Source organism: Mytilus californianus, unplaced genomic scaffold, assembly GCF_021869535.1.
Source record: "Mytilus californianus isolate M0D057914Y unplaced genomic scaffold, xbMytCali1.0.p SCAF_14, whole genome shotgun sequence".
Taxonomy (NCBI): domain Eukaryota; kingdom Metazoa; phylum Mollusca; class Bivalvia; order Mytilida; family Mytilidae; genus Mytilus; species Mytilus californianus.
Window position 1 is genome coordinate 24,411,972 of NW_026262626.1, and position 72,089 is coordinate 24,484,060.

At 31.4% G+C, this 72,089-nt stretch overlaps 1 protein-coding gene and 1 pseudogene across 1 annotated transcript; one reads left to right on the forward strand and one right to left on the reverse strand.

The window, feature by feature from the left end:
* Positions 1 to 5,275: 5,275 nt before the first annotated feature.
* On the forward strand, positions 5,276 to 17,039 carry LOC127724601 (low-density lipoprotein receptor-like). Its single transcript, XM_052231621.1, has 9 exons — positions 5,276 to 5,344; positions 5,520 to 5,587; positions 7,232 to 7,357; positions 8,232 to 8,363; positions 10,368 to 10,493; positions 12,123 to 12,248; positions 14,143 to 14,268; positions 15,512 to 15,637; positions 16,698 to 17,039. Exons 2-9 carry the CDS (start codon positions 5,527 to 5,529, stop codon positions 16,733 to 16,735), a joined length of 861 nt encoding a protein of 286 aa, XP_052087581.1. The 5' UTR covers positions 5,276 to 5,344; positions 5,520 to 5,526; the 3' UTR covers positions 16,736 to 17,039.
* A 36,466-nt stretch (positions 17,040 to 53,505) lies between these two features.
* On the reverse strand, positions 53,506 to 57,570 carry LOC127724934 (uncharacterized; annotated as a pseudogene).
* Between the last annotated feature and the right edge of the window lie 14,519 nt (positions 57,571 to 72,089).

The following is a 72,089-nucleotide window of genomic DNA, read 5'->3' on the forward strand; positions in this document are numbered from 1 at the left end:
TTGTCATTGTTATGCTATTTAATTTTAACAAATATACCATAATTACATAACGGTCATTATCGAATAAGTACAGCAGTGAATAGAGCTATCATATGTTATATCTCATTTTATGTTGATGCTATGACTGCGGACATGACATTATAACATTATATATACATTGGTATATTTAGTTTTATGGTGAAATGCAGATTGAACAAAGCGAATGTGTAATAATAAATCATTACTTTCGAATAATATGTGATCCTCTACAGCAACATATTCATCTGGCGGGTTTTAAATACCCATAGTGACATTTAACTTCTCCTCCTCTTTTATGTGAGTATCCATTTTTATCACTCATTCATTGACAAGCGAATATAATCATTAAGAACAACTCAGAACTAGCTGTTGTGAAGTAATAATTGTAAGAAGTATCGTATATCAACTGAAATTTACAGTTTTGCACAGTGATGCGAAGTACTAAGGAGATAACCATGACATAAAGATCAAATAAGAAAACAACAGCGGACTAAGTAGAAGAGAATCTTCAGAATTCCAAACTGGCAAAATTCTTATTTTGGTGACAGTCTTATACCTCAATAAAGGATATATCCTTTGATAAGTAATGTCATAAATGATAAAAGGAGGCTACAAAAGTTAAACTCTATCCGTGGTAATTCGTAATACACATATTGCATAGCAATGAACCATATCATGACGGCATTCGTGAAACCTTAGCAGATATAACTTCAACTTTATCAATAGGCAACTTTCGAATTCGATGCATTTCCGTCCAAAATTTTGGTTTAAGTGAACACCATTCGTGCGTTTCGGGGCATTGTCACTTCCGTTCCCAGGTTGAGCGAGTGGTTGGAAAAATATTATGCTATATTGCACGAATTATTCGACAAATTAAATTCTTATAATTGACAATCAGCACTGCTGTCATTAGGGAATTGTGATTAAGTACCTAAGGAACAAACATTATTTCTAGTTTATCCTGCACAATGACGATCACTAAGACGCTTGATGAACGTTAATAGTGCAGGGATACAGGCGATCCCCTCTATCTGGTAATTGACGCCATAAAGGAGCGCATAATTGACGATTTTCTCCGGTGAAGGACATAACTCGAAAGTGGTCTATTACACTTTTGAAACAATAGCTTACTTGTTATCCGCAACTCTTCTATCGAATACGACTTTGAGCAATCGCAATAATTAATAAATATGTTATCAGTATCCAGGTGCTGTTTGAACGTTGCTGTTTTCAAACGGATAGTCACCGATTGGAAATTTGTATTCATATCTGTTTCGGAACATTTATTTCTCATCCCACCATCAGTATTAGATTTAAAAACTCTCACCAAGGATACCAGTTTTGTAATCAGAATTTGAAACAGACAAGTGCATCAGTAGTATCCGTCATTTTGATTTCAGTCATCGACTTTGAATTATTCAACGAGACGATATGGCCCGAGAACACAGTTATTTCGTAGTGCATTTCTTTAAGACAATAAATTCAAATTAAAAAAATCGCACCAGCTCTATCGCAAAAAGATATTCCAATTTTTGACCTTTTCTAACTGGACCAAATCACTACTTAACATAAAGATTCAGCACCCAAAATTTTTTAACATGTAATTTCATCCCCTTACTTAATATTTCATGCATAAAATATCAAGAAATAAATTGGAAAAGTGTATAAAAAAAAAAATGAAAAAGAAAACCTAAGGACGATAACTGTGTCCTTGGACCTAATAGGATAGAAAGACTTGACCAATTTTAATAAAACTTTGCATGACCTAAGCTTAGGAAATTATGAGATAGTTGGCGAAGTGTCATGGCCATAGGATATATATTATAGAAACTAGGGCCATTTTAATATTGAAATTTGGATGTTTATTTTTGACGTTTAAATCAAATATTTTCAACTGTCAAGATTTTGGCCTAAAAATTTAAATATTGCAAAAATTTGCTTTTTAAGTACTCTTGAATATAATATAATAAGTATTAAAAGCAACGGAACACTCATTTGATTTATCAGATTTATCACAGTTATTCAAAAGTCAAATTTATATGAGCCTGTGCCTGAAAATAGAGATTTTCGAATTAAGGGAAGCCTTACATAAACATGCATTTTTTTCAACCAATTTGAAGTTTTTGAAGTTTTTTAACCATACATTATTCTTCCATATATATTAAATGTACTTTAAATGTAAAGAAAAGTTACAAAAAGCATACCACATGAGTATAAAATGGTCTTAGGCCATGTAAGACTGAGAATTATTTAGAGTCGATTTAGGCCGTAGCCCATATTTACATATAAAAATGCACACAGAGGCTATAAGAAATGGGAATTTGTTACTTTTTGCACATTCTATGCTAAGATGTTATGATACAAGAAGTCTAATTGCAAAAGGACTCTTGAATTCAACTTTTGTTTTGCAGACAGTATGGTCTGATGACCAGTTTTTCACTTTTCAATGGAAAACTTGCATGTAGTTTTAGTCTCAATTGGCATATATTTGAACCACTTACTATCCAAAAGAAGAAAATTATGGTAGCATATGAAATAAATAGGGTGTACTGATCATTTTAAAGTTTTTTTTTTTTTTACAGATTTAGTGAAATATTTGTGATGGACTACAGATTTTATGTACAAAGCTCTTCACATTTCACATACATCAAACAGGCCGTTTAACCAGGGACATAAATACAAATATTCTGAACACTTTTTTCTGTGATAATCTACTTTTCTCTAGATTCAGAGTTCACAAATGGTTCATTAAATTTGATTTAAGCACAGAAACACAAATATCAGGAACATAAAAAGCTGTCAGATAGAAAGTCAGCATGGCTCTTAGGCATAAAATGGAAACTGCTTTAAAATGCTTATTTTAGCCGTATAATGCCAAAATGGGACATTTTAACATAATTTCTGTCAAACAAAGATGTAAATCCTTTACTTTTATTGAGTTTGACAAATTGAAACCAGCAAACCATTCAGGAAAGTTGCCAAAGAACAGAATCTACATTTACGGAATTCATCTCTTAGGCCCGAGAACACAGTTATTTCGTATTGCATTTCTTTTAGACAATTAATTCAAATTAAAAAAATCGCACCTGTTCTATCGCAAAAAGATTTTTACAGTGTAGTGTACTACTATTGATACAAATAATATCAAAATTATAGAAACTTCTACCAGCTCTAACTCAAAATATTGACAATTCTGTGTTAAGGGGGGCTAAAATTCAGTTTGACAGCTTCAGACATTCCAATTTTTGACCTTTTCTAACTGGACCAAATCACTTCTTAACATAAAGATTCAGCACCCAAATTTTTTTAACATGTAATTTCATCCCCTTACTTAATATTTCATGCATAAAATATCAAGAAATAAATTGGAAAAGTGTATAAAAAAAAAATGCAAGTTATACTCTGTTCACACTAGGGACTATATTCGTAGACAACGAAAACCTAAGGACGATAACTGTATCCTTGGACCATATTATCTATACAGGGAATCGTGAGGTTAAAGATAAACGATAGCTTCTTTTCATCGTTTAAAGAATCCTTTGTACCATGTTTGCTTTATACCAATTAAGTAACAGGTCCTCGATATGCTGAACATTTTCAATTGATGTGTGTTACACCCTTGACTGATTTAAACTGAATATCAATGTGTTGGTTTTTGCGTATTGTCCAACCGGAACTTTTTCGTCGTTATATGTCATCGATATTTGAAGGCTTTGCTTTCATTTTATAGTCTATATTTTTTTTTCATTATCATTAGGAAGAGGAGCGTTGTTGATAATGTAGTAAGTTCATTACAATTAATTTTGAGAACACAGAATTGAAACACTTTTAAGGATATATATTAAAAAACATAGCAGGTTTTGCCTATCATTATTAACACTATTTATAACATGGACAATATAACTGCTTCAACAGAGTCAGGATGAATAACAACTGAGATCGACACTACATACATTTTACGGTCACCATTGCGAATTGGTTGACCAATACGTTGTATTTGTGTTTCAAACTCACTATCGACATGTTTTCGTAATCTTGGACCTTTAGAAACAGGGATAATCGTGTGATCTGTAATTTTACCGATTCAGCACTTTCTCGATTGTGACATTCTGACTGATCAATGAATGTTGAAAGCGTTACAGGTTATATTGCAAAGCAGGATACGCTAACCTTGTCGACGCACACAGTATCGCTCCTTTTGGAGTTGATGCGATTCATGATGAATTAAACAGATTCTGCAATTCAACATTATTACAAAATATTATATAAAAGCAGATATAGTGGTGACGGATTCAAATAATTTAAGAACGTCAGATGAATTTAAAGAATTGTTCTGCCAGGCAAATAAATACTATAAGTTATCTACTATCATATCTACATACATCAACATACATATCAACATAAGTAAATTACTATTGAAATTTGTCATATTTATACGGGATTTAGAGAAGTAGTATCAAAAGGGTAGTATTCCAAAGGTCGTCAAATAAAAGTTTTTTTCCAGGGACAGTGAAACTAGATTAATTAAAATTTTACGCTCAATGTCGCATGCGTTATGTCGTAGAAAGCTTGATGTCAACGTTAGTCATGTGCCTAACTAGCTTAGTAGTCCTGTCCATTAACAACGTGGTAGCAAAGTGATGCATTTACTAAAATGAATGCAAATGATCGACATAATGGAAGAAAATTGTAAGTGGATTACATATGTAATCACAGATATCATGGATAATCTACGTACATACATAATACGATTTTTCACGTGGTAAAACAACGAAAATACGGAACGCGAGCGTCAAGTTCTCCAGGTTGACTAATATGGGCTAGTGAAACTCGGGCTATGGGTTATTTAGTGACTTTTCATTAGCCAATCGAAATCCGAGACATATACCAAGCCAGGGATACCTTCATTTTATATTCAGCTAGCAGGAAACATATGGTGTCTTCTAACTGTTTCGAAAGTCTTTTTTAAGAATTTACATAAAAATAAAAACACGTGTTTGAATTTAATGATCGAAATAAAGGAACTATCCTTTTGTTTTGAGGACTGAAAATATTGTCTGTAAAGTAATCCTTGATTTATACTTACAAACTGAAGATAAATGCGATTACTAATGTTAAATTATCGTGACGATGATTATTTTAATTTGACGAATTTACCAATTAAAAGCAGACGTTTTACATATCATATAAATGACAATTTTAAACTCTGATATAAACTGTCTTAATTTGAATCATGACCTTTATATATCATATTTACATTTTCACTTCAGGAAGTCTTGAGTTGTATTTTCTTGTAAAATTCAACGTAAACGCATTGTTACCAACGGTAAGTGTTTTGTTTCATTATCAACACTTTGGCGTCCATATAAAGTGATTAAGTTTAAAATAAGATATTTACATTAGAGTGACACAAAAGTTCAACTTTATTGTTAGCATTTTTAGAGTTTAAACAATCACACTAAGTTGTGCGATATTTTTAAACTGTTTTTCTATTGTTTCAGGATAAGAATGCACTTTTTTTCTCTAAGAATATTAGTCTTCATTTTATGCAGAAGTTTAACAATAGCAGGTAATGGCATTTCTATCTATCTTTTTTTATATCTGTGTAATATAAAACATACATAATATATCAGCAAAGCATAAATTGTAAGCTACGATGAGGTTTATAATGGTACCTTACATGGCTTACGAGAAGTTGCATATTATAAAAGAAACAAAGAGGAAATTAAAAAACATAAACCAAGAGGGGACAGACAATACCAAAGCCGACGGAATAATGGTGAAAATACGAACTTGGAAATTGTAAATTGAAGTAAAAAAAAATTCTACACTTCTATTGCCAAATATGTATTTTCAGAATGACTGATATTATTTATTATGATCAAAGGAGGCAATAGTAGTCTATAAATGTTCGAAATTTGTGAATATATTTTGAGTATTCAAAAAAGGTAAGAGACAACATAATGGGTTAAATAAAGGCAACAGTAGTATACCGGTGTTCAAAAGTCATAAATCGATTGAGGAAAACAAATCCGGGTTACAAACTAAAACCGAGGGCCGGAAATCAAAGGAACAACAGGAACACTGAAGTGCAACAATAACAAACGCCAACATACATAGAAACGAACTATTTGATAACAACTGCCATACTCCTGACTTGGTACAGGACATTTTGAGAAAAGATGGTGAGTTGAACCTGGTTTAATGGCTAGCCAAACCTCCCGCTTATATGACAATGACTACGTGACAGAAATACAACACAAACACACGCAAGGAACATTCATCACAGAGAAACGCACAAACAAATAATATAATAGTCGACACAACATGCAAACCGCAGAACAACAACGAACATATTCCATCAACGACAAACACCACAGGATATCACAAACAATGACGTGCTTACGTAACTAACATGCAATCTGGAACTATATACAATTATTTTCACAATACTCGTCCAAATAATTTTCATGACAATGATTGTATTGAAAGGCAATTTTATAATTATTTGGACTACAAACGATAAGACATAACATATTATCCAACCGAAACCATCAAACATCAAAAACAAATACATAAATGTTGAATGTACAAAATACCGGAGCGAAACCATTTGCGTTGATCTGATCAACAGGATGAGTAACTCCATCTCTGCAAGAATGATTTGCCATGCGAGTCCAGATTGAATCAAAGTTGTCATAATAGGAATAAACCTCAATCGATAAGCCTACTTTAATAATGTTTACGTTATAAGATCCCTGTTCATCAAGTCCGAATGATTTTAATATGAAAGAGAGTAAATTAATGAGATACTTACTGGTAAACGCCATACAATAAGGCAGAGGGTATATTATCACTTGGAGTTAATATATACCTCTTCTATGGATCAAGTTCGATATGTACAAACGTGGTGAAAATTATATTATGCCTGTCGTAAAAAGATATTCATGTAAGGTCCTTATGATTGCTCGTTATAATAGTTTAATACAATTTCATTAAAAAAAACCACATGATTCAATTTCTGTGGGTGCAAAAGTGTAAACACAATTTCATGTATTGATAAGTAGTGACTCTCGATTCTTCTTCAGCCTGGCTGTATCATGTTTATTTTCTTGCCAACCCGATCATAGGGTTTACGTTATTTTGTAATTTATGTTTATGAATATTCATGTGTTTAACAATTATATAATCATTAACAAACATTTACTTGCAGATCATGGCTGTGTAAGGGATATGAAAAAATGTCCAGGTAGTTCACTGTGCATAGAGGCAAAGTATATGTGTGATGGTCAGCAGGATTGTAAAGATGGATCGGATGAGTCACTGGAAATGTGTCGAGGTATGGAATGCATAATTTTAGATATCTTTTTTTTATTTTGCAAAAAAGTAACATTTATTTTTTTAAATTTGATGATGGAGAGAAATCATCTCAAGGCTAATACGATATTATTGGTCTTTCGTTACCTATCATAATATCATTGATGGGGGGTATCTGCTCACAAGGAAGCAATTCAATCAAAATAAAAAAAAAAGAAACGAAACTCAAGATTAAGAAGTTCCTGTAATATATATTAGTAGAACACATCAAATAAAAAAATAAAGACATTACAATAAATATATGACAAAACATACATCACATTTGTTTTTATTTTAATTTTTTACAATTTTTCTTTTATTCGATGTTTGGTACTAATTTTATATTTTGAAATGTCATTCCTTAGATCAAAGTGGTAAATATTCAAACACACCAAAATTAAAAGCAATTTTTTTTTGTTCACTCTTATAACCATACGATAGGAGCTTCTGAAGACTAACTTGATTGAGATACGTATTGGTAAACACCTGGAGCTTATATTTACCTGTTCTATAGATGAATGTGCCAATTGCATTTGGGGCCAATAAAGTTTGTAGAGTAAAACTCTGGTGAAATTCAATTATCCGTGTCTTAAACATACGTTCATGGAAGTCCCTATGATTACTCGTTGACATACTTTAATCCATTGTCAGCAAAAAAAAAAAAAAAATAACATATGCTTCAGATTTCCGTCGTTGTAAAAGTAGTTACTCTCCAATGTTCTTTAGCCTGGCTCTATCTTGTTTTTTTCTTGCCAACCCGATGATACGGTTCACGTTTTGTCATGTCTGTATTGTGCGTTGGTGAATATTCATCTGTTTAACAACAGATAATAATTAACATTCATTAAAATCCGCAGATTATGATTGTGAGTTGGATATGAGAAAATGTAAAGATGGTTTACAGTGTATAGATGCAAGGCATATGTGTGATGGACATCAGGATTGTAAGGATGGATCGGATGAGTCATTGCCATTGGAAATGTGTCTTGGTATGAATGCATTAGTTTAGAGATATTTTTGTTTGTCATTTTGAAGAAATTTAACATATCTTTTTAAAAATGCTGATGGTGAGAAAACATCTCACGGCTAAAACGATATTATAAAGCTTCCGTTACCTATCATATTATCATTGATAGAAAGGTTGCTAATCACAAGAAAGGAATTCAACCAAAGATTCCGAGAGTTTCGTTGTTGCCACCCTTGGAGAAGTTTTACGGATGCATTCAGGAGTTAATTTATCGTGTGGAGTATATGTGATGACCAAGGATGTGCTCATATTGCCTTAAACACTACTTTCTCTTTTTTTCTAAATTGCGACTAAATGGGACCCACCGCCAAATTTATTCTTACCATCGATCACATGACGAGTGCAACATGTGGAGCAGGTTTTGTCAATTTTCAGCTCACACTCGGTGTTTTTGGTATTTTTGGAGAGGGGGGCTGTTCGTTTTGTTCACTGTTCAATTTGTTCAATGTAGTTCATTATGTTTTTTCGTATTTTTCTTGTTTTGTCAATACGGTTGTCAGTTTTCCTTTTTTATTCTCCTTTTGGTATTTTGTGCTTAGAACATAGCGATATTAGGAAAAAATTATGTATATAGCATTTTCATAACTTTAATCGATTTTTTTTGCGACTGTTATATTACTGAGAGGTTTAGCTAGCTATTAAACCAGGTTTAATCCACTATTTTCAACATAAGAAAATGGCTGTATCAAGTAAGGAATAGGACAGTTGATTTCCATTTGTTTGATATGTTTGAGCTTTTGAGTTTGCCATTTGATATGTGTCTTTCTCTTTGGATTTTTTCCTTTGTGTTTCGGTATTTTTGTTATTTTTACTTTTTAAACATTTAACAACTTGACAAAACATACACCAGATTTTTTTCTTTCATTTCAACATTATTTCATATATTGGAATTGTGGTATTGTTTTATATTTTAAAATGCTATTCCTTAGAACAAAGTGATTATTGGTCGATATGAAATACTTTAAAAACCAATGCATAGCATAAGTGGGTGATATATTCATTTAGATATAAAATGGGGTCTTGTTTAAATAAAACGGCTTTTCATATCTATTTAAGTTGAAGTAACAAACCTTTACATTGATATTGCAAAATATATATTTATAGTAAGACCGATATTATTTTTTAAAATCAATAAAGGTAACGGATGTCTACAAATGTTCGAAATTCGTGAAACCATTTTGAATATACAAAACAAAAATGGATGCAAGGACACAGCATAAAGGTAAAAAATCGGATCGAAACCGGTTGCGTTGATCTGATTAACAGGGAAAGTCTATCCTGCTCTGCAAGATTCATCCGCCATTCAAATCCAGACTGAACTAAACATATCATTATCGGAAATAGAACACAATCGGCGCAGTAAAAAATCGACAATAATTGTAATGCCGTAGGGTCTCAGACAGCAAACACATGTTTTCTTTTAGATGAGATGCAGACGCTATATTTTGGTAAACTTATCATTGACAATGGCAGTGAAACTTAGATGATGTTTACTCTGATAAACCTACGCTAGGGCTTTTTAGAGACTGAATTGATTGAGATACTCACTGATAAACGCCATATCATAGGCCACAGGGTATGTAACCACTAAGGGCTAATATATACCTCTTCTATAGATGAATGTGCAAATTGCATTTGGTATGAATCGAGTATGAATTAATTATGCCTGTCTCAAAAATTAAATTGATGTAAGTCCATATGATTGTTCGTCGTCATAGTTTAATCCAGTTTCAGCAACAAAAAAAAGAACATGATCCAGAATTCCGAGGGTGAGAAAGCCGGGGTAAACAATATTTCATTTATTGATGAGTTGTGACTCTCGAAAATCTTCTTCAGCCTTGCTCCATCTTGTATTTTATTACCAATCCGATGAAAGGGTTCACGTTTTGGCATGTCTGTATTGTATATTTATGAATATTCACGAGTTTAACAATAGATAATCATAAACAACCATTAACATGCGCAGATTACGACTGTCGGTTGGATATGAGAAAATGTCAGGATGGTTTACAGTGTATAGATGCAAAGTATATGTGTGATGGTTATCAGGATTGTACGGATGGATCGGATGAGTCACTGAAAACGTGTCTTGGTATGGAATGCATTATTTTAGATACATTTTTTTCATTTTGCAAGATGTAACATACATTAAGAAAAATTGCTTGCTGATTAAGAGAAAATATCCCACAGATAATACGCTATTCTACGGCTTCCGTTACCTATCGTGGTATCATTGATAGAGGGTTGATACTTACAAGGAAGCAATTTAACCAAAGTTTCCAAGTGATAACATTGCGGCTACCCTTCGAGAAGTTTTACGGACGCAATCATCAGTTAATTTATCGTGTGGTATATCTGTGATAGCAAAGGATGTGCTCATATTGCCATAAACACTACTACTTCCTGTATTCCTGAATTTTGACTAAATGGGCCCCACCGCCAAATTTGTTCTTACCATGGCACACATGACGGGTGTCACATGTGAGGCAGAATCTGCAAATTTGCAGATGCACCTGAGCTGACCGTCAGGGTTGCTGGTTTTGTTTTGGGGGAAAGGGGGCGGGTTGTTTTGTTGATACTGCTTTTTGCTATGAAGTGCATTGTGTATTATCGTACTTTTCTAGTTTGGTCAATTGGGTTGTCAATTTTTCACCCTTAATTGTCCATTTGGATTGTGCTTCTTTTCATACATAGTTCAAAGTGATATTAGGAAGAATTATTTCTATAGCAGCCAGTTGAGTATTCGTAGCTAACTTCAAATAGTTGGGTGTATTTTCAAGTCAATTATCATTAGACAAGTGACATTTTGCAATGTTACATGTAGTTTAAAAGTTTGAAGAATTAATGCACCATCTAAAACATGAAAACATTACTTCATAAATATCTTGCATCCGAAGCACTTTTCTTAATAGACCTTTATAAGGAACGCTTAAAGCGGAATATTTAACAAGAATTTATATGAACCAAAACAATTGAAGAGCTATACGATCAAAACGGACCAAACAATAAAAGATAAACCAATCTAAGGTCAACTTTGCCTGAATGAGTTGAAATTTGAATTTCTTTATAATTTAAAATTTTGAAATTGATTATTTTACAAAGTCTTGTCATAAATCATATCAGTACCGAAGTACAGACTATTGAGCTGATGATTCCTTCGGTTACTGACAATCCACGAGCAGTAGTATCTACCTAATGCAATACAAATTGTAGTATTACCGGAATCTTTGTGTTGAAATAGCAACAAAATGTAAAACTTTATAAAAAAGCAAATAATCATCTGTAATTTATGATATGTTTTACAAAAAAAAATAAAATATTATAATGATAATCTAGAAGTTATTTTTGAATGTTATCTATTGAATATTGAGAATATCCATCTAAATTCAAGAGAGGCAGGGGATACAAAAAGGATGGTCAGACTCATAAGTCGAATAAATTGACAATGCCATAGCAAAAAAAAAAAAAAAACAGCAAAAAACAAGCACCTTTCTAAAAAGACCAAAACAACAACTAAAGAATGAGCAACACGAACCTCAAAACACCGAGGATTATTTCAGTTGTTACGGCAGCGTTATCCTGTCCTTCATGAGACAACCGTGTGAAGACGAGAGAAGATAATAATTTGAAAATACATATGGGCAAGCCTTCCTTTTTTAATATTTTTGTATGATCCTGTATACTTACTATATATCATTAGATTATCACAAATAATATACAGATTATGAATGTAAAGAAAATGACGTAAAATGTGCCGACGGACTACAGTGTATTCCTGGTCGAGTTCAGTGTGACCGCAATAGAGATTGCAATGACGATTCAGATGAACAGATTGACTTCTGTAAAGGTAAAGGAATAAACATTATTTTCCTTGTTTATCATGGTGATTTGAAAATTCGTACAAGTATTACAAGGACAAAGAAAACAAAATAAGATAAACAAGGTTTAATCCGCCGTTTTCTACATAAGAAAGTACCTGTACCAAGTCAGGAATATGACAGTTTGTTTCCATTCGTTTGATGTGTTTGATTTCGCCCTTTGATAAGGGACTTTCCGTTTTAAATTTTCCTTGGAGTTGGGTATCTTCATTATTTGACTTTTTGTTATACGTCCAGATGAAGATATATAACATTTTTCAAGAGTCAAGCATTGTACTTAGCAGTTAGTAATCTTACAAAAAAATTATACCATACCAAATGAAATTTGTCTCGTGTAATTTTAACTCATTATCATTCGGAATATTGAACTCGGTGTTTTTCCATTATCTTATTTGAGACAGTAGCACGTCATACAGCTACCTTTAATTTGCACTTCTGAACAGTATCTTTAATACACAAAATAAACAATAGTGAAAAGATAGGTAAACCGTTGCATTATTTTAGCACCATTATGTTACAGCACATGTACTTGGCTTGTACTATAAATTTGAAGTACCAGTTGTATACCTCAGTATTGTAGTACTGTGGATTCATATTATTCGTTGGATACTAATTTTCGTGGGTTTCGTGGTAACCCGGGAACCACGAATTTTAAAATACAACGAATTACAAATTTTCAATTAGTATATATGCAGACTTTGCCATAACCACGAAGTCAAATATCCACGAAAATGCAAGATTTCCCAAATCCACAAAAATTGGTACCCACGAAAATAAATGAATCGACAGTACTATTTAGGTAAAAGATTATAGAACTGTTTCGATGTACTTTCAACTTTATGTTAAAACTGTGAACTTATGTATCTAAAATTAAGCATAATTTTGAGAAAAAAAACTTCAACAAGTACTACATTTCCAATTCGAGCATAACTGAAGGAGTTTTTATGTATCAAGAACGCTCGTCTGACGTACACAATTATTAACCTGGTATTTGAGGAGTTATTTGTCACAGCGTTAAATTAACAATACTTCAAAAGTTTTCATGCAAAAATGTTTAATTCATATGTACTCTCAATTAAAAAAGGCTCACATATCAAAATTAACCATTCATAAATAGTGGATGAGGTGTTCGAATTTATATGTGTCATTCATATAGGTTTCAATATGTAATGTATAAACTACATATCTAATGAGTAACCACTTGTAGAAGCTAATGATTTGATTTATTTAGATATCAACAAAAATGTTTCTCCTTCTAAGACAATAATATACATATAAGGGCAAAAGTCTAACACAAGATATCATTTGGATAAAAAATATTTTACAAATGCCATACAACACATTTCGCTTTAGAGTTATAAGAACCTTTAATGTTTGTTTAATTGACAGTTGCATCATAAATGAAAAACAAAACACGTGTCGAGATTTAAAATAATTTGAAGTTTAATAAATGAAAATAATACACATTTGATTATGCATAAATAATGATTTTGTACAGTTTTTGTACTTTCAAAGACAAAACAAAATATATTCCGATCTTAACAATCATTATATTTATTAACGCAATATAAGTTTAAATCATTCTACCCTCCGTTACAAGTACATGTTTATACCTCGACAGTTAATTATAAAGTTTTTTTTTGTCTGGGAGTCTATTAATATTTTGCATTGTAAATTGAAATAATTATGTGTCGTTGAAAATAGGACAACATGACATAATGTAACTACAAACTGTATCAATACCTTTATCATGTTTATCATACTACTTGTAACAGTTTTCGGGTCCTACACTTCTACTGATTGAGCATTGGTCAATATTACTCTTTTTATTTGGATGACATAATATCTTGGTAATTATTTCAGATTTTGAGTGTCTAGATGGATGGACAAAGTGTGGTAACGAAGTACAATGTATAAGAAAGATGGATTTGTGTGATGGATATTATCATTGCAATGACATGTCGGAGGAGAACACAGAATTTTGTAAAGGTAGAGACATATGTTTTCAAATATGTGCTGAAAAGCAAAAAGAATATATGATTAAGAAGATGTGGTATGAGTGCCAATTCTCCATTAAAGTCATAATGTATAAACAGTTTACAATTATAGGTCAAAGTACGGCCTTCCACATGGAGCCTTGGCTCACACCGATCAGTTACCTACAAAAGGTTTCAAAATGACTAGTTTCAAACAATTCAAACAGGAAAAACAACAGTCTAATCTATATGAAAAAATGAGACACATATATGAACCACACCATCAAAAGACAACCACTGTAGAACAGGCTCATGATAACTTAGGACAGGTACATAAAAATGGAGCGGGTGTAAACGTTTTAACAGGCGCCAACCTTATGATTTAATGAATGTTTTCAAGGATTTATTCATCATACTGCTAAGTTTAGTTTTTAATCGAATAATACCATCTTATTAATGTATACTGCGCCAAAAAATGTAGACTTAATTTCAAGTTAAGAATGATTGACATTTTTTTTTCATTCAGAAAAAGTTTTTACAAACAGAGGGGACGAATAGACAATAATTATGTAATGATATGTCTTTTTTATATTCGTATTGATTTTGCCCTAGTAAAAAACACCATTAAAACATATACATATACATTGCAGTCATTTGATTAAGAGATATTGAAAACAATCAGTTGAAAGAAGGAAAAACATGAGCATATGAGACAAGGCAGTGACATATTTTCCATCAAATACAATTATTGATTTAATTAATTGTTTTTTTACGCCACTTGTAGCACTGTTTGCCATTTCAAAAACGAAGTGACCAGTTTTAATCGATAAAGAAATCGGGAGCACCCGAAGAAAAACACTGAAAATCGGTAGGAGAAATTACTATCCTAGTCAATTAAGATTGGAGTCGAACGCACCTACCATATGAAGGACTCGAACTCACAACCTCAGTGATGACAGGCTAGCGAAAAAGTAGTTGAAGTACTGAGACAACTCAGCAACAGAGGCCCTCATAGAATATAAAAAAGTTAAATAAAAGATATTGGGTCATTTTGAATAACTTATTTTTGTCCAATATTGTTAAAATTTAAAAAAAAGTCTTGTCCCTTAAAAATCTTTGAACCAATAAAATTATCAGCTGTGAAAAAAAAACTGAAGTATGAAAATAACTCAAGAGGATATTAAACCAAAACTATACTTCTACTCTGTCCTGACATATTCATAAATGTTGCATGGAAAGTACATTGAATTTTATAGCCATAGAATGTGAGGCAGGACACATAAAATGTAAAAATGGACAGTGTATCAGTGATTATTTGACCCTGTGTGACAGACATAATGACTGCTATGACAAATCGGACGAAGGCGAGGCTTTATGCAGAGGTAAGTAACATGAGGTAATCCCTTAACATAACGAATTCACGTAAATAACAATGCAAGTTATAGATGCTATACATAAGTTGCAATTTACCACATAAATTTAATGACGGTAAAATCATTACCTGTTTATCTTTTGCATTAACAACTAAAGAGGAATTTGAAAAATGAACAAGTAAGACATAAGTTATCAAAAGATTTTTTTTTAGAATAAAATTGTATGCAGAGGATAAAACCAAACGTACAATAAAAATAACTAAGTCTATATGAACCCTACAAAACTACTTATTTGCCTAATAAGGATAAGCTGTTCTTGCTCTATTAATGAAAACCGTAAAGTTGCTGATGATCAATAAAATTGTGTGATCAGTTGCATTCGGTACTGTCACAATCGTTATCATCATTTTTGATAAGGTCTATGAAATCCGAAAGGTTGATTAAACTTTATCTTTGGAACACCTCGTTATATAGCATTTCTAAAAGTAGCAGCCTTCTGTCAAGAAAATTATGACAGGAAATGCAAGGTCTTCATTTTCATACCGACTGGGATATATTTATTCCATATGAAGGCAATGTTGGAATGGTGCTTCATATGAGGGAAGGTTCACTATTGGGAATTTCATTTTTTTTTCTTGAAATTTAAGTACAAATTAATCATCAATGCATTAATTTTATGAGTTGTGAGTTCAGATATGAAACATTCTCCATTCGGTGGTACCCTATTTTTGCGGTTTGACGAGGCAAATGTGTTTAACATATTTACCATACTAGAAATTAGTTAATGTGTGAAATAGTTTACTTGTTTAAGGTTAATGTTAGCTTGTTTACATTTTGATTTGAAGTCGTTAAAAGAAAAGCATAGTTTGTACATATAGATATTCTTATTGCATGTTAAACCCAACAGATATCAAGCTAAACAATCAATAGAAACAAAAACTAACCCAATTAAAGTAAAATGAAATAAAACGACAGACAAAATATTTCAAAATGAAAATAAAGTTAACATAACATGAGAATGTTCAATGCTGTATGACTTAGTGTTACATGACAGTCTTATGTATTTCAGATGGAAGGAGCAGGAATTTGAGTATAACAAATTTGTAACAGTACAGGCTAATACACTATTATAATGCATTCAATTGTACCAATGCTTCTGATTGGACGGCAACAAGCGTAAAAACCCTCTATCTAACTGTCTGTATTCATTTTTGAATTCTGGAATGCATTGCCACGTTATTCCTTCCATAATAAATAAGCAAACTAATATTTGTTACCTAAAATGTTTCTATCGTCTAATTTTATTACATCCAGAGGAGTACAAGAAGTCTGAAAACGCCCTGTGTTTACATTTGACGCCGAAACATTACATATGACGTCACCTTGTTAAGTTGACAAAAACAATGACAGCCGCGGAATATTCATTTAATGAAATAAAACAACGAAATAATGACTAAAATGGACTGTTTTGTTTATTAAGCATAAGAATAGAAATAACCGTATTGTATTTAAAATTTTGCAACCGTAAAATAAAGCAAAGCTTCAAATACAATTCAGTTATCTCTTAATTTCCAGAAGAGAGTTGTTAGTAAACATAACCAAAAATAAAATAACGCTTTAAAATCTTTAAATTTGAAACGGAAAAAACCCAGGAAACATTGAACTCATTGAAAGCGATTCATTACCATGTCATTCAGGGCGTAACGTGTTAACAAAAACATCATTAGTTACGATTGTTAAATAAAATCGATAATACAATTATATTCGAATTGAAAAAACAACTGCAATGAGGCTCTGAAAAGAAGTTGAAAAAACCCAATAGGATCGGCTTTTTGTTTAGAATTTCCTAGACTTTTGTCAAGTCCTGATGGTTTTCGAAAAGTAAGGACACACTACGCAAACAATATAATATTGTTTTAAGTGGGATGGTTGGATGTATTTTTCTAAATATTTTTATATACCTCATCAGCAACATGAAAAAAAAAACTTTTTTTTTGCGGTATTTCTTGAGTAAAACGATATATATAACATGTATAAGTAAAAGACAAACATACATTACATGCACAAAATAGGTTTAAACTTTATTGTTGTACCAGTATCAATGATTTTTCTTTTGGGAGCTTAAATAGTTATGTGAAATTTGAAAATTCTTATAATTTAAAACTTATATCTTTTGAATAGCTGCTGATAATTTGATGACTTTAAATTAAATGCGACGAATTTTGTTTTTTTTAATCCCTTTTAGTTGTTTGGATCCCCGTTTATTATTTTCTTTGCTTTTATTTGTTATATTTTTTAATTATGATAAAGACTTCGTATCTAATATAAAGTGACCTGATCGAAAGTAAAAAGAGAGGGTTTAAAAACATTTTCTATGCTTTATGTTCTTATACCTGGTCAAGGCCGTCTTGTTCCATATTTCAATGTCTCAACTTTAACCATTCGACCACCGACAACCTAATATTTTGTACAAACTTGCCCATATAGAAAAAGTTTTGTTGACCTTTATATGTCTTTTGACTATTAATGTCGGGTTGTTGCTGACATATTGAGGTATTAAAAAAATCTCCTAAGATTATTCCCCGTCGCGCTCGCACCGCTGTGGATACGATAATAGTATGTATATCTTTATAGCCGTCCTTCCGAAAACATCAATTATCAGAGACCGTTAGACAGAAAGCTTGCATACATGTCTGGATTATTTGTCTTGGAATTCTCTTGACCATACCATATCGTCAGGTTGATTTGGTAATACTTATGGGAGTAGTGAGACTTTTACCATTGTTTAGAGTACTTCTAATAGAAATCTCTCAAACTTGGTTGTTTTTATTTTATTTTTCATCATGTGCAGTTGATTACATCATACGTTTTATTCTTCCAGAGTTTAACATTTTTTACCGGAGTTCAGAGAAATGTTGTTTTTGACTTTTGTACAATATCGACGCTTTGAAATCGAAATTGCTTCTACACAATTTGACTGATAAATCTCTTTTGTGGATATGCTCCTAATGTCGTAACTATGATCTCGTCCCCTTTTCACGAATGAGACTTACCGAATTAGACTTATTAACGGGTTTGTACAAACATGAGCAACACGACGGATACCACATTAGGAGCAGGCTTACCCTTCAAGAATACCTGAGATCACCCAGCGTTTGTGGTGGGGTTCGTGTTGCTCAGTCAGTAGTTTTTCTATGTTGTGTTTTGTGTACTCTTGTTTGTATGTTGGTCTTTATCTTTTTTTTTAGCCATGGCGTTGTCAGTATATTTTCGACTTATGCGTTTGGATGTCACTCTGGTATCTTTCGCCTCTCTTTTATGTAGTGGCATTGTTCGCCTTCATTTTTAGCAGACCATTATATAATGTAATTTTGATTCAACCATATTTTTTTGGCGTTCTTTGACTTCTACCTTTTTTGATGTCATTCCTCAATTACAACTTCAGAATATAAAACTGCTTTGATTCTTACAGAATTATTCTATATTTAGTAGGATTTTTTTACCATTATGAGTAATTGACCGTCATTTTTTATGCAACTATTTGATGGGAAAAGTCGAAACCTTAACCCTTTGTCAATAATTTTACCAGAATAAGGTCTTGTTTTGTGTAAGGACCAACAACAACATATACCAATGCTCGAAATACACTTTATCAATGTCCTTGTTGTTGAACTCCAGTCTGAACACACAATTTCATTCCTCGTTTATGAAGCGTCGAAGACATGCCGCTAAAGCATGGCAATTTTGCTCATTTTCACGATCAACGTGTTAGAATGAGCAATAAATAAAAAACATTTTCAATATTATTTATAAAGAAATTGAGAATTACACATTAGACAGATAAGTAAAAAAGACCATGTTTCTTATCCCCAAAATAACTGACATCAGTTGAAATAAGATAAATCCCCAAATAAATCCTGTTGAACGTAAGGCGAATTTCTAAACACAAATATCAGTCAAGGGGACAACCTAATAATACCATGTGCATACAATGTTTGTTATGATATATCAACATTAGTTTGATAAGAATTTGGTTGAATAAAAAAAAAAAAAAAAAAAAACACTATGTTAATACAGATAAAAGTTATATGTATTTAAGATATAGTGTTTAGTTAGAGGATTACCTATGTTCAAATCTCATAAACCTATTCAGAACATGTAAATAAAGGTGACAAAGAAAATGGAAGGAAACGAATAACTTTCAAAATAGACTCTGTTTGCATGTGGACAGACGTACCGTAGTAAAAAAAAGACAAATAGACAAACTACAGTCAACAAAACATTACAAAGAAAACTAAATCGATCAACATAAACACCATAAAAAATAAAAAATGCAATCACGTATTGAGGATTACAAAAATCGCATACCTTTAATCACAAACAAACATTTTTTTTTTTAATTTTCAAAAAAAAACAAAATTGGTAAGTCTTTTTATGTTATGTGTTTTTTACATATAAATAGGTTGATCGTCCGCAAACACGATTAATTCTGCTATATTCTGCATGTGCCTATTTCAAGCCAGGCGCATGTAATTCAGTGATTGGTGTTTGTTGCTGTATATCATAAATTCTTTTTCAAGCTTGCTATGCGGTATGGGTTTTGCTGATGGTTGAAAACTGTACGGTGCCCTATAGTTTCTAACTCATACGTCATTTGGTCTCTGTTGGAGAGTTGTCTCATTGACAATCGTGTCAAAACATTTCATTTGTATATTGATATATATTTAAGGTCCTTCAAACTAGCAATTATAGCAATTCTCATTCTCGTCTTTTTTATTCTTCTTATCATCATTGCTAATGCAGCTTCAATCTTTTCTTGTTGATTTATACACAGTTAGAACTATGGATGTTGTATGAGCAGCTCTCTGTTATTGAAAACTGAATGTATGGTGCTTTTTAAATGCTATTTCGATATTTTTTTCAATAAGATTTCTTTTTATTCATTTAGTGTAAATTTCCCTTGATCCTAGTTAAGCGCTGTCTGTTAATAATAAAATATATGGGTTTACCCAATGTGGGTGTGATACACAATTTTACAATGTTGTAGACTGATTTCATTTTGTAACGGCTAAAGATTTTTTTCTGATTATCAAAGTATTTTACTTGAGAAATGTATTGATGCAAGATATATTTTTGTCAACAAATTTATTCTGATTATATCACAGATACAAAACACACTGTCATAAAACAAAATATAATGACATGAGAATGACAAAATAACGAAAAGATATGTACACAATGTATTTGACATAATGTTATGTTCCAATCACCGTTAACTAAATGATCGAGGAAATTTACATCTCCTTACATTTTCTAATCAAAATGCTCTAACAGACCTTAATATAACAAGTTTAGTTCTCAAAACTTTATCCATTTCCACCAAACATCTTATTGACAAACTCAGATCAAATTCTGAAAATCATCGCCATTTTCATTGGATATGTAATCATGGAATTTAAGTTTTAAAGAAAAGAACATACATTAGTTCACTAAAGTGCGCCTAGAGTTTTAAGTAATTACCGCTGATGTTAAAGGTTTTAAACGTTTCTGATATTAAAATATATGAATAAGTTATTTTTTTATTTTACCATTTTGATACGTTCATATATTAATTGCAATTAGCATGATTAGATATCTTGTTATCTAAGTCAAATAAAAACAGATTTATTTTTCAAATGAAAAAGAAATCTGTTCATTTCACTGACATTTCACATTTACAACAATCGATGTTGTCAAGATCTTGTAAATGACGTCCCATAAAAACTAAATGAGAAAGTTTTAATTTTTGAAAAATTGTAAATTGAACGATCTTTATACTAACAGGCTCAAATCATAAATGTATGCTACAACAACAGAAACTATCTTAAATCCTGCTTGAAAATATTTTAAATGACTTCTTACAATTGATTCAATGTTTTGTCTTGATTATATACTCATTTGAATCCCAACAATTTCAAATAAAAAATGCACATGACAGAACCAGTAGGTTTGGCAATGGGATGTTTTGCAAACCTAATATCCGTTTACACTCATTGTCACTCAATCATTTTTTTTATTACTTATGAACTTAATTAATTCATGTATTTTTGGGGCATTATATTCGTTTCAATCCTATCTTGGACAAGGTAATTCTCTTTCATGTCTTACTCTTGCAACCAACTCCCTGATAAAATGGTCGTCCCCTAACAAAACTGACTACAAACTAGCTCAATATTTCAGTTAAATTATGAACAATACAATGTCTTAACTGTATTTGACAAAACCGTTCGGAATTTTATGCTCTTCCTTATTTGGCCTTTTTAACATTTTTTATTTGAGCGTCACTGATGAGTCTTTTTAGATGAAACGCGCGATTGGCGTAAAATGTTTTAATTCTGGTATCTATGATGAGTTTATTTAAGATCACAAAGACATTTGACATGTTTGAAAAATGATAAATACAATTTGTTTAGATCGCTGATATGAACGTATACACATAATCTGTCAATCTACTGAAATCATTCTATTAACTATATCAATGGACGTTGCGTATCGTACTTTTGCTTATTTGTCGTGTTTTAGGATAACTTGCTTTAGCTTTTATTTTCTTAAATTTTTTATGTACTTTTTTTACTGTATCTCTTTGTCACAAATAACCCCATTGGTTTAGAAAACAATTTCACAAACATTTTCTAGGCCATTAAGATGCCATTGTCAATATCTATTTTTTCCATTCATCTTCATTCTTTATTACATCGAACTGTCATTTTTTCGTAGGTGATTGATAAAGATTCAATGTTGCAAAACAAGGTTATTTGTACAAAAAAGTAATTTCGAGAATTCCCTTTCTTAGTTCTTTGAACCGAAATAAAAAATAATGAATATTTTACAATATACAGACAACAAAAAGTTGAAAATTTCTATTACATTTTCATAAAATATCAGTCTAAAAAATAATAAAGGGCAACAATTATACCTGCAATACATAATAAGTAGCATAAAGCAGCAAAACTATAGCATAAACATTGTTTTAAAGTATATTTTTTGTTCGAACTTTCTCCATCATTATCACAACTTAAAGAGCAGCCTTTTTCCACATCGTTTTCTTTATATTGATCGGTATCTGAACAGCAGTAGATACAACAGTCACAACACATGTTTTTACAACATCCGTAGTAACGCGTATTACATTTTTTACAGCAACATTCGCAAAAACAATAGTATAAAAAATCATACATGCAACTAGCCACTATTGTTAGTATATAACGTGTGATTAAACTGGCAAAAAATGCAAATATAAAAAAATATAAAGCTGGAGGGGACAAGTAGGCTTGCCCTACCGATCCACCTAAAATACCAATTGGGATTGACAAATATCCTGCAACTAATCTCACTAATATCATTCTAAAAAAGTCTTTTTTGATCTGAATTTCAAAAAGAGGTATATATACAAAGATTATTCTTTTAATTAAAAACATTGTTTCAACTGATACTGACATACATACTGATAACCAGAAAGTCTTTTTTATGGCTTCCTTAGCAAGTAGTTCGGTTATTCTGCATAGAAATGGATTATTTAATGATGCTTTTATTTCTGTAATAATATCCTCTGATGATATTATTTCCGAAAAACAGGGTATTTCACTATGTTTGTCCAGCACAACTTTTGCTTCGAGTATGATATTGTCACCTAGCAGATTTGAACAAGTTTCGTTGACTTCAATATTAGAACTTTGGTCAGCTACGCCTGCGATCAATAATCTTACATAAGAATATCGCGTGAGAGAACCTGCCAAAGAACTGACAAGTGCTATCATCATTGCCAATTTAAGTCCAAATTCCTTCAGTTCACCTAATGCAGCTGAAACCAAGTCAGCACATCTTTGTCTTGAGTCTTAACTTTTCGATATTCCAGTTAGTATGTAATTAACTGCATGTTCACAATTGTTTGCTCCGAAATCGTACATTCGTTCCCCTAATCTCTTATAAAGTCTTTTGCGTATGGTGTGGTCAGCTGTAGAAATTGGTGGATTGACAAGATAAAGTTCTGAATCAACATCAAAAAGTTCATGCGGTTCTTTGTCATTGAATTTTATGGTTTCACTAATAAATTTACCGACTCCAAATTTACTGTTATTTGTGAAAATTTCTTTTGATGATGTGTAGTGAGCAACCATGATTTTAATAGTTTTTTTCTTATTTTCTTTCTTTTCTTTGTTAGGTTCAATTATTTCAAGGAGTATAAAATGATGATAGTAACTGCAACACGTCGAACATTTGTTTCTTTTGACTTTGAAATGAAGATATTCTGTTTCGCTTCGCATGCTTTGATCTTTAAAAAGTTTATATAACTGCTCGAATGATTGATCTGGATGAAAAAAAAAATGTTGCTATTAATTTGTTGTAGAAAAAGTTATTATTCAAAACATAAATGTTCATTTGACAATGTTACTCCCATAAAAAAAAACCAATAACCTACTACCTGTATTGTAAGTATCGCTAAAACAATCATATTAAGTGTTGAACGCTAACATGGCTAACAAACATGCTTAACGCCGAAAAGTGCATAACAAATGTCCAGCTATTAGACTGTTATTAAGTGATTATTGTTTGTTGCTGTCTTTCGTTGTATTTGTTTGCTTATTTTTTTTAGTATAAATCAAATCGTTGTTTTTAACTTTTGCATTGTTTTATAATTTTTTAACGTACTCTACGGTCTGAGTTTTATCATTCGTTGATGGTCGCACGGTAACCTGTTATTGTATGAAAATTTGTCAGTGTATACAAAGTGCGAATCCTGAAATACCATTTTTACTGTATCTGTCATGTACTTCTTATGTGTAATGACAAATAAACAGATATAAATTCATGATTTTTAAATAAAGTAAAAAATTATATATAAAATGTTTTTTACTTATAAATTCATGACACAGGTTAGAGATGCGGACGGGTTTTTATCGCACCTAAAGCCATTCAGATGTGAAATTGATACACAAATAGGTAAATATTAAAAATATTTCTCGAACAGAAGGTCAAGGAGATTAAAAAGCAGCAGTAACGTTTTATATTCAGAAAAAAATTACTTGAAACATAATCATTAATGTTGTAAAACTTAAAACAATTTTTGTTATTCAGTTTATTGATATTGATTTAAATTCCACTATGCTGCTTTCGTAACGCAGTTCAAGTTTCCTGTCGAATAATGATACCAAACCTTCATTTTCACTGTAGGGGTAATTCATTTCTGTTGAAAATGCGGTGCATTTTCACATAAGGAAATTTATTGATTGTCGTCGACCACAGTCTTAATTCGGTCGACTCGCTAACAACCTTTATTGAGTCAGAAGGATATGATTATAAATGCTTACTTTGTAAGTGAAAGTCAAATGTAATACATCAATAAATTCCGTAAAAGTAGCATTTACTGCTAAAATATTTAATTCTATTTCTCTAATAATTCGTCCGGCTCTATATGCTGGGTTAAATTTATCCATTCCAATGACACTTCATCATTGAATACATATATCTTGAACATTTAAGCAAATCCACGCCACACAAAAAGCAGTTTTCGGTTTCGGTCTATGTACAGGGTACTATACATCACATACTAATGAAAAGTAAAATAACAAAAATACCGAACTTCAAGGTAAATTCAAAACGAAAAGTCCTTATCAAATGGCAAGATCAAAAGATCAAACACATCAAACGAAGGGAAAACAACTGTCATATTCCTGACTTAGTAGAGGCATTTCCTTATGTAGAAAATGGTGAATTCAACCTGGTTTTATAGCTAGCTAAATCTCTCACTTGTATGACAGTCGCATAAAATTGCATTATATTGACAACAATAAGTGAACATAATAAGCAGACATAACAGGTAAAAATGTCAAAAATAGGGGTACAGCAGTCAACATTGTGTTATAATCTTAATCACTATAAAAACAAACAAATATATCAACAAAGAAAAACAAAATTGCATATCGACAAATCACATAAGCAAAAATAAAGACAAGAATACAAAAAAATGACCATAGCACGTCATAATGGATGCATCTAGATAATAAAGAGCATTCACACAACTATTTTCATTTCGCGCTTGAGGGAAATGTGACATTTTTCGTTTGAGTTTATATCAAAGTTGCCAAACATCATGTACTAATGCAACTGCATCAGAGTGTATATCTTGGAAAGAAAAGCTCACACATGCACTTGACTTAAAGTTCATGCTTGGATGACTGGATAATTTCTATGTCACATGGCATTGGATTTTAACAAGTGCATACATCTTATACAGTGAGGAGATTTCAAGCAAGAATCGAGTCAACTTAATTCATATTCGAATTTCTTTCAAACTGTTGTAACAAATAAGCAAATACGTTAAAAAGTATAACATAACTAAACTACCGAACTCCAAGGCAAATTCAAAAAGGGGAAGCCCATAAAAACTGACAAAAATCAAACGATATCAATCAACGGAACATATCCCTGACTTGATACGAGCATTTTCCAAAGAAAATGTACTCTAAGAATACAATAACATATTGAGAACAGTTTACAGTTACATGTTTCAATCGTTCTATATCACGGAGTTTAACCACCGTGCAGTTGATTCCGAACGTTAATTGCTGCTTAGCGAAGCGAGGTTAGTAGACAGAACATCCACTTTTTTTTTCTTCAAAGACAAATTCACGTTACAGTAACTATTCAAGTTTTTATGAAAACAATGTTTGCTGCTTCCTGGCAACATTGTATATTATTCATATAACATGAACACGCACTATGTATTTTAAAAAAACAAAAATTCACAAACCACACGGTCGCATTTAGTTTAAGAGTCAAACAGGGTGTTTTTTTCGACTTTACAAGTAAATTCATACACCTGTCTATTTACAGTAGTCACAACGAATGAGAATCCCGTTGTTTTATTTTATCTACATACGTTTACCTAAAGGTCTGACCTCCACATTTCGGCATTGTACGGATCGTTGTCTTTATAGTTTGTTTGTTTAGTACCGTTCGTTGCAAGTTCTTGTACTATTCTTTTTGCGTTTTGGCTATTCACAGTTGATCAATAGGGTAGTATTGTTTGTCAATATAACGCACGGCTATCATTCGTTAAATCGAGAAAAATTATCGTGGAAAAATATTGCGATATGATTGTGAAGGATCTGGTTTGAGATCGCAAAAGAAATCTTGTCGAGAAGACACATGCAAGGTCAATAGATATTCTAATTTTCGTTTTATCAAAAAGGAAAATTTATTTGGTAATTATACAAGTTATAGAGAAACAATTTCTTACATAGTTACTCGTGGATTATCTGATTTATCCAATCTCGATAGTTAAATTATCGAATTTCAAAGTCGTCGCCGTGGCTCGGAACTTACAATTCGATTATTTAGCTATCTCGATTGGATAAATCCAAAAATCCACTAGTACCAATGTAAGAATGTATATTTATCGAATTATATATATAAAGACAAATAATAAAAATTTTAACTATCTGTCAAAATGGATAATGATCAGTATCTTAAAAAAATCAGAATTTAATTATCACCGTTTTAACAAAACTACAAAATTCAGATTGTTATTCAACATTCAATGACATAAACAAAATTGTAAACAAACATTATTTTCATCATTTTATAAATTCTCTGAAAATGTTGCTCTATATCAATGTTTCAAATGGCTCTCATAATTATTTTGAAGAAGCTTAATGAGAAAGTGGGTCGACATTGGAATATTAGTATAAATTTGATATTTATGATCGTGAAATATAGGTTACTAATATTTTGAGATCAAGAAAAGGATGGCGAAGGATCCGTTGTCGATTATTTGTATTTGCACACATTATTGAAAGTGTTCAAATAATTTTGTAATCATATGAAAATTCATAATGTAATGTACAGCGAAAGACTGGACTTGCGTGAATTTTTCCGGTTTAGTTGTGATTGGGGAAGTATAATCTGTTAGGCTATGATGATTCATTGCAATTTGGTCTTGGTTCTTTTTAATGAGACCATCAGAATTGTTATGTCGTTATTACAGTCCTTGGATGGTGTAAACTTCCCACTTACACCATACACCATTACACCATTCACCATACACCATTACACCATACACCTTGTGCCATTACACCATACACGTTACACCTTTGCACCATACACCTTACACATTACACCGTACACCATTCCCCATTCTATCTACACGATTTGAAATTACCCATAATGCAATTAAATTTTAAAGAAAGCGTGCGACTACAAAATTATTTATTTGTTTTAAAAAACGAATTTTGGTCACAATATTGTAAATTAATGTATAAAATTAAAACATCCGTGGTCATACCTATGATGGTTATAAAACAATACAGATTAAATATATATACATTTATTTGTAAATAAAGTACGCATAAAACTTTGCTTGTAATGCAAACTTTATCCGCGATCTGCCTATCTATAAATTAAAAACGATATTGGTTACAATGCTTTTATTATCGGTTTTAAAATGTAGCGTAAATCTTATAAACTTGGTTTTCAGATAAAATCGACAAACAATGCCAAAAACGAATAGTACTTCGATCATATAGAATAATCATGATAAATGTAAGGAATATTGGTGTACAGTTAATCATGCTTATGGCTAGCGTAATATTAATAATATTTCTTTTTCTGCACCAATCAACAGTGCAAGTATGCATGTCCTTTCTTTATTCAAATAATTGAATCATCACAAAAAATCAGTTTTCACATCTCAGACTGGCTCCAATATAATATTTTTTTTTACTGTCTCAGGAACATATATATGTATTATCTGTAGTTTTGATACTTCAGACCAGAGACATATATACACATATGTGTATATATGTCTCTGTTCAAGCTGACTGGTACATGTACAACAAAATTATCTGAACGCATCAAACAAAACTGACCATATTTGCACTTAATTATAAAATTAAGAATGGAAATGGGGAATGTGTCAATCTGTTAATTAATATAGGGTTAAAAAATTTGGAAATATTTTTGTCTTCTTTTTATTAAAAATATTGTCTCGCAACAAAATTTCAGTACTTTTGATACCTCAGGCTGACTCATATAACAAAATTATTTTAACGCATCAATCAAAACTGACCATATTTTCACTTTTAATATTATGTATATCTATATAGCCACATAGTAAATCAGCTATATTTTATTGTCAGAATGAATTGTATAATACAAATGACAGCAACATTGCAACACAATGAGAACAACAATTATCCCAATCAATCTAGATTGCCAGCACATCCTCTTTTTATTCAAAATATTGTCTCGCAACAAAATTTCAGTAATTTTTATACCTCGGGCTGACTAGTATAACAAAATTATTTTAACGCATCAACAAAAACTGACCATTTTCGCACTTTATTATGTATATCTATATAACCACATAGTAAATCAGCAATATCTTGATGTCCGGATGGATTGTATAATACAAATGACAGCAACAGTGCAATACAATGACAACAAAAATTTGTCCCGATCAATCTAGATAGACATTATGTCCTCTTTTTATTCAAAATATTGTCCCGCAAGAAAATTTCAGATGTTTTGATACCTCAGGCTGACTAATATAACAAAATCGTTTTAAAGCAACAACCAAAACTGACCATATTTGCACTTTATAATGTAAATCTATATAGCTGCATAGTAAATCAGCAATATCTTGATGTCAGGATGGATTGTATAATACAAATGACAGCAACAGTGCAATACAATGACAACAAAAATTTGTCCCGATCAATTTAGATAGCCATTATGTCCTCTTTTTATTCAAAATATTGTCTCGCAAGAAAATTTCAGATGTTTTGATACCTTAGGCTTACTCGTATAACAAAATGATTTTAAAGCATCAATCAAAACTGACCATATTTCCACTTTATTATGTAAATCTATATAGCGGCATAGTAAATCAGCAATATTTTGATGTCAGGATGGATTGTATAATACAAATGACAGCAACATTGCAATACAATGACAACAAAAATTTGTCCCCATCGATCAAGATAGCCAGCATGTCCTCTTTCAATCAGAATATTGTCTCGCAAGAAAATTTCAGATGTTTTCATACCTCAGGTTGACTCATATAACAAAATGGTTTTAAAGCATCAACCAAAACTGACCATATTTGCACTTTATTATGTAAATCTATATAGCCGCATAGTAAATCAGCAATATTTTGATGTCAGGATGGATTGTATAATACAAATGACAGCAACATTGCAATACAATGCCAACAAAAATTTGTCCCGATCAATCTAGATAGCCATTATGTCCTCTTTTTATTCAAAATATTGTCATGCAAAAAATTTCAGATGTTTTGATACCTCTGGCTGACTCATATAACAAAATGGTTTTAAAGCATAAACAAAAACTGACCATATTTCCACTTTATTATGTAAATCTATATAGCCGCATAGTAAATCAGCAATATCTTGATGTCAGGATGGATTGTATAATACAAATGATAGCAACAGTACAATACAATGACAACAAAAATTTGTCCCGATCAATTTAGATAGCCATTATGTCCTCTTTTTATTCAAAATATTGTCTCGCAAGAAAATTTCAGATGTGTTGATACCTCAGGCTGACTCGTATAACAAAATGATTTTAAAGCATCGACCAAAACTGACCATATTTTTACTTTTAATATTATGTATATACATGTTTATATAGTCACATAGTTAATCAGCAATATCTTGATGTCAGGATGGATTGTATAATACAAATGACAGCAACATTGCAATACAATGACAACAAAAATGTGTCCCCATCAATCAAGATAGCCAGCATGTCCTCTTTTTATTCAGAATATTGTCTCGCAAGAAAATTTCAGATGTTTTGATACCTCAGGCTGACTCGTATAACAAAATGATTTTAAAGCATCAATCAAAAACTGACCATATTTTCACTTTATTATGTAAATCTATATAGCGGCATAGTAAATCAGCAATATTTTGATGTCAGGATGGATTGTATAATACAAATGACAGCAACATTGCAATACAATGACAACAAAAATTTGTCCCCATCAATCAAGATAGCCAGCATGTCCTCTTTTTATTCAGAATATTGTCTCGCAAGAAAATTTCAGTAGTTTTGATACCTCATGCTGACTTGTATAACAAAATCATTTTAAAGCATCAACCAAAACTGACCATATTTTCACTTTTAATATTATGTATATATATATAGCCACATAGTAAATCAGCTATATTTTATTGTCAGAATGGATTGTATAATACAAATGACAGCAACATTGCAACACAATGACAACAGAAATTATCCTCATCAATCTAGATTGCCAGCATGTCCTCTTCTTATTCAAAATATTGTCTCGCAAAAAAATTTCAGTAGTTTTGATACCTCAGGCTGACTTGTATTACAAAATTATTTTAAAGCATCAACCAAAACTGACCATATTTGTACTTTTAGTATTATGTATATCTATATAGCCACATAGTAAATCAGCTATATTTTATTGTTAGAATGGATTGTATAATACAAATAACAGTAACATTGCAACACAATGACAACAAAAATTATCACCATCAATCTAGATTGCCAGCATGTCCTCTTTTTATTCAAAATATTGTCTCACAACAAAATTTCAGTAATTTTGATACCTAAGGCTGACTAGGAAAACAAAATTATTCAAACGCATCAACAAAAACTGACCATATTCATGATATTTGCACTTTATTATGTAAATCTATATAGCCGCATAGTAAATCAGCAATATTTTGATGTCAGGATGGATTGTATAATACAAATGACAGCAACATTGCAATACAATGAAAACAAAAATTTGTCCCCATCAATCTAGATAGCTAGCATGTCCTCTTTTTTTTCAAAATATTGTCTCGCAACAAAATTTAATAATTTTAATACCTCAAGCTGACTCGTTTAACAAAATTATTCAACAGAATCAAACAAAACTGACCATATTTGCACTTTATTAAGTAAATATATATAGCCGCATTATAATGCAATAATATTTTGATGTTAGGGTGGCTTATATTTAAATACATACTGACATACATTTGACATATGACATAAATATTGGAAAACAATGACTACAAAATCTTGTCCGCTTTAATTTAGAGTGCCAGCATTTCATCTCCCTATTCGTAATATAAAACTGTCACTCAAGTCAGTATCAGTACCTGATCAGTCACTTCTGAATATGGATGGGTACGTCACAGATTCCTTTTGGGCTATTGTGTGATGGGTTGGTCTGCGCATAAATTAGTCGTGCTTGCTGAGGTGTGATGATTAAAACTCAGTAGTTCAGGATGGTTTGTAAAATAAAACTATTCCACCATATCATCCAACACTGTGACTGACATGACAGATTTCATTTGTACTTGTAATGAAAAGTATGAGAAGTTCTCTTTTAGGAAATGTATACTGTTAGTATATTATGTCGGTTGGTTGATTTTGTTGGTGGCTAAATATCAAGTGGCAAATATTTCATTCCTGTTTACATAAGTATATTTTTTTTCGGACGTTCAAGATATCATTTATAATCCGTAAAGACAAATCTAACGAAATAGACGAGATTGTTCATAATTATACAACACCTTATGTGCAATAACACTGTACAATTTTCCTTTGAACATTTTTTGGAACACAGAATCGTAAATCCAAGACAAAGTTGAAACAAAGGTGAATTACGATTGTTCATAATTATACAACACCTTATTTGCAATAACACTGTACAATTTTCCTTTGAACATTTTTTGGAACACAGAATCGTAAATCCAAGACAAAGTTGAAACAAAGGTGAATTACGATGGAATATTTATAAAGAGACTGTCAAAAATGGGGAACGAAGCAACGTTAAAAATAATGCTGATAACCCATGATATAAAAATATTGTTCCGATGTGTGGATAACCTTTCTATCCGCCTTCTAGTTTAAAAAAATCCTTTCTTTCATGATAACTGCATGTGATCACAAGTGTGTATATTAAGTTTATAGCCATTGTTTAATGTAAAAATAAGAATATAAAAAAAAAAAGATTTTTTGATATGTTTATAATATCTATAACATAGTGTCTAACGAGTAAAGTAATTTGCTTAACTGGGAAAAAAGAACAATAAGATTATTATGTGAGAACAGTATTGATATCTTTAAGAAAAAGATCCAGGTCCACTTTTTTTGGAAAAAGTAGGCACATTTTTTTAAAAGTCCTACATTTAGGTTAAAGAATTCACTAATTTTACGAAATATCTTTTTGAGCTTGAATTCCAATAGTAGATATCAATTGATTCTGGGAATTTCAAATTTAGAGGCATGTGACAATTGGACAAAAATGTGGTAAAAACTTAAATTTTCTTCAAGAATAAACAAATTATAATTATTATCTTTATATGCTAGGATTCCAACAATCATTTAATTTAGGATACTATGGAATTCCAGATTGATTGCCGTGTTAAGTTCTTTGTTACAAATAGTTTTGAATACAAAAAATATTCACAATATTCGTTCTGTCTAGAACTTAATCGAAATTATATTTAGTGAATTATGCTATTTTAAATTGATTATTTAGTGTCCAAATTGCCGTAAAAACTTAGCTTTTGTAATAACAAAAATCACAAAATGTGAGAATCATCTTAATATAATGTTTGAATTTATATGCCATTCCCAAAAGAGGGACGAAAGATACCAGAGGGACAGTCAAACTCATAGATCGAAAACAAACTGACAACGCCATGGCCAAAAATAAAAAGACAAACAGACAAATAATAGTACAGATGAGACAACATAGAAAACTAAAGACTAAGCAACACAACCCCACCAAAAACTAGGGGGTGATCCCCAAATGATTCCCTGTGTGAAAAAGTATCCCATCACTGCCGTTTTCGAAATAACCGGAAAAATGTCATAGAAGAAATGTTGTATATTAATAGAACATATGCCGAAATAATTCCTGGTTGTGTTTAAGTGTTTCAATGCCATGTGGTTTCTAAATATCGACAGGGAAAACCATAATTGATGCGATTAAATAAAAATCCTTCCTTTATTGTATTAGATACGCCGAGCTAAATCATTTTCGTTGGAGTTGAAAAAAGTGTGAGCAGTTTGCAGGATCACTACATCCAGACATATACTTTTGTCAAAGAGCAAGACAATGTTAGCCTATATTACTAGTGCTGATTACTTAGAGTAAATCGATTGACCATCCCTTTGGATAAAAAGCATTTTTTGAAGATACATTCCATGAGAAAAAAAAACTTATGGTAATTTATGATCCCCAAACTAAGCGAGACCGGATGTGTCTGCAAGATTAGCGTCTTCTGGTATGACCAGACAAGCGAATCCAGACTTGTAAAGTTCGGGAATATCACACAATTGATAAACTTACACACCAAGCTACGAAATAGATACCACTACACTCGAGGAAAGTATGTTGAAATGTTTATAAACCTTATTGTGTATCAATGCGCAAAAATTCATTGTATGTCCAGGGAAGATTCCCTAGACCACTTTTCAATTCGCACATTGCCTTATTATCTTGGATACCACTTATTTTTGCCTTTTAAATGAAACAGGTCTGAATATGTGGTTTTATATATGTGTGTGTATATATACATACATGAAAACGTTTCTCCTAAGTTATGAAAAGAAAACGCGAATTTTTTTACACCAAGTGTTTGTCATTTTCCCTCGGTGAGTGACCATGGAAGTACTACTTGTATATAAATATAAATAAAATTGTATTTTTTTTTAATTGATATAAAAATAAGAAGATGTTTTACGATTGCCATAGAAAAAACGCTCCAGTCGAGACTACATGACGTAAAAGTTAGTTTTAAAGGTTTGTAGAAAATGAGTTGTCAACCAAAAAAACTACGTCCTTTATAAGATATCACATGCTTCAATCAATTAATGTACACCGATGGTAAAATAAATTTAATATTCTGATGATACATATATAAAAAAAAGGTGTGGTATGATTGCCAATGAAACAACCATCCACCAGAGACCAAATGAAGTAGCTGTAAGCATTTATAGGTACTATACGGCTTTAAGCGATGAACGAAACCTTTGCAGTTTTATCTGGTGACGCATGGCTTTCTCGATAAAATTAGTGTTTTGCCTGATCTTTCACGATTTATTTTAATAAAAAATCAACAGACTCCTTCAGAAAATGCCTGTACTAGTTTGGAATATGACAGAAGTTTTCTAATCATTTAGTTCGTTTGATAAAGTTGAGCGTTTGGCTTTGTCAGTTTTTTTTTAACTTATTTCAGGATTTCAGAATAAGACAAATTGAGATCGGGTAGTTGATCCTTGGATAAAAACACAAACAGTGCAATTTTAATTGCATCAAATGTTCATGTATATAATTAACGTCTTTTCAGTGGCGCTCGAATTCAAACTATTTGAAAAACAAAAAATCTAATACAAATACATATTGTATTTCAAAAAATGCTGATACGTCGGAAAAAAAGCTATAAAAGAATCGGAGAAGGAGATCTTATAATGATGTTGTCAAGGAGAAAATTAACAGCTTAAATTAGCTCATCACACTTCCACAAAGTATATCTATCATGTTTACCGTTTTCATTACAAAAAAAGGCTTTATATGAATAATTGAATCATGTAGATTTGCAATCACAATTTTCCAAACGACCATTTAATCAAATAGGAAATTTATTGTTTAATTGTTTATAAGATTGAGTGGAAATATGGTGTAGAGAATCGAAAAGTCAAAACTGTAAACCGAATTGAAAGGACCATCAAAACCAAGTTATTTACATAGAACATCCAAGAAAAATTTACAGTCTCAACAAGCTAATTCAAGTATTTTCATATGTTTCATTACAAAATTTGATTTGATAGTAGGTTATGAACTAGTTAAAAGCAATGCAATTAAGTACAACATAGCAGATAAATGTGGAGGTAACTCAAAACTGTCTTTCCTAGATGTTGAGCAAAATATTTTCTGAATTGAAGATCTTTAAATACTCATTTACATTTCCATTTTAAGCAGTTTAAGCAACGCTGAGCATTTGTGTTTTCTTAAATACGGTACATACTCAAAAAACCATATTAACCCTGTAAATATGACTAGCAATCGTTTAGCATGATGTAGAATATTTATATAAAGACTCATCACAAATACCAGGCTCATAATGTTTTTTTTACACCAGACGTATGCTTCATCATTTGACAGTTTGAAGGGCAAATGAAATACAAAGCGAAGAGCATTTAAAACCAATATTTATAAGGTGCATGATCCATAATTGAAATGAGATATGGGTAACTGTTGTTGGAAAAATATTCGGAGATAGTTCAAACAGAAATTTATTAGTATTAAAACTTAAAGATATCAATAGTTATTGAAAACATTAAACGCAATAAGAGTATACTGTTTATGTTAAACATTATTAAAAGAGAAGAAGTATGTCGATTATCCCCAATAGAGAAAACTATAAAATGTACCATCATAGATACAGGCTAAATACTTTTTAAGCCAGATGCGCGTTTCGTCTTCAAAAGACTCATCAGAGTCACTCGACTAAATTAACTTGAAAATAAAACGTTGAAATACCTATCAAATTCTATCAATAGCTATAGTTCGCCTATCTTGTACATATTTAAAGAGCCTTATCCTCAAATAACAATCACACCCCTAGAGTCTGAATTGTTGCTGTTTGTCATGTTTGTTTTTCTTTTATTATTTTGTACATAATTCAGGTCGTTAGTTTTCTCGTTTGAATTGTTTTACATCTGTCATTTTGGGACCTTGTATATCTTACTATTCAGTATGAGTTTTGCTCATTGTTGAAGGCCGTATAGTTACCTATAGTTGTTAACTTCTATGTCATATGGTTTCTGCTGGAGAGTTGTCTTACTAACAATCATACCACATTTTCTTAGTTTTATATTCACATTTCAAACTATACACCTCTTTGCATATATAGATGTATATTACTTATTTTAATGTTGATCAAATTCATCTAGGAATATAAATTGCTTAACGAAATTGATTGCAGTAAAGTCAAAATAGTACTTTTATATAAAGACACTGCATGTCAAAGTAAAGTATGCACACGTATGTGACTATTATCTTTCTATATGAAAAAAATATATCTATGAATTTTGTAATGTCAAAAAACATGAAAATCTTTGAAATTGAACTTTACGAACAATATCAACATACATAATTTAAAACTTTTTTTCGTATTCTCAATTACAATGTTTCCTCTGTATAATTGTGATAATTGTATTACTAGTTGATAACTCAATTCAACCCTTAGGACTTTTTTTTTATAGATTCCAGACAGTTAACAAGCACAGGTTGTAATTGATTCATCAACAATAGTCCTAATATTATAATTACTAGAACACACTCTCCCTTTTTTCCAAAGTCCGTTATTTTTTTTTGCTCTCTGTTAAATGCCATGATTTTTGCGTTTCTGTATACTATGAACATACATATAATATAAATAAAGTGTATTTGCTTTTAACTATCAATTCCAAGTTTCTTCTCCACGGCGATCACTGCTTTATTCTACAGAGAGTCTCTATATATTATAGAATTATAATCATAGTATACATGCAGAATAACGCGAAAATAATTGTCCTTTCCCCGAGTAATTATGAAAAATAATGTTTAAAGAGGGGAGTAAAGGGAGGGGGGGGGGGGGTATCTGCACGGAAGAACGCGAAATAAAATTGCCATTTCTAGATGAGCGAACAATTAAAAAATTCTTGCACGTTGATCTTTTTATCGAGTTCAAGAAACACGGTGAATAACGAACCTTTTTCACGGCTGCACGTGAAATAAAAAGTGTCAAAACACGTTGCACGAAAATAACCCTTTACCCCCTCTTTTAAAGATTAAAATCGGATGTTTGGGTATGACTTAAAAGTCGGTCTTTTGACGGAAACAATTCCGGACGCCTTTTTCTTCGTTTTTCTCCCAAAATAACCCAAACTGAATAATCATAAGAATGGATGACAAATACGACTATGCATGGTACCTATAGGACACAGAGGCCTGATGATTAATCTATTGGGGAAGGAAGAGAAGCGACACACAAAATGAGGTCTTCTCGTTTAATAGTATAGATGTTTATAAAACTTTTGAGGAACAGTGACTTATTTAATATATATGATAATTTTTTGAAGTCAGTAAGAAAGCATGACACCACCGTAGGAATGACTTCTGAGCTGATAAAACCCGCTGGCGGGATAGCAGTCTACCGAAAGCCATATCGACATGCTTTTTTGATCTTTTGTTTAATATTTTTTTGTCAGCTCTGTTAGGTTTTTACGTTTGAAAACAAAACATTAATTACAGGTAAACAAACGACGAGTTACAGGTCAGATTGAAAAACTTTTTTGTTATATGATATTTGAACTTCACCTTTGGTTTTTACAGATTGAACCAAATATGTTTCTAGCAACGATATAGGTAAAAGATAATTACTGCTATTATTGTATTGATAAATATGTCGACACAACAAATGATATTTATCATTTTTAAATCTTTTTACCAATGCAATATTTTAATTTTTTAAATTAAAATTTGCTTGTCTGATTTCGTGAGACTCTTCACGTATATATTACTAATTGCGAATTGAGAAATTAGTGATTTATGACTCCTGAGAAAATATTTCCATTTTTTTTTGTTACACGTAACAGCGCATTCAACACAACAAAACAATGCACTGAAGATACCTTATACACAGAATAATGTTTCTGTCTTTTACAGGAGCTCTCAGATGTCTCATAATGTAAACAATTAAATGATAGGGTAGTTAAATATAAAACAAGATGAGGGTATATTGGGGTAATGAAATGTAACAAATAAAATAAATACAGACAATACCATGGTTAAAAGAAAACAAAACAAACATGCCTGAATCAATAAAAAAAACCCACACAAATACTAATAGATAGGTTTTGAAATAGGTTTTAGTTATTTCCCTTGACAACCTTTTCAGATGAGTAATTGCTTATTTTAATTAACCTAATAGAAACAAGTGGAACAACAAAGTGTTCTATAACATAACATTTCTAGGTCGTAGTAATGAATCAAGCAAGGCTAAAATCAATAACAATAACAGAACAGAGTTCCAATGTCCCCCGCGTTGCACATATTTTATCTATCCAAGGCACAAGGGCAATAACCAAAAATCACTTTTGTTTTTTGTTCTTTTAAACGTTTTATAAATACCTTAGAGAAATGAAGGGTACAGAGCAAATACAATACAATTTCCGATATAATCAATATTGCCAAGGAGCATAACTCGTAAAATATTTCATCAGCATTTATATTCAAAAGTGTCAAAGAGGCACAAAAGATACCAAAGGGACATCCAAACTCATAAGTCGAAAATAAACTGACAACACCATGGCTAAAAAAGAAAAAGACCAACAGACCAACAATTGTACACAACACACAACATAGAAAACTAAAGACTGAGCAACACGAACCCCACCAAAAACCATGGGTGATCTCAGGTGCTCCGGAAGGGTAAGCAGATCCTGTTCCACATGTGGCACCCGTCGTGTTGCTCATGGTAGTACAAACCCGGTAATAAGTCTGATTCGGTAGGTCACATTCGGGAAAAGGGGACGGGATTGTAGTTACGACATTAGGAACATATCCGCTATCATCTGTGAAACGGATATTCCGTAACGGTCAACCAACCTGTGATGGCGTCCGTAACATTTACGAAGGGATGATGTCATTTTCACCACTTGGAACTCGTGGTTTAATAGCTTCCTTGTGAGCAGCAACCCCTATTAAGGAACTTATGATAGGAAATACAAGCCCTGGAGTATCGTATCAACTGGGAGATATATACTCCGTATGCAGGCGCTGCTGGAATGTTGCTACATAAAAATGAAAAGTTCACAATTGGAAAGCTGAAATCATCTCTTTTGTCATAAAGTTTTGTTTTCAACCGACCCTCATTGTCAATTTCTAGACGTTAGTCAAGATATGAGACCAAGACATTGCTGGTATAAATCTATGATATAAGTTTCATAAAATTTTTGACAAGAATTGTAGACATGAGAGCGCTAACAATGCAATTTTCCATAAATTAATGTTTCCAAGGGGCATAACTCTTGTAAAAAAACTTGATCGGCACTGAGTTTCTAATTCGTCAAAGACATCATAGACATTGCTGATATAAACCTATGATATAAGTTCCATAAGGTATAGAACCACTAATTCAGGCCCGGTCGGAAAGAACATACAAGAAAGTAGTACATATTTAAAACAAAATAGTTCCTACGCATAGCTGTATCTTTGTCAATAGGTGAAATGTTTGGGTAGTTTTGGTATCAAATGAAAGCTTGGGAACTTGGGATCACTGTAGAACCCTTGTGGAAAGTTTCTTTTGAATAATAAAGATGTATATACAATTTTAATATGAGGGCACATTTGCCCTGTTGTTCAGATCAGAAGTACCTGTTTTTATACTATCAAAATTCCGGGAACCAGTACGCTCTAATATGCAATTAAAGGTATGTTGAATTTTTCAGCTCAAGTCAGGATAAGGTATAGTTTTGACATGAAATAACTGCCACTTTATTTGAACTTAAGACAAAGTAGCCATTACTGCTTGAAATTGCAGAATTTAACATAGAAAGCAATGGGGCTATGAATTAGTGGTTTTATACCATAAAATTTTGGCAAGAATTGTACAAATGAGAGCGTTAACGATGCAATTTTCCATATAATTTATGTTTCCAAGGGGCATAACTCTTCGGCACTGATTTCGAACTTTTCCAAGACATTGTTGATATGAACCTTTAATATAAGTTTCATTCAAAATCTTACAAGAATTGTACACGTGAGAGCGCTAACAAGACCGGACGGACAGACGGACGGACGCCCGGTATTTCTTAGTCCCCCGCAACGCGTTGCGCGAAGGACAAATAATTTGAACATTAAACAACCATTTTCAAAGTCTGTCGGGCAGTATAGCAAGTAGTATTTGGCTGATTTATGAATGTATTAGTTCACATAGACTTCCAACATGGCGACAAAAGGAAATTAACTTTTGTTCAAATTGTTATAATGGAAACCTATCTATAGAACACGTTCTTCTCCAAGGTTGGGTGTTAAAGTAATGAATTTTATTCTTCAATTGTAGCAAAATTTTAAAAATCAGTTTCATTAAGGAAAAATTCAAATCACAAAAATACTGAACTCCAAGGAAAATTCAAAACGGAAAGTCCCTAATAAAAAAGCAAAATCAAAAGCACAAACACATCAAACGAATGGACAACAACTGTCATATTCCTGACTTGGTACAGGCATTTTCTTATGTAAAAAATGGTGGATTGAACCTGGTTTTATAGCGCTAAACGTATCACTTGAATGACAGTCGCATCAAATTTCATTATATTGACAACGATGCGTGAATAAAACAAGCAGACATAATAGGTAAAAATGTAAAAATAGGGGTATAGCAGTCAACACCGTGTCACAATCTTAATCACAACAAAAACAAACAAATATTTAACAAAGAAGCACAAAAAGCATATATCACATTTAACAACCTCGTTCATTGCTTACTTATTTTTGTATTTTATTTATGTATGCCAAATCAACCCATAAAGGATTGAGGGATTTTAAGCACTGGGACCGAATCGTAATTTTAACATTAACTCTGGCGTAGAATCGCGTGTTTGACGTCACAACGTAAACGTCACACAGGTAGAGATATAAAATAATTTTGTCGTTCAAAGTATGCAAAAATTATAATAGAACAATAACACAATGGCGGGATGTTTAAAGTACAGAGACATGTCATATGTATCATAGAAACATAAAAAGTCACACGAACAAAGCACACAAGTAAAAATGAAAAATAATACAAACAACACAATGACGGGATGCAAAAGTACAGAGCCACGTCAAATGAATATCACCAAAAACAGACCAAACAGTAAAAGTAATAGTAATAAAGACAAATAAAAGAACACTTTAACGCGTTATTAAGATGATAAACAGCGTCAGTACGCGGAATCTATAGTTCAAGACCATCATGTATTAATGTGAAGTTAATACGGAATGTTTATAAACAAGGTCTTGGTACCTTCCGATGAACTTTTTAAGAAAAAGGACGAGACGTTCTTTGACATACCCCTGGATCATCAACTTTATGCTCAGACACTGGTGACGTTTTACAAAGTCTGAGTAGGAGCTGCAAGCATGTATCTCCAACATCCATAGCTTTGGTTTTTTGATCCGATTCTGGCTGTACGTTCGGTATTTTTTTTCGGCTCTTCGCAATAGTAATGAGCTTTGGATTTTCAAATATTTCGGTACCATCCAGACGGATACCAAGTTGAAATTAAACAAAAGATATGAAACTCCTTATTAGAGAAGGTAAAAAAGGCTAAGTTGGTATACTAGTATATGAATTGTTTACATCTGTTTCTATTGACTTTAAATATTTACTTAAAATGCATAAATTAGGATTTTATGCATCATATGCGTGTTTTTTATTTAAATTATTGTATGGAACTTCGAGATATTTGTAAACTTTTACATTATGTATAGACAAATTTTCACAAACAGTCGATCGTGCTAGGTACAAATACATGTGGATCTATTTGTTCATTAGCATAAATTTCGCCGAAAAAAATACACAAAATGATATCAGATTTATTTTTTTTTGAGAAAAAAAATCTTTAAAATGGGCAATAATTTCATCGAAAATAGAAAGTCGAGTACACCTTTTTATGTTCAGGCGTGTTTAATTGACTATTCTGTCTTGAAAACGTATAAACCAAAATTATTTGATACATCATCTCGCTTCAAATTATATTATTTTTTTCATATTTAGGTTACAGTATAATAACATTAAAGAATCACAGTACTAAAAGTGAAATATATGGGTCAAGTGAAATACCTTTCTAATGAGTGATAACAACAGAGTAGGTATGTTCAAATAACAATTTGTTTACTAAAAGTACTTGACGACAGACTTTACAAGTGGATCCTAAAAATGCATCACTTCAAAAACATACATATTGTGTGTGTGTGATGTAGGTTTATTAGTCTTCAACCTCTGAGAATTTTTAGTATGCCCTTCCACGAAATATTTCATTACAACGTTTTAAAATGTTTTTGAACTTTCAAAAATTCCCCCTGAGAACCGATTTGACAATAGTTTAAAGTTGACTTAATACATAAAAGTACATAAAATGATGCTCAATAGCTAGTAGATAATTTGTCTTCTGAAATAAAACCGGCATAAAAATATCGTAATGATGCTATGTGTATACATTTTTCGGTTTGCAAGAGCTAAATTGGTAGCGCGTCATCCCTACAAAGGCTTCCATTTTCACGATTGCAAAAGTTGGGTAGCGTAATGGGGGAGATATTGTTGACAAAGGTATACTGACTGCATCATCACTAAAGACACATTAATTGTCAAAATGCGCATCTGGTGCAGTGAAATGGATATAATTAATGTTATCACTTCCATTAATTAAAAATGGTAGCAGCAGTTTTGTTTATTTGTTTGGTTTGTTTTTGATTTTTTTAATTTAATGTTCAGAAAGAACAAACACCTATTTAAAGACTTTTTCTATTTATGACATTGTAAATTAGATGTATAATAAATTCAAAAATAAGACAAACAGGTGGATTTTTCTAAGATGTATTCAGTAAAAGCATGTAAAATGCTATACAAACAATTTATTGCAAAGGATGTCAAAACGACAAGTTTGATTACTGTAAACCAACTTATTTTCGCGGATACTTTATTTCGCGTTTAGCCCTTATTAACCCATTTCGCGGCGATTTAATTTCGCGATTTTCAAATTTGATTGATGCAGTTAAATAAGGAAACTTCCAAGTTTTACATATTTGCGACGATTTATATTTGCGTTATTTTACTACTCGCGAAAGTCGCGAAAATAAATCGCTCGCAAAAATTAGTTGGTTTACAGTATTTGTATGAAGAGCCTTCATTGAAAATGGCGCTCAAGTGGACATTTCTGATGTTTTGTATATATGACATATAAAATGTAAATGTGACCTTGACTTTTTCACATCGATTAGCTTTTACAACGCTCATCGTTTTTCAGCACAGCATAAAACAATATTATTTTCTAATCTGTAATACACTAGTTTCTCAATATGTTTTAGTTATTATTCTACCTTTCAAAAACCAAAATGTTTGCACTAAGACCGTTTTTTTTTTTCATTTTGCATTCTAAAAGATGTGTCTTTTGAACTATCTGTATGATATTGTAGATAAATGAATATGGTATACTTGCAAGTTGATAGACCGGTTTATAAAAAAAAAAATATTTCCCAATCAAGGCGAAGGCGAGTTTTACTTACTATTGGTTCAGTGTATAACGCGATCAGTTTTATGACATGAACATTCTCTTGGTGGGATTATCCTGATAACAATGTGTAGTTTTGTAAAAGTTGATTGATTGGAACGTTTATTTTCTATTGTTGTAATTTGACAATCGGTGAAAGCCTTCATATGACTGTGGTATGTGTGAAGAAGTCTAAATACTGGTCTGGAGTTCAGTTCTTATGACATGTTGCTTAGAAGTTGATTTGCATAGTGGTAGTATGAACAAGCTAGCATTTTACTGTATATAGCTTTCTTCACTATAAGTTTAGCACACTGCATATTTAATATACAGAGCGGAATCTACGACCATCTTAATTTCTGGTTATTAGCACTATTTGGAACTACCATTCTTGAGTGCTTCTTCTTAGTTTTTCTTCCATATTCTTTTTCAGCAAGCAACGCATTAACAATCATTCTGTCTCTTCGTGTGTGCTGAATAAATCTTGACAGTCTAAAACTCCTGCTAAGGTGAACTACTTCACATCAATTGGGTCAACAAAAATGTCCGTTTGATAAAATTTATTCGCATTCAAAGTCAACATAGATGACTGGGAATGTTGACAAGGGTTAAATGACTCGGGACTTTAGGAAGAGTATGCTTATTTGCGTTGACGTTCAAAATATTTTCCAGTCTGGTATGAATCTACCTGAAACCATTTAGCCATAATTTACATCAAGTATCGTTCTGTAGATTTGAAAGACAGTTTGCTGTGGTATCTATCAAATACATCAATTACTACAGTAGCATGGGCAATGTATGGAAGAATACATACTACTGTTTTCCTTAAACTTGATAAATGATTACTATAAAAATGGAGCTGATTGGCGGATTCATATCCATAATGACAAAATAGACGTGAGAGAAGTTAAAATTTTTCCATTTTAATTGGCATGCACTCAATATAATATGTTTGTCACCAAAATATTAAATACTGTTTTCGAATAATTTCTTTTCTTGTTTCCTAAGAAAAATGCGTTAACTACTCACTAAAATACTGCTGACTATAAGTTTAATAATTGTGCTCGAGGATGGAATTACATAAACATTTTCAGCATTCAGAAGACCCTTGATCATAAGTTCATCGAAAATATTTGCGAAGAAAGCCTAATATTGAACAAAAAGTAAAAATAACAAAAATACCGAACTAATACCAAAACATTAATCGTTATAAAGTTAAAAAAGACCGTCGAAAACCATGAATTGAGGGGTACCCCGTAAAGGTGCTAAATAACAATATGTGACCAAGGAATCTTTTAAAAACTACACGAAAATTAAAATATAAAATAGCAAAAATACCGAACTCCAAAGAAAATTTAAGCTTATTTTTCGAGGTCAGTATTTAAAAAAGTATTAACAAATTTAAAAATGGGAAGTCCATAAAAACTGACAAAATCAACACAGTCAGTTTGAATGTCGCAATCGGTAGTTGGAGATATTCGGTAAAACTACAGATGAGATGACTTCTCCTAAATCTAAAGATCTGGTAATATGATATTATCTTCTCGGAACTAACGGATGTCACAGGAATATCCGAAATATCTGGTTCTGAATGAAATCTCGAACATATTGTGATTTGATCACACAACAACTGCAGGAAATTTTTGTCAGAAATTTCAATAAAAATAGGCGGAACCAGGGTCCCAGAAAATTTTATCCAAAAATCCTTAAATATTATACCATAAAGCGGAGGAGGAATTTTATACAATGGAGCACTAGGCGATTCTTCACGCTGGAAATTAAAATTAACGGTATTTGTTTTGAAAAGGCATATTTTTTTATTTTTAGTTCTTTTCTTCAGGAAATATTTTAGTGGTTTAAAACATGTTAAATTATAAAACTATGCCATTGAATGTTAATGATTAACAACTATATTTGTGTCCATATGAGATGAAATAAAATATCAATGCGAGATTATAAGCATTGATTGGGAAATTTTATTCAAGTTTCACTTAAAAAACCAGTTCATACCGTAAAAATAATAACTTTTGGACACCTCATAATCAACAATTTTTTTTAACTTGGTGGTCTATAAATAAGAACAATGAAAATGTTTGTGAATCGAAAAAATAAGTTCGTCGCTGTGACATTTGAATTCACTTTGCCTGTTTATCGTAAACTGTATTTAAAAACATGCATAAAACTATTTCAGATTTATAGGGTTTAAAGTGCAACAACAACAGTTTTTACAATACCTTTTGAAAATAGACAGGAACCTTACTACAGAACACGATATAGCAACATAGAGGCACAGTTAAAGTCTTATCTTTGAAACTTTTATGGACGCTCTCCTAAGTTATACGACCGATATGAATATCTGTTTATCAACTGACCATTGATTTGTTCCAATTGCCGTAGTAATAATTCTGAATTTAAACCTTTTATTGTGATATCGCCAAATGCGACTTATTACCGAATTAATTCATTATGTCATGATCAACACGACACGCGCCACTAATAAAAAGGGATCTGCTTACCCATCTTTCACGTCTTAGATCCCATACGGTTATTAAATGTTCGTGTTGTTCGAAATACCGGTCTTTAGTTTTCTATGTATTGTTATATGGATTGTGTTTTTTTTTTGGTATTTTCATCTGACGACCGTTTCGACAGAGTGATGACGGTTTATTTTGTTTTTCACTTAGGATTTTTTTATTTTCCCTTTCTAACTTCACATTTTCCTTACATTATCATGTTTTGTCGATATAATCGAATAATTTCTCTATATTTATATTCATCATGTTTTGTCGTTAGAAGAATATGGGAATTGCATTCATTATATCATGTACTTAAATCTACATTTACAGCTGATATTACGGTATGGGTTTAGCTCATCAATGTTGAAGGCCGTTGTCGATATATACTACTATGAAGAAAAATCACAAACAAAATATTTGGAATGAAAACGAAAACTTATACTCTAATGCTTTTCATGGGCTACCAACAGTGCAATAGTTATACAAGTCATCTGAATAGAAAATACTATTTCCTGTAACTTTATTGACATTTTTTTTGCAGTATTGAGTGGGTTAATAATTCAATTGTTTCAAGTGGGCATTATACTGTTTTCATTTATTACTTCAAGTACCTCCATTTAACCACAACTCATAAAATGGTTAGATAAGATATGTAAAATATAGTATTGAAAAATGCAAATGAACACCAATACAAATTTAATCAACAACTTTTGATGTAAAACAACATAATAGGATGCATGCACAACACTCTGATGACATATGCCTACATAGCCATAATGTAACACAATATATAAATATTTTTTTTACAAGGAAAATTAGCGATATATGTACAACTGCATAACACGGAAACATACATGAAGAGTAATAACAAATTTATGGTCCCTCTTAATTGTTATTCCTCAGGAAACTGCTTCGAAAATTTGACGAGCCGTTCGGACGGAAAGAGTTTAAGCATTCTACTCTCTCCCTCAGAGTGGGTATAGAAAACAATAAAACCCACTGATTAAATAGAAAAAAAACAAAAAAACAATTAAAACAAAAACTCTGAAATCAATTATACCGATTTGATGGCGCACGATACTTGTTCTAGAAGATAACATTCAGATGGGCTTGAGTTGAAGTTTAGAAGCCAAATTTAAGTGTATTAAAAAACTGCAACATCAATAAATCTTTTCTTTATACAGTTCTTTTGTTTCCCGTCAAATAATTAATATCAAACGAAATTCCGGTGTAAAACGGAAATCATATTGTCATGTTGACTGGTTATATTTCTATACTTATAATAATAATAAAATGTAATATTATTATTTCATATATTCTAAGTCATTTGATTCGTTCTGAATGAGTCACATGTTAAACTGCATTTCCAAAGATAGACTGAATACGACAGATAGAATAGTGATATTGCACAGTAATTTCTATGATAAATATAAATTGAAATCTAAAAACAATCCTTTGTGACATAACCATTACAACCAACTGAATGCATGTCTGCTCTATTTCATGTGTATTGAAAATATTAATACAACAATTTTAACCTTTGTACAAGGTCGATACGAGGATATGCCGACCCTAAGAGATATATCGACATAATATTTCGTCTTCAGTCGATATTCGTCTTTCAGGTCAATATATCCTTGTTTCGACCGCTTACAATGGCTATAGTTCTATATTATTGATATTATTGATATCATTATTATTAATTATATCATTATTTTGGAAGTATAATTATGGCTTTTTTATGACTAAACATGATAAGGGAGATGTTTTGCATGCGTTTGTTTTCATTCTATTTCATTCCACGTTATTGTCTTAATTTCAAATTCAAACATTAAATTGTTAATATCATATCTCCTAAAATTTGATGATTCGATGCATGCTTTACTCGATCTATCTCAAATAAAGACTTCCACAGAGGTAATCCCGTCTATTCATGCAATTAGAACATGTTTTTTTACCAATGGTTACATGTTTAAAGTTTTGCTTTGAGATGTTATTTCATAGACCTTTACCTTTCTTTCTCTTCAGATTGCCAAAGGATAATGCAGTGTACCGAAATATAAAAGGCCAAGCAATCATAGTTGTAAAATTCTACAAAAAGCTACCAGATTATTATCATAGGAATGTTCCAATGTAAAATATTTACAAAACTTACTGTGTAATGGTTTTATCATTTCAACATTTTCAAGTGATTGATGTAATTATAAATAAACGTCCTTGTTCAAGGTTAACTATTTCATTTCCTTAATACACAATGAACATTAAATATGTGTAGGTGAATAAATTATTGTAAACTCAACTTTGATAGTATCAAATTTGTTAAGGTAAAGTTACAGATCTGGACAGCTTGAAACGTATTATCGGGACAATTGTAAGTACTGACATCATTTAGTTTCTGTACTTCATTAACAGTTGGCATAAAATGAAAGATTAAGGATTTTTTTTTTCAAACGTATGTCACAAAGTTTTTTTAATAGAACAGATATAAAAGATTTGTCTTCTTAAAAGGGAATTAAATTACTGTTCAAAAGTTCACAATGCCAAAGATTTTCAATCGGGTCAGCATGGGGGCATTTTGTCGTCTTGACATGAGTGTGGATCTCCCGAATTACATATAACATAACATGATCAAGGCTGCCATTAGTTGGCTTCAAGTAGAAATCGTTCATATCCTCTGAAATCACTTCATATGAGTTTAAAGGTCACACATAGTGATACGTGGGTTTCGTCTACGAAAGACTTATCAGTGGAAGTTGAATAACACTTTTGAAAGGTCAAATCAGTAACGAAATGGAAAAACATTTGAAGCTAAATATTTTTTCAAAAACCTGAACCGCCAAGGGATGTTGTACCGAGGGGTAGAAAAACCATTGACTTTCGAAACCAGCTAACATTTTGTGAACAGTAAATTAACAGGAAAGAATCGCAGCGGTATTAACCATATGCTCACACTGTACACATCTCAGAGCTTATCCACATTAACGGATTAAATTTATACATAGCCATTTTCAATTGCTGACTTACATAAAATAAACATCACGAAATACCATAAAAATATGGCAAGCTGTTCTCGTCAAAACTATGTTTAAACCCTTTTTTCGAAAAAAATTACACACTGAGATTTAAAAACCTGAAATAACACACTGAGAAATCGAAATTACACACTGAGATTTTAAAATTACACACTGAGATTTAAAAAATGAAAAACACACACTGAGAATTCAAAATTACACATTGAGAATTCAAAATTACACACTGAGATTTTAAAAAGACACACTGAGATGAAATAAATTGAAAAACATACACTGAGAATTGTTAATTACACACTGAGATTAAAAAAATACACATTGAGATAGATATGCAAATTACTAAATTAATAAATATTCATGAGATGAATAATTCAACAGATCAATATCTTGATCTCAAGAACTCTTGTCATTATAATGAAATGCGATTCCTTCAACCAACATTCGTAATAAATTTCAAGACTTAACATCGCCATTATTTATAGGTTTGTTGCCTATAAATCAGATAATTACTACCAGTGTATCGGGATTTTTTTTTAATTTAAAACCGTTTAAGCATGGGTCCCTTTTCAAAAATCTTCCAACTGTTACCCTGATTTCGCAAGGTAATCTTTTATATTTTTGTTACGTTTATATATATATGCTATAACAGACACTTGAGTAAAAATTTCACTGCATTCTTTGACTTTTTGCAGATTGTTCCAACGTTTTCTTATAATTTTAATAAAGTTTTTCACCACTTGGTTATATTTTGTAATAAGTGTAAGTGGGGATTATTCTTGTTCTTGTATTTCTAAAGTTTTTTTTAGAAATAATTTGGAACCAGATCGAAGGACTAACGAGTTATGTTCCCTTGTTGGTTTAAGCTTGTAATAGATTCAGATTAAGTATGCTAGTTAGATATGTGCGCATAAAAAGTGCGCACAAATCTCAATGTGTAATTTCAAATGCTCAGTGTGTGTTTGTCAGTTTATTTATTCTCATTGTGTCTTTTTGAAATCTCAGTGTGTAATTTTCAATTCTCAGTGTGTGTTTTTCATTTTCTGTAATCTCAGTGCGTCTTTAAAAAATCTCATTGTGTAATTTTTAATTCTCGATGTGTGTTTTGGATTTTTTAAATCCCAGTGTGTTTTGTTTTAATTCTCAATGTGTAAATTTTTTGGAAAATGGTTTAAACATAGTTTTGACGAGAACGGCTTGCCATATAAAAAACTAAAACAAAACATTGTTTTCGCTCCGTAAAAAACAAATCCAGTTATAGTCATTCAACCGATCAAACTCGAACGAAGTCAGTTGAACTATAATTTTACCGAATCGAATCCAGATAGTCTTTCTCTATGACAGGAAGTGATGTGTTATTATATGACGTAGATAAATTTGATCTCAATAGGTTGTTATATTATTCGGATAATTTTCTTCCGTTCTCCGTTCATCATTTTAATTTAATAACTTTTAGTTTACACTGGGAAGGTGAATAGGGAAACGGTAGTATTTATTCTTCCATAGGCGACAATGCTAACATTTTCTAAAATTACCACGATTTATAATAAAAACCTGGACAAAACAGTTATGTGTGGTATTAGTACTTTATTATTCTGTTTAGAAATTGAAGTCAAATAGTATCATGACTATCTTCCAACGGAGCTTGTTTATTGTATCCATGCCACGTCGTTTTACATCCAATTAATGAAAATTTGAAAGTCTTTTCGAATAATTCTCAAGAAAATATTTCAATGGGTTTCAAAATTGCAAAATTCACACGGCAGTTATTCATAAATTAATAAAACAAATATTATACCCTTACATCCAATCACAGCGCTCCTAAGTTGACTTCCTTTACCAGCCTTGGATACAAAAAAGGCCAACTTAAAGCCAGGAAAATGTAATACTACTTTTTTCCCGATAATATGTTTAAATTATTAGATTTGTACCTAGGGCCTCAAGCAAGTCTCCTTTGGTAAATATTTACACCCGATTACCTGCCAAGATTGTGTGAAAATAAAATAAGCACTGAGAGATATACTTTCGGTTTCTGTTGATAATCTTTAAACAAAGAATAATTCTCGAATATCATATGGCGAATCCAACCGTTTTTGTTTTTTTCCCTTGATATGTATCTTCTTATTTTAAACAAATTTTTAAGTTAAATTACAACATTACCATTACATTGTCGAAAATATGTATGTATATTGTAAATAGACCAGCTCAACAATCTGAGAAGAAACTAATTTTCTGTGACAGAGCTATTGTAATTTAATATTTTATTAATTGACAATTGTCATATATGTTTTAATGAAAAATGTTAAGTTTCTGAACTTAAATGTTTAATATTTAAACGATATCGCTAATGCTTGAACGTTGACCTAGAACATAGAACACCAAAATGAACTATTTTAGATCAATGTCATAACTGTTCATATTTTCAATACGAAAACACACAAACAATCAAAAATCTTTTAATGTATTACAATAGGATAAAAAAAATATGAACAACAAAGCGCATCGAAAATATTATTAGAGCCACCGTAAAAATTTAATGATTTAATTATCAACCAAATGAAAAAAAATTATATGGACATTTTATTATTTGTTCATTTTCTGTCGTATGCATATACCATTAATACGGCACATATTTATAAACACAGTGTACTAATATAAAAACGATCGATCAAATACAAGAAACAAAACAGATTTACTAAAAAGCAATAGTTCAGTACTTTTACTATTGTATTTAAAAATACTCTAACCAATGTGCGAGTGGCAAAAGTTAGAAGAAATCATGGGCAATAAATAAACATACATCAAAGAAAGACCGCGCACCAAAAGAAGCTTAAGTGACGATACATTTATATAAAACGTTTAAATTAACAGGGTATGCATAGTTAAATAGGACAAGCAAGACCTTGATTGAGCTGTACATACGATAGGATCACAGAATAAAAATATCTAACGAATTATCATAGAAAAAAACAATGAAAAGAGCAAAGAGGTATGTTATGGATCAGTATCAACAAAGGATAAATAATTCTAGGAAAAAAAATATTCTTCGATTGAATTATTTATTGATTGATTGATTGGTATATATATATTATACTATATTGTGAAAGTTCAAAATAGTTAACCAGAATAATGACAAAAATATAATGGTAAATATTCCATACAGGGTTCCTAGGATATTTCAGTACTATAACGAAAATGTATTATTATGCCAGATTTCCAAATAAACTACTATTATCACTTTTTTGTGTGTTTTTCCTTTGATCTTTTTTGTGATCATTTTGCATATCATGCTACTCGCATGGTAATGACAATTATCGCTAGAAACTAAGGGCGCACGTGCCGTTATCAATGTAAACATCAACGACGTCATGGGCAAAATAGAGATACCCAGATTACAATGTATCAATGTTCTTATAAACTCTAGGATGTTTCTTTGCCACATCTCATCTCAGGGCTTTCGCCGTTCGTTGAGATTGTAACTGAGAATCACCGTCTTGTTGAAAAACCATCGCTAATCTATAAGTATTTACTTTAAAGTTGATTGAGTGTATTTTACAAATAAGAAAGGTGATGATAACTACATATCTGCTAATGTAAAAGTTCTACGTTTATTCGATAAGGTGACTTTTAAATGGACTTCAGTTATGAAATAATATCAATCATGACTTTTTTATCGACAGGTATTGAAAATGTGTCCATAGAAGGTATGACCTAAACGTTTTTTGTTAGTCAGTATGCAACGTCAACACAAAACAAATGTTTTACTCACTGGAGATGTTAATGTTGGTAAAAGCACTCTGATTAGATATATGCAGACAAACCATTTTGATGACACTGTTGTACCAACAGTAGAAGTGAGCAGAAATAAATATAAATTTACAATAAATGGAGAAGATTTAGAAATTACCATGGAGGACACACCTGGAATAAAATCTGGGGATCATAGATTTGAGTAAGCTATTTAGGACCAAGAATACATGTTCAATATAAAAAAAAAGATTGTGTGGCAATGAGACAATTCTCCACAAGAGACCAAATGACGTAATAGTTAACACGTAGAAGGTCGGTACCGTGCGGTCTTCATCAATGAACAAAACCCATACCGCATAGTAAGCTATAGTAGGCCCCGAAATGACAAATGTGAAACAATTCAAACGAGAAAACTAGCGGTCTGATTTATGTACAAAACTATGAACGAAAAACAAATATTGTAAACAGCAACAAACGACACCCACCGAACCAGAGGCTCCTGACTTTGGACAAACACAGACAAAATGTGACGGGGGTAAAAACATTTATATGGCGCCAAATACTCCCCCTTACCCGGGAGAATGGTGTAAAAGTTCAACATAAGTACAAACTACAAAAAACAATTGAAAAGAACTTAACTCATATCGATACAAAGCACAAAAACCCTTACTAAAACACAAAAACACAAAGATCTGACAGTTATCGCAGTTACTAAACATGCTAAAAGCTAGTTCCAAGCCAATAACAACTGAGGAAAAAAAAACAATGTTTGTAAGACCATATGCTTACACGTGAACTTGTTGATGTGAATATTGTATGTGCAAAGTTATAACATCTGGCTGAAATGAAGTCAGGACAATGCTGAAACAGTATAAGACTACAAAAGTTATATAAACTATGCTTTTATTGTTTGAGTCGTAAAGACTTCGGTTTGTTGAATTATTTTATTTGAACATTATTTCACATGTTGACGCAAAGATAAGAAGTATTTACGATATGTATGTGTTTTTATTCGTGACAACTCTAACATGTTTAAAAATTATTTCAATATCGGAATTAACCACTTGTCAATATCGAAAAAATAAAATAACAAAAATACAGGGCTACAAGGAGATTTTCAAAACGGAAATCCTTTATCAAATGGCAAAATCAAAAGCTCAAACACATCAAACGAAAGGAAAACAACTGTCAAGATAACAATTGAATACAATTAATTGAATGTGCCTGTTACAAAATTCTTATATGGTCGTTTGTGCATATTGATTAAAATATTGTTAAAATCACGTACATATAAAATCTAAAGCTCTTTCAAGTCACCAATTTTTGAAGTGTTCCATGAAGTCCTTAGCATGATACAATTTCCCAAAATATACATTTTCTCCACAACAAGTTTTAGAGCACGCCGGTATGCTCATTGGCACCCTAACTTTCAATATAATAATATTGTTTGTGTGTGAATATAGTGATTTTAAAGTTATGTGTCTTTTCAGTTTAAGAAAAAAAAAAAAAGAAAGAAAAAAGAATTATACAGTAACTGTTTTGTAAACAGATTTTTTTTTACTACTCTATAACAATTTTTAAAATAAGACGTCTCGAATTTTAAACAAATAAGTGAGGTCTCCTCAATTTATTCTCATAAAATGTTCACATCAGAACAAGGTCCGTTTGAATTTTTTAGTAACTTAATTTAAAAGTGTTAACTCTTTTGCTGCATATCGATCGGTCAGGCTGGTATCTTTTACCTCAAAGCATTCAAATCAACTTGTTACAGATTTTGAGTTCGTTTTTTTCAATATTTTATAGAAATGTTTTTCAAGAAAGTGAATTTTTAGCATCTATTAATTTTACAGTACATTTATCATATTTATATGAATTTTACATAATCAAAATCAAAAACTCATATGGCAAATAACTTTCATAAATCTTGGTAGATGAAAATATGTGAGCCGCGTCGGATAGAAATCGACCTTATGCAAAAAAAATCTCAATTTGAGTTTTGTTCATATTCATTTTGATAACAGTCATACAATTTGAATACAAAAAACCGTTTTACTCTAGCTTTCTTCTTTAAAAAGTTTCGCCATTTCAAAGTGTTTACGGATAAATATATTTAACCTCACAATCTCACGAAAACGTCGTGAAATTAACGTTATCCTGCATTAATTTTATTATGTATTGGTCATTTTCTCGTAATAAAGAGAGACATGAAAACATGCATTTGTATACAATATTTAATTTAATTTATAAGATTGTTACAATGAAAACATAATAGATTCTCAAGTTTTCAATCCAACTTTAACCAGTACATGTAAAATGTTACTCCTCAGAAGCACGAGGACAAAATTCGTCACGGAAATTAAACTGAACAAAAGGACGGACTTCATTGTACAGATAACGCCTTCTCTCCTCTGTCAGCCCCGCTGGCTGAATAACTTCTGGAAGTGTCGCGAGCAACTCCGGTAGGTTTGCGCCTTCCTTTAGGAGGACCAGTCTTTTCTCCGGTTGATCAAGAGTTTCTCTCGCAAATACGACTCCTACTTCGTCACTGGTAAATCTGAAGTGACGGAATTTTCCTATACCTCTGAGTGGTTTAAAATATTTAGTGAATAAATGATCCCATCTGTACCACTTTAAACTGTTTTCGTCATCGTCATTTTCATTATAAACGTCTGACCTGTTGCATTTGGCAGAATAGTCAACAATTAAAACCAGTTGTGATACAGTGTTTACGTCCGACTTTCTAAATTTCTTTTTCAACATGCCAAAACATGCGTCACATAAACATTTTGTGTGTCCAGCAATCATAAAATGCAAATTAATAGTTTTGTGTAAACACTTTGCGCACCTCCACAACAGATAATGTAAAGTAGTCTTATTTTTGTTTTGTCCCACGGAATTATCAGCATGAAAATGACACGCTTTTTCACCGTAAGTATTACCATGCAGATAATGATGCAGCATGCTTAAAACAGCATTGGGTCCATATGTCCGACTTCCATTTTCCCCGATTGTTTGTTGCTCATCAATCAAATAATTCGTTTGCATTGGAAAGTTTTCATCGCAAACTCCAAATATTTGAACCTTTCGAGGTGTTAAAAAGTATAGAGCTCCAACCTGTTGAGACGAATGTGGCAAGTTTACATATTGTGAAAAGTCAAAAGTATAATGAACATTTTCAAAATTTTTTGAACATGGAGTGTTAATACTTTCCTATTGGAGACTCAGCCAACTTTAATTCATCGCGTGATCTTTGTGTACATAATTTATAATATTCACGCTCCGTCCGCGCAGACTGTATATGGTCAATTAATTTTTGAGTTGTCACTAATTTCGCGTCTTCCGAAATAGATCCGGAAATTTCCTCCCTCAACTGAAAGCACGTTTTACACAGATCCGTCTTTGGTTTCATAAATTGAATATGAGGGACACATGCATTCCAAACTTCCTTAAATACGGTTAGTTGAACATATTGTTGTTCGGAGTTAACGCATGAATCAACATATTTAGAGTGTACATATTTCTTGCTCTCGCTACAAGGTAGAAGAATAGGAGGGGTATTGTCGGTTGCCCGAGGCGCAGCCGGAAGAGGGAGACCAAATTCATCAGCATACCGCTTGATAAATTTTATCGTATTTTCAATCACTTCAAATGAATGTCCGTGATTCGATTTTCTTCCACTAAGACCATGTGATCGAGGGGTCGCGCCATTTTCATTTAAGTGCTGTTTTAAACTTTTAAATTCGCTCCTCCCAATGTTATAAACATTTCTTCATGTGAACTCGCATATCTCAACTACTTGAAAAGAATATCGGTATCGTTTTCGTTCTCTCTTTCCGCCTCTGAAAACCGAGTCTGTTATTTCTAAGTCTTCTAATTTTGAAAGCAAGTATATGTCACGCTCTGCTTTTGTAAATTCACGGACAGATAACGATACATCATAGGCCTGTTCTCTGAATGTTGAAAGCTTTGTAAAACATTTTTTTGTGCAATTACAGTCGTTAGCAAATAGAGCATTTATTCTTAATCGGGAAGGATCCTCTAATTCATCATTTTGATTAAGAGTACATGTATTTTCCGATTGATCTTGAGTGACGGAAGTGGAATAAAATTCCAGGGCCCTAGCTTAGATTGTGTCACATGTATTTTCAATATCAGATTCGTCATTTTCATTATCGGAATCGCCGTTATCAGACAAATTCAGTTCATTACTGCTTGACGCCAAAACCTTTGGTATTGACCCTATATATTGTTCAAAATAGGCAACTGCTTCATTTTCTAGTTCTTCGCATCCTATGTTATTGAACCAATCCATATCAGGAATTTACTACAACATTAAAAAGGAATGGAATTAAAGACAAATTGAACCAAGAGATTGTTTCGACACGACTGGTTGTCGCGCTTTGCGCCATAATAGTTCACCAGTGATTAGTGATACCGTATGTAGACCAAAATCTCAAATAATTTATATTTAAATTTTAGTAGTTCAAATTTCAAAATAAACGAGTTTTTTTTAAGATGAAATTTTGGTTTAGTATTTATTATCCCAACATCACAGTTAACATCTTTTAAAATTGTTACCTTAATCACGCAGACGGACGGACGGACGCGAAAATGCAAAACCCACGGATGCATAGATCGGGAATTTTATTGCCCGAATACTAATTTTAAAGTTGTCGGGATATGAAAAAGGAGGTTTAAAAGGTTTTATCTTGATAGTTATTAGTTTTCCAAATACATGTACACATGTATTTTGCAAATGTTTCACTCTTTCTTTCAATTTCTAAATAGATATGTCATTGAACAGAAATTACACGCAAAACATTTCTAAATTTCTTAATAGATTTGAGCAGAAATTGCACGCAAACAGTACAAAATCAACCTTCAGCACGCACAACGTTTTTGTCTCTCTTTAATATTGTATATTTGTGTTGTTGTTTCTTTTTAAATTGTCCAAAATGCAACGGTACAATGATATGAATAACTTTTGACTTAATTTGTTTTTGCGTGTGTGTGTCAAAGTTTTGCAATACAGCACAAATTTCGTTATAAACCACCACAAATAGTTTTTCAGCCAATTACCTTAGATTAGTAACACTTAGGATTTGTATACAATTATTTTTATAACAGATGTTATGCTACTAAACGAAATTAAAATACATTTTACTAAAATAGATAGTACTTTATCTTTGTATAAAATGTAAAAATAGATCGTGGACGTAAAAATAGTTCTATATTTAGAACGTATTAGGAAATTTATACATACCTGAGCAAAACAATGTATTCTTGTAAGCCAAAACTGATACTAAGATTGAGAAATATGTTACTTAAAAAAGAACAGGATTCAGGAGAAGAAACATTTGTTATTTTATTAAAGGGAAAACGGTACAATTATATTTTCTCAGCATTAGGTTGGCCTTTTGTGTACCCAAGGTAGGTGAAGGAAGTCAACTTTGGAGCGCTGTGATTGGATGTTAGGGTACAATATATTTTTTTTATTTATCTATGAATAACTGCAGGGTGTATATTTACAATATAAATTTTGAAACCTATTGAAATATTTTCTAGAGAATTATTCGAAAAGACTTCAAAAATTTCATAAATTTGGTGTAAAATGACGGTGGGCATGGATAACATTAACAAGCTCCGTTGGAAGTTGGTCATGATACTATTTGGCTTCAATTTTTAAAACAGAATAATAAAGTACTAACACTACACATAACTGTTTTATCCGGGTTTTTATTATAAAAAGTGGTAAATTTAGAAAATTGTTTGTATTGTCGCCTATGGCAGAATAAATAGTACCGTTTTCCCTATACTGAAGATAGCAAGGGAAATCAAGATCAATCAGACTTCAGTTAAAGTATACTATTTTGAAGCTTTTGATTAGTACATTTGATTTTTATCACAAAGAATAGAATTTTTTCACTGAGAACAATACTGTGTTGAGAAAAGTGCTGAGTCATCATAATAAGTCAAATTGATGAGTACTGATATTAAACTTTATTCTAGGATTTCAATATTAACTATATTGTATAAAATGCACCAAACTATAGTTCTTTTGTATTTGTTTTCACCTTTCGCAATGATTAATTCAATTGGAAACACCAGAATTCAAGTTGCGACAAATATTTTTAACTGAAATATTTGCCTTTTTTGCTGTGTAATTCCCTAAATGTATCACTTGGGTATTTCTGTAGGCATAATCTATTAAAATGGGAACTTGTCTGGTTAAGTTTGTACTGTTTATGGAGTAAGGCAATATTTGGTCATACTAGTAGCATTTTCAGTGTTAAAATTGTCCATCTAAGAAAAAAAGAGGCCCACTTGAGGCTAAATTTAGATAGAATTTATACTCTCCTGTGTAAAGAATTGGTCACATTCTTGGCAATTCATGCAGCAAATATTTCAGTAGTGCTTCATTTTGTAGTTTCTATCTTTTATTATATCAGGCATATATAGTTTTTCATTTTCTACTATTTGAAATGACTTTTGTTGGAAATTAATACTCCCAAGGGACATAATTCAGCTTTTTCACAGATTAATACAGGCAACAAAGGCAACTTTACAGCTGAGTATTTTGCATATTTAATGTTTAAAGTGTTTAATATCTTTGTTTTCATCATCTCAAGACAGAAAAATGGATTTTATAACAAGCTCTGATATTTTGAACCACAATATGGCATATACTAAAGCATGGAATGGAGATTAGTATGAAAAATCTTGAGTTTGTGCCTATGTTGTAAATTTTGGATAAAATGAATACACATTGAATGGAACTGTCATTTTTATCTGTTTAAATGGAACTGTTTATTATTCTTTTTAAATAAGATAAGATATGATTGGATACAGGTTGTTTATTAAGCCTTATCTGAAAGAAGTAGAGAAAGAGGTAAACCAGCATGTAGGGGTGGGGACATTAAATGATCCATGTTTCTTTAAGTAATGGGAACATACAAGTATTTTATATAGCCAAGGTTTTCACAATAACCCAGTATTGCATTAATGGTGTCATAAGAATTCTTTATATCTTTATGTCACAGTATAGGGAAAACGGTACTATTATATTTTCCCAGCATTAGGTTGGCCTTTTGTATACCCAAGGCAGGTGAAGGAAGTCAACTTTGGAGCGCTGTGATTGGATGTTAGGGTACAATATATTTTTTTTATTTATCTATGAATAACTGCAGGGTGTATATTTACAATATAAATTTTGAAACCTATTGAAATATTTTCTAGAGAATTATTCGAAAAGACTTCAAAAATTTCATAAATTTGGTGTAAAATGACGGTGGGCATGGATAACATTAACAAGCTCCGTTGGAAGTTGGTCATGATACTATTTGGCTTCAATTTTTAAAACAGAATAATAAAGTACTAACACTACACATAACTGTTTTATCCGGGTTTTTATTATAAAAAGTGGTAAATTTAGAAAATTGTTTGTATTGTCGCCTATGGCAGAATAAATAGTACCGTTTTCCCTATACTGAAGATAGCAAGGGAAATCAAGATCAATCAGACTTCAGTTAAAGTATACTATTTTGAAGCTTTTGATTAGTACATTTGATTTTTATCACAAAGAATAGAATTTTTTCACTGAGAACAATACTGTGTTGAGAAAAGTGCTGAGTCATCATAATAAGTCAAATTGATGAGTACTGATATTAAACTTTATTCTAGGATTTCAATATTAACTATATTGTATAAAATGCACCAAACTATAGTTCTTTTGTATTTGTTTTCACCTTTCGCAATGATTAATTCAATTGGAAACACCAGAATTCAAGTTGCGACAAATATTTTTAACTGAAATATTTGCCTTTTTTGCTGTGTAATTCCCTAAATGTATCACTTGGGTATTTCTGTAGGCATAATCTATTAAAATGGGAACTTGTCTGGTTAAGTTTGTACTGTTTATGGAGTAAGGCAATATTTGGTCATACTAGTAGCATTTTCAGTGTTAAAATTGTCCATCTAAGAAAAAAAGAGGCCCACTTGAGGCTAAATTTAGATAGAATTTATACTCTCCTGTGTAAAGAATTGGTCACATTCTTGGCAATTCATGCAGCAAATATTTCAGTAGTGCTTCATTTTGTAGTTTCTATCTTTTATTATATCAGGCATATATAGTTTTTCATTTTCTACTATTTGAAATGACTTTTGTTGGAAATTAATACTCCCAAGGGACATAATTCAGCTTTTTCACAGATTAATACAGGCAACAAAGGCAACTTTACAGCTGAGTATTTTGCATATTTAATGTTTAAAGTGTTTAATATCTTTGTTTTCATCATCTCAAGACAGAAAAATGGATTTTATAACAAGCTCTGATATTTTGAACCACAATATGGCATATACTAAAGCATGGAATGGAGATTAGTATGAAAAATCTTGAGTTTGTGCCTATGTTGTAAATTTTGGATAAAATGAATACACATTGAATGGAACTGTCATTTTTATCTGTTTAAATGGAACTGTTTATTATTCTTTTTAAATAAGATAAGATATGATTGGATACAGGTTGTTTATTAAGCCTTATCTGAAAGAAGTAGAGAAAGAGGTAAACCAGCATGTAGGGGTGGGGACATTAAATGATCCATGTTTCTTTAAGTAATGGGAACATACAAGTATTTTATATAGCCAAGGTTTTCACAATAACCCAGTATTGCATTAATGGTGTCATAAGAATTCTTTATATCTTTATGTCACAGTATAGGGAAAACGGTACTATTATATTTTCCCAGCATTAGGTTGGCCTTTTGTATACCCAAGGCAGGTGAAGGAAGTCAACTTTGGAGCGCTGTGATTGGATGTTAGGGTACAATATATTTTTTTTATTTATCTATGAATAACTGCAGGGTGTATATTTACAATATAAATTTTGAAACCTATTGAAATATTTTCTAGAGAATTATTCGAAAAGACTTCAAAAATTTCATAAATTTGGTGTAAAATGACGGTGGGCATGGATAACATTAACAAGCTCCGTTGGAAGTTGGTCATGATACTATTTGGCTTCAATTTTTAAAACAGAATAATAAAGTACTAACACTACACATAACTGTTTTATCCGGGTTTTTATTATAAAAAGTGGTAAATTTAGAAAATTGTTTGTATTGTCGCCTATGGCAGAATAAATAGTACCGTTTTCCCTATACTGAAGATAGCAAGGGAAATCAAGATCAATCAGACTTCAGTTAAAGTATACTATTTTGAAGCTTTTGATTAGTACATTTGATTTTTATCACAAAGAATAGAATTTTTTCACTGAGAACAATACTGTGTTGAGAAAAGTGCTGAGTCATCATAATAAGTCAAATTGATGAGTACTGATATTAAACTTTATTCTAGGATTTCAATATTAACTATATTGTATAAAATGCACCAAACTATAGTTCTTTTGTATTTGTTTTCACCTTTCGCAATGATTAATTCAATTGGAAACACCAGAATTCAAGTTGCGACAAATATTTTTAACTGAAATATTTGCCTTTTTTGCTGTGTAATTCCCTAAATGTATCACTTGGGTATTTCTGTAGGCATAATCTATTAAAATGGGAACTTGTCTGGTTAAGTTTGTACTGTTTATGGAGTAAGGCAATATTTGGTCATACTAGTAGCATTTTCAGTGTTAAAATTGTCCATCTAAGAAAAAAAGAGGCCCACTTGAGGCTAAATTTAGATAGAATTTATACTCTCCTGTGTAAAGAATTGGTCACATTCTTGGCAATTCATGCAGCAAATATTTCAGTAGTGCTTCATTTTGTAGTTTCTATCTTTTATTATATCAGGCATATATAGTTTTTCATTTTCTACTATTTGAAATGACTTTTGTTGGAAATTAATACTCCCAAGGGACATAATTCAGCTTTTTCACAGATTAATACAGGCAACAAAGGCAACTTTACAGCTGAGTATTTTGCATATTTAATGTTTAAAGTGTTTAATATCTTTGTTTTCATCATCTCAAGACAGAAAAATGGATTTTATAACAAGCTCTGATATTTTGAACCACAATATGGCATATACTAAAGCATGGAATGGAGATTAGTATGAAAAATCTTGAGTTTGTGCCTATGTTGTAAATTTTGGATAAAATGAATACACATTGAATGGAACTGTCATTTTTATCTGTTTAAATGGAACTGTTTATTATTCTTTTTAAATAAGATAAGATATGATTGGATACAGGTTGTTTATTAAGCCTTATCTGAAAGAAGTAGAGAAAGAGGTAAACCAGCATGTAGGGGTGGGGACATTAAATGATCCATGTTTCTTTAAGTAATGGGAACATACAAGTATTTTATATAGCCAAGGTTTTCACAATAACCCAGTATTGCATTAATGGTGTCATAAGAATTCTTTATATCTTTATGTCACAGTATAGGGAAAACGGTACTATTATATTTTCCCAGCATTAGGTTGGCCTTTTGTATACCCAAGGCAGGTGAAGGAAGTCAACTTTGGAGCGCTGTGATTGGATGTTAGGGTACAATATATTTTTTTTATTTATCTATGAATAACTGCAGGGTGTATATTTACAATATAAATTTTGAAACCTATTGAAATATTTTCTAGAGAATTATTCGAAAAGACTTCAAAAATTTCATAAATTTGGTGTAAAATGACGGTGGGCATGGATAACATTAACAAGCTCCGTTGGAAGTTGGTCATGATACTATTTGGCTTCAATTTTTAAAACAGAATAATAAAGTACTAACACTACACATAACTGTTTTATCCGGGTTTTTATTATAAAAAGTGGTAAATTTAGAAAATTGTTTGTATTGTCGCCTATGGCAGAATAAATAGTACCGTTTTCCCTATACTGAAGATAGCAAGGGAAATCAAGATCAATCAGACTTCAGTTAAAGTATACTATTTTGAAGCTTTTGATTAGTACATTTGATTTTTATCACAAAGAATAGAATTTTTTCACTGAGAACAATACTGTGTTGAGAAAAGTGCTGAGTCATCATAATAAGTCAAATTGATGAGTACTGATATTAAACTTTATTCTAGGATTTCAATATTAACTATATTGTATAAAATGCACCAAACTATAGTTCTTTTGTATTTGTTTTCACCTTTCGCAATGATTAATTCAATTGGAAACACCAGAATTCAAGTTGCGACAAATATTTTTAACTGAAATATTTGCCTTTTTTGCTGTGTAATTCCCTAAATGTATCACTTGGGTATTTCTGTAGGCATAATCTATTAAAATGGGAACTTGTCTGGTTAAGTTTGTACTGTTTATGGAGTAAGGCAATATTTGGTCATACTAGTAGCATTTTCAGTGTTAAAATTGTCCATCTAAGAAAAAAAGAGGCCCACTTGAGGCTAAATTTAGATAGAATTTATACTCTCCTGTGTAAAGAATTGGTCACATTCTTGGCAATTCATGCAGCAAATATTTCAGTAGTGCTTCATTTTGTAGTTTCTATCTTTTATTATATCAGGCATATATAGTTTTTCATTTTCTACTATTTGAAATGACTTTTGTTGGAAATTAATACTCCCAAGGGACATAATTCAGCTTTTTCACAGATTAATACAGGCAACAAAGGCAACTTTACAGCTGAGTATTTTGCATATTTAATGTTTAAAGTGTTTAATATCTTTGTTTTCATCATCTCAAGACAGAAAAATGGATTTTATAACAAGCTCTGATATTTTGAACCACAATATGGCATATACTAAAGCATGGAATGGAGATTAGTATGAAAAATCTTGAGTTTGTGCCTATGTTGTAAATTTTGGATAAAATGAATACACATTGAATGGAACTGTCATTTTTATCTGTTTAAATGGAACTGTTTATTATTCTTTTTAAATAAGATAAGATATGATTGGATACAGGTTGTTTATTAAGCCTTATCTGAAAGAAGTAGAGAAAGAGGTAAACCAGCATGTAGGGGTGGGGACATTAAATGATCCATGTTTCTTTAAGTAATGGGAACATACAAGTATTTTATATAGCCAAGGTTTTCACAATAACCCAGTATTGCATTAATGGTGTCATAAGAATTCTTTATATCTTTATGTCACAGTATAGGGAAAACGGTACTATTATATTTTCCCAGCATTAGGTTGGCCTTTTGTATACCCAAGGCAGGTGAAGGAAGTCAACTTTGGAGCGCTGTGATTGGATGTTAGGGTACAATATATTTTTTTTATTTATCTATGAATAACTGCAGGGTGTATATTTACAATATAAATTTTGAAACCTATTGAAATATTTTCTAGAGAATTATTCGAAAAGACTTCAAAAATTTCATAAATTTGGTGTAAAATGACGGTGGGCATGGATAACATTAACAAGCTCCGTTGGAAGTTGGTCATGATACTATTTGGCTTCAATTTTTAAAACAGAATAATAAAGTACTAACACTACACATAACTGTTTTATCCGGGTTTTTATTATAAAAAGTGGTAAATTTAGAAAATTGTTTGTATTGTCGCCTATGGCAGAATAAATAGTACCGTTTTCCCTATACTGAAGATAGCAAGGGAAATCAAGATCAATCAGACTTCAGTTAAAGTATACTATTTTGAAGCTTTTGATTAGTACATTTGATTTTTATCACAAAGAATAGAATTTTTTCACTGAGAACAATACTGTGTTGAGAAAAGTGCTGAGTCATCATAATAAGTCAAATTGATGAGTACTGATATTAAACTTTATTCTAGGATTTCAATATTAACTATATTGTATAAAATGCACCAAACTATAGTTCTTTTGTATTTGTTTTCACCTTTCGCAATGATTAATTCAATTGGAAACACCAGAATTCAAGTTGCGACAAATATTTTTAACTGAAATATTTGCCTTTTTTGCTGTGTAATTCCCTAAATGTATCACTTGGGTATTTCTGTAGGCATAATCTATTAAAATGGGAACTTGTCTGGTTAAGTTTGTACTGTTTATGGAGTAAGGCAATATTTGGTCATACTAGTAGCATTTTCAGTGTTAAAATTGTCCATCTAAGAAAAAAAGAGGCCCACTTGAGGCTAAATTTAGATAGAATTTATACTCTCCTGTGTAAAGAATTGGTCACATTCTTGGCAATTCATGCAGCAAATATTTCAGTAGTGCTTCATTTTGTAGTTTCTATCTTTTATTATATCAGGCATATATAGTTTTTCATTTTCTACTATTTGAAATGACTTTTGTTGGAAATTAATACTCCCAAGGGACATAATTCAGCTTTTTCACAGATTAATACAGGCAACAAAGGCAACTTTACAGCTGAGTATTTTGCATATTTAATGTTTAAAGTGTTTAATATCTTTGTTTTCATCATCTCAAGACAGAAAAATGGATTTTATAACAAGCTCTGATATTTTGAACCACAATATGGCATATACTAAAGCATGGAATGGAGATTAGTATGAAAAATCTTGAGTTTGTGCCTATGTTGTAAATTTTGGATAAAATGAATACACATTGAATGGAACTGTCATTTTTATCTGTTTAAATGGAACTGTTTATTATTCTTTTTAAATAAGATAAGATATGATTGGATACAGGTTGTTTATTAAGCCTTATCTGAAAGAAGTAGAGAAAGAGGTAAACCAGCATGTAGGGGTGGGGACATTAAATGATCCATGTTTCTTTAAGTAATGGGAACATACAAGTATTTTATATAGCCAAGGTTTTCACAATAACCCAGTATTGCATTAATGGTGTCATAAGAATTCTTTATATCTTTATGTCACAGTATAGGGAAAACGGTACTATTATATTTTCCCAGCATTAGGTTGGCCTTTTGTATACCCAAGGCAGGTGAAGGAAGTCAACTTTGGAGCGCTGTGATTGGATGTTAGGGTACAATATATTTTTTTTATTTATCTATGAATAACTGCAGGGTGTATATTTACAATATAAATTTTGAAACCTATTGAAATATTTTCTAGAGAATTATTCGAAAAGACTTCAAAAATTTCATAAATTTGGTGTAAAATGACGGTGGGCATGGATAACATTAACAAGCTCCGTTGGAAGTTGGTCATGATACTATTTGGCTTCAATTTTTAAAACAGAATAATAAAGTACTAACACTACACATAACTGTTTTATCCGGGTTTTTATTATAAAAAGTGGTAAATTTAGAAAATTGTTTGTATTGTCGCCTATGGCAGAATAAATAGTACCGTTTTCCCTATACTGAAGATAGCAAGGGAAATCAAGATCAATCAGACTTCAGTTAAAGTATACTATTTTGAAGCTTTTGATTAGTACATTTGATTTTTATCACAAAGAATAGAATTTTTTCACTGAGAACAATACTGTGTTGAGAAAAGTGCTGAGTCATCATAATAAGTCAAATTGATGAGTACTGATATTAAACTTTATTCTAGGATTTCAATATTAACTATATTGTATAAAATGCACCAAACTATAGTTCTTTTGTATTTGTTTTCACCTTTCGCAATGATTAATTCAATTGGAAACACCAGAATTCAAGTTGCGACAAATATTTTTAACTGAAATATTTGCCTTTTTTGCTGTGTAATTCCCTAAATGTATCACTTGGGTATTTCTGTAGGCATAATCTATTAAAATGGGAACTTGTCTGGTTAAGTTTGTACTGTTTATGGAGTAAGGCAATATTTGGTCATACTAGTAGCATTTTCAGTGTTAAAATTGTCCATCTAAGAAAAAAAGAGGCCCACTTGAGGCTAAATTTAGATAGAATTTATACTCTCCTGTGTAAAGAATTGGTCACATTCTTGGCAATTCATGCAGCAAATATTTCAGTAGTGCTTCATTTTGTAGTTTCTATCTTTTATTATATCAGGCATATATAGTTTTTCATTTTCTACTATTTGAAATGACTTTTGTTGGAAATTAATACTCCCAAGGGACATAATTCAGCTTTTTCACAGATTAATACAGGCAACAAAGGCAACTTTACAGCTGAGTATTTTGCATATTTAATGTTTAAAGTGTTTAATATCTTTGTTTTCATCATCTCAAGACAGAAAAATGGATTTTATAACAAGCTCTGATATTTTGAACCACAATATGGCATATACTAAAGCATGGAATGGAGATTAGTATGAAAAATCTTGAGTTTGTGCCTATGTTGTAAATTTTGGATAAAATGAATACACATTGAATGGAACTGTCATTTTTATCTGTTTAAATGGAACTGTTTATTATTCTTTTTAAATAAGATAAGATATGATTGGATACAGGTAGTTTATTAAGCCTTATCTGAAAGAAGTAGAGAAAGAGGTAAACCAGCATGTAGGGGTGGGGACATTAAATGATCCATGTTTCTTTAAGTAATGGGAACATACAAGTATTTTATATAGCCAAGGTTTTCACAATAACCCAGTATTGCATTAATGGTGTCATAAGAATTCTTTATATCTTTATGTCACAGTATACTGAAGATAGCAAGGGAAATCAAGATCAATCAGACTTCAGTTAAAGTATACTATTTTGAAGCTTTTGATTAGTACATTTGATTTTTATCACAAAGAATAGAATTTTTTCACTGAGAACAATACTGTGTTGAGAAAAGTGCTGAGTCATCATAATAAGTCAAATTGATGAGTACTGATATTAAACTTTATTCTAGGATTTCAATATTAACTATATTGTATAAAATGCACCAAACTATAGTTCTTTTGTATTTGTTTTCACCTTTCGCAATGATTAATTCAATTGGAAACACCAGAATTCAAGTTGCGACAAATATTTTTAACTGAAATATTTGCCTTTTTTGCTGTGTAATTCCCTAAATGTATCACTTGGGTATTTCTGTAGGCATAATCTATTAAAATGGGAACTTGTCTGGTTAAGTTTGTACTGTTTATGGAGTAAGGCAATATTTGGTCATACTAGTAGCATTTTCAGTGTTAAAATTGTCCATCTAAGAAAAAAAGAGGCCCACTTGAGGCTAAATTTAGATAGAATTTATACTCTCCTGTGTAAAGAATTGGTCACATTCTTGGCAATTCATGCAGCAAATATTTCAGTAGTGCTTCATTTTGTAGTTTCTATCTTTTATTATATCAGGCATATATAGTTTTTCATTTTCTACTATTTGAAATGACTTTTGTTGGAAATTAATACTCCCAAGGGACATAATTCAGCTTTTTCACAGATTAATACAGGCAACAAAGGCAACTTTACAGCTGAGTATTTTGCATATTTAATGTTTAAAGTGTTTAATATCTTTGTTTTCATCATCTCAAGACAGAAAAATGGATTTTATAACAAGCTCTGATATTTTGAACCACAATATGGCATATACTAAAGCATGGAATGGAGATTAGTATGAAAAATCTTGAGTTTGTGCCTATGTTGTAAATTTTGGATAAAATGAATACACATTGAATGGAACTGTCATTTTTATCTGTTTAAATGGAACTGTTTATTATTCTTTTTAAATAAGATAAGATATGATTGGATACAGGTTGTTTATTAAGCCTTATCTGAAAGAAGTAGAGAAAGAGGTAAACCAGCATGTAGGGGTGGGGACATTAAATGATCCATGTTTCTTTAAGTAATGGGAACATACAAGTATTTTATATAGCCAAGGTTTTCACAATAACCCAGTATTGCATTAATGGTGTCATAAGAATTCTTTATATCTTTATGTCACAGTATAGGGAAAACGGTACTATTATATTTTCCCAGCATTAGGTTGGCCTTTTGTATACCCAAGGCAGGTGAAGGAAGTCAACTTTGGAGCGCTGTGATTGGATGTTAGGGTACAATATATTTTTTTTATTTATCTATGAATAACTGCAGGGTGTATATTTACAATATAAATTTTGAAACCTATTGAAATATTTTCTAGAGAATTATTCGAAAAGACTTCAAAAATTTCATAAATTTGGTGTAAAATGACGGTGGGCATGGATAACATTAACAAGCTCCGTTGGAAGTTGGTCATGATACTATTTGGCTTCAATTTTTAAAACAGAATAATAAAGTACTAACACTACACATAACTGTTTTATCCGGGTTTTTATTATAAAAAGTGGTAAATTTAGAAAATTGTTTGTATTGTCGCCTATGGCAGAATAAATAGTACCGTTTTCCCTATACTGAAGATAGCAAGGGAAATCAAGATCAATCAGACTTCAGTTAAAGTATACTATTTTGAAGCTTTTGATTAGTACATTTGATTTTTATCACAAAGAATAGAATTTTTTCACTGAGAACAATACTGTGTTGAGAAAAGTGCTGAGTCATCATAATAAGTCAAATTGATGAGTACTGATATTAAACTTTATTCTAGGATTTCAATATTAACTATATTGTATAAAATGCACCAAACTATAGTTCTTTTGTATTTGTTTTCACCTTTCGCAATGATTAATTCAATTGGAAACACCAGAATTCAAGTTGCGACAAATATTTTTAACTGAAATATTTGCCTTTTTTGCTGTGTAATTCCCTAAATGTATCACTTGGGTATTTCTGTAGGCATAATCTATTAAAATGGGAACTTGTCTGGTTAAGTTTGTACTGTTTATGGAGTAAGGCAATATTTGGTCATACTAGTAGCATTTTCAGTGTTAAAATTGTCCATCTAAGAAAAAAAGAGGCCCACTTGAGGCTAAATTTAGATAGAATTTATACTCTCCTGTGTAAAGAATTGGTCACATTCTTGGCAATTCATGCAGCAAATATTTCAGTAGTGCTTCATTTTGTAGTTTCTATCTTTTATTATATCAGGCATATATAGTTTTTCATTTTCTACTATTTGAAATGACTTTTGTTGGAAATTAATACTCCCAAGGGACATAATTCAGCTTTTTCACAGATTAATACAGGCAACAAAGGCAACTTTACAGCTGAGTATTTTGCATATTTAATGTTTAAAGTGTTTAATATCTTTGTTTTCATCATCTCAAGACAGAAAAATGGATTTTATAACAAGCTCTGATATTTTGAACCACAATATGGCATATACTAAAGCATGGAATGGAGATTAGTATGAAAAATCTTGAGTTTGTGCCTATGTTGTAAATTTTGGATAAAATGAATACACATTGAATGGAACTGTCATTTTTATCTGTTTAAATGGAACTGTTTATTATTCTTTTTAAATAAGATAAGATATGATTGGATACAGGTAGTTTATTAAGCCTTATCTGAAAGAAGTAGAGAAAGAGGTAAACCAGCATGTAGGGGTGGGGACATTAAATGATCCATGTTTCTTTAAGTAATGGGAACATACAAGTATTTTATATAGCCAAGGTTTTCACAATAACCCAGTATTGCATTAATGGTGTCATAAGAATTCTTTATATCTTTATGTCACAGTATACTGAAGATAGCAAGGGAAATCAAGATCAATCAGACTTCAGTTAAAGTATACTATTTTGAAGCTTTTGATTAGTACATTTGATTTTTATCACAAAGAATAGAATTTTTTCACTGAGAACAATACTGTGTTGAGAAAAGTGCTGAGTCATCATAATAAGTCAAATTGATGAGTACTGATATTAAACTTTATTCTAGGATTTCAATATTAACTATATTGTATAAAATGCACCAAACTATAGTTCTTTTGTATTTGTTTTCACCTTTCGCAATGATTAATTCAATTGGAAACACCAGAATTCAAGTTGCGACAAATATTTTTAACTGAAATATTTGCCTTTTGTTGCTGTGTAATTCCCTAAATGTATCACTTGGGTATTTCTGTAGGCATAATCTATTAAAATGGGAACTTGTCTGGTTAAGTTTGTACTGTTTATGGAGTAAGGCAATATTTGGTCATACTAGTAGCATTTTCAGTGTTAAAATTGTCCATCTAAGAAAAAAAGAGGCCCACTTGAGGCTAAATTTAAATAGAA

Bases quoted from the DNA above. Each gene is read 5' to 3' on its own strand.
- LOC127724601 (XM_052231621.1), top strand. From the start codon at position 5,527: ATGCACTTTTTTTCTCTAAGAATATTAGTCTTCATTTTATGCAGAAGT. The intron at 10,494-12,122 runs GTATGGAATGCA...AATAATATACAG, and splicing joins GTCACTGAAAACGTGTCTTG to ATTATGAATGTAAAGAAAAT. The intron at 12,249-14,142 runs GTAAAGGAATAA...TAATTATTTCAG, and splicing joins ACAGATTGACTTCTGTAAAG to ATTTTGAGTGTCTAGATGGA.